The following is a 72,089-nucleotide window of genomic DNA, read 5'->3' as shown; positions in this document are numbered from 1 at the left end:
GACACATTTTAGAGGTTTCACTATTGATTAAGTTTTTTGAGATTAACAATTGTGGTGAGAACCCAAAGAAGATCCATACTAGACACAAACTTAACCAAGTGATTAAGTAAATATGAATGTTCACTTCTAGAGGACAAAGGAAAAACACATTTATATGGTGAAAATGATGATGAGTTGCGAAATTAAGACAATAAACAAGATAAAGAAAAACAATCTAAAGGCCAAAATTAAAGAGTATAAAAAGATATAAAATGGAATGGAAAGTGGCGTAAATAAGAATGAAAAAGGAGGAAGGGATGAAGAAAGCTTATGGATAAATGCAATGAATCACGCCATTCCAAGATGAGTGGTGAAGAGTCGCCACTTGAAATGCACAAACACTCAAAATAAGACCAAAAAAGGAGAGCACTTAAGTCTCACTAAACACTCTTGCAGAGTTTCTTTTCTATTTCAAGATTCAATATCTGATTTACAAGAGGGGAGACACCCTATTTATAGATATTAGAGAGGAATAGAGGAAGGTTAGACAATCGCAGGATGAATTGGAGGTCTGTGTCTATGCAAAAATTTGAATACTCATGAGTTTTTGTATTCAAGCAACGCTGCAATTTGAGATATTTTGCTTCTCTTCCTTCCTCCTCTTTTGCCTCCACTTGTTGTACGAAAATGATAAACAGAGCAAAAGAAAAAAATGAGGAGCACTAACAATTAAAGAATCAGAACTTGGAAACAACCTGCATTGATTGATTAGAACAAAATAAACGACAATGACATTGGTTCAATAAGAAATACATTTAGATTGACAAGAATGAAGAATCAAACTGAGTTTTTGTGGGTTTTCAATGTTTTTATTTACATATTTTTTTCTCTCATCAACTTATTTTTCTTTTTGTTCCTTTTTTTTTTGTTTTAGTCTCTCTTTTTCTCACACTTCTCTCACAATTTTTTTTGTATTGTGTCTTTGTCCGTTTCAGGGGAGTTAAAGTAACGGCACATCAAACCATACCATGTTTCAATCCAAAGTTCAATTTAACCCTTTCTTTTCAATTTTTTTTCAAATTTAATATTGATTTAATTTTTTTCAATTTTCAATTTAAATAATTATAAAATGAGAAAATAACCAAAATAAAATATTAATATAAAGATAAAATAAAATAAAAACCATAAAAAAAAAGTTAACAATATAATGTTATATACATAGATATAGATACATAAATATTGTACTCATTCCTTCTAAACCTCACACACAAAAAAAATATACAGTTTTTTTTTGTATCCACGGGTATCCATAAACACAAACGTTTTCTAAAAAAGTCAAATAAAATTATTATTTTTTAAAATATAAACTCAAATAAAATTTTGATCTTAAAAGATAATTCAAATAAAATAGTATAAAAATATTAGTATGAACAAATTTAGTCTTTTTAAAAAAAACTGAAATAAGTTGCACCACAAAATATAAATTAAGAAAAAATATATATTTTAAATAATTTCATAATTCTAAATAAAAAAAATATAAAAATTAAATTTTAAATAATTATTTATAATGTTTCACACTCATAACTTTTATTTTGGCCGTTTAAATGTTTAAGAAAAGATCCAAATAAATATCACTAACAATTAGTATTGTATATCCATACGTTGTAAACTATAGTACTAATATTTGTCCAGTTAACAAATCAATAATTAAAATTTGTTTCAATTATCCACAATTATCCATGATAAATATTTCATATTTATTATAGATTTTACTAATAAATATTTGTAGGACGGATTTTTTTCTATCCCTAATTAAGTCATGTAAATTTTCTCTCATTCAATCCTCTATAATAAGGAAGTGGTGGACATCAAGTTACTCCAGTTTCATGTTTTTTGTAGAACTAAAATTATGACCATTATGATCAATGAGTGTTTCCATCCAAGAGAGAACACTTCAATAAATAATTAGATTGAGTGCATCATAATAAACCAACTCTTTTATTCAAAAGCATGACGATTTTATTTTAAATTCCCCCACTTAATCTTCATTAGAGAATAATTTATAAATACAGTATATCTAAAAAACATTCAAATTCTCAACAATATACAAGAGTATTAAAAAAAAAACACTATCAAATTCACTTTGTAATATTTGAGAAACATCAACATTAACATTGATTTCAATATTTTTCATATCAAGAGTAATCTCTCAGTTATTTTCCTAACATCATCGTGAAAGTATATAGATTTTGTTTACAGGATACCTATTGGTCAAGATATTGTGTTGTACATGTTCTCCAAATTTTAACCAAATTGAAGCTAACATAAAAGTAATATTGACCTTTCAATCTTCAATTTCTCTTAGGATCAATTAATAACTTTACCAACCTTTTAATAAAATATCTACTTTAACAATGTTGGTTTTAATTATAAGATATCTATTTTAACAATGTTGGTTTTAATTAAAGATATGCTAAAGTTATCAAAATATCTAATTTATATTAACTTTCTTTTAATAAAAATAGAAATAAATAAAAAAGAGACTAAAACTCAAAATATTTCAATTAAAGTTTCTTATAAAAAAGAAGAAGTTAGTAAAATATTATGTTTAAAGTGATTATTTTTATTTTAAAAAATATATTTGATATTGGTTAATTTTAAATATTAAAAAAATTACATAAAAGTATTAAGTTATTTTAACTAATTTGTGTCATAAAATATATGATCATATTGATTAAATTATTTCTCTTAAAATAATAAACAAACTTAATCAAATAAGATAAAAAAAATTGAAAAATATGTTTATTTTGATTATTAATATTTTATTTTTTAAAATTTGTAGTCATTCTTCCTGATCTTATTTGACAATTTTTTTTTTTACTTTTGAAAAATATTAAGATAAAAACATTTAATGTATCTTCATTATTTTTCCTAACCGTATTTTCTGTTTTCAGAGAAAAAGAAGTTACAGTATTTTACTTTCATTAAAAGAAAACTAATTTTTGGATCGGAATGCTCTAATTTTCGGATGATGAAAAGAATTATGTTTCTTCCACTTTCATTTTCAACCACCTATAAAATATTTTTTTTATCCTTTTTTGTTTCATCTCATATTGATTACGGAATGATATTTAAGATTTGGAATAATGATATTTCAGATTATATAATTTGAAAATCTGAATTTCACAGTAGCTTCTAGATTATGTAATCTGGATACGCATTTGAAAAAAAACAAAAAAAATTACATAATCTGAAAGTTAATCGCATATTAGAAAAAATTTATGCATTATGTAATTCGAAAACTAATAATGTATATGAAAAAATACTTTCAGATTATGTAATCTGAAAACTAATTATAAATTTGAAAAATGACTTTCGAATTGCGTTTTTGAATTGCGTAATCTGAAATATTATATAAGAACATTTTTTGAAAATACAAATATTTACGAAGGTGAGAAAAGAAGAATGCAGGAAGAAATAGTCTGATGAAAAATGTAAACGAGCCCCAAAACAATGTTAGCCCAAATACTTCCACAGAATGCCCAAATCCAACTAGAGGACAATAAAGAACCACCGTGAAGGCAAATGCTTCCTACACCCAATCATTTTTAACCTGCATCCAACATATTTTTTTAATTTCCAAAAATACCTTTAATTCCGAAAATAAAAATCTGGAATTAAAAATAATATATTCTGGAAAAATAAATCCATAAGTGATTATTGAGTTTCGAAAATAAAAATCTGGAAACTACAAAAATTAAAATTCTATTTCGGACAAAAAAAATTGGAAATTAAAATAATACATTCCAGAAAAAAAAATTATTGTGTTTCGGAAATAAAAATCCAGAAATAAAAATGAAAAATCCATTCATCCGTAATATAAAATTTCGTTCAGGAAAAAAAATTCAGAACACATATTTCGAAATTTTTTTTTAAGGACAGTTTCATCTTTTCTGCTGGAATCGGGTGTAGTGATATGGTGCAGGAAGCAATTGCCCACCGTGAATTACAATATTCGTTTTTTTTTATTTCTGAACTGGACTGGGCTCCGCTGGCTCAAAGGATAAAAAATGCTGGGCTATTCTGATTTTATCTTTATCATATAATACAAATTTAATAAATAAAATACTTTAAAAAAATTGAATTAGATACATTATTAAAACTACTAAATGTACACATAAATTTGAGATTATTAAGTGCGGTATTTTGTGACTAATTATAAAAGTTAGGTGAGAAATACGTTTTCTGAGAGCAAAAGAAAGTGTAAGAACGAGAATTAATAATGTAAAAAAGAACGAGTCACTCAATTAGCAAATTGTGTATTCAAATTTGCAATAAAAAAAATAACTAGATTATTATAATAAAATGAATACAAATACTTTTTTTATGGATCGAAGCTTATTAAAAATTACATTTACTAATACAGTCTTTCTAAAAGTGAGTTGACTCACGAATTAAATATTATTAAATTGGTTAGCGAAGAAGATAGAAGTGATAATTAAAGGGCATGATATTTAAATGAAAATAAAAAAAAATTGAATACTCAATAAAGCAAAAAAAAATAGTACAATTCAATTAAAAATAAATTTTATAAAACTTCGGGTAGTGTAAATAATGAAAAAGGGAGTGGAAATAGAAAGGGCCGTGCCATTCTTTATGTTGAATAAACTCAAATATACTACTGAAAGCCCAATAAATAATCTCCAAATATAGTACACGAAACAATTAAGCAATTGATGGAGAGATGATAAAATTATCTTCTCTAAAGAAAATCACTTTTTTCAGCCTGTAAACGTGCTTTTTAGTAGACTGAAAGACTCAACCATTTTATCCCTCCTCTTTGAAGAGGGTATTGTATAAAGTCGCATGTGGTCCCCTTCACATAACTATTACTCATGTGACATGTTTAGCATAATGTGTCCCATTATAATTGGTAAAGTTGTATTGTTATATTACAAATATAAGTAGTTATTTTAAGTGATTAATATTTCGTTGTTAAATTTTGAGATATTTCATCATTACAGATTTTGTGTTCTTTTTATTTGTATCCATGAGATTAATCTAATAAATTTTTAAACAAACAAAAGGAGAACATTACCGAAGAAGAATACAAATTATATAAAATAGTTTTATATGAACATGTAATCATAAATATTTCTTGTGATAATTTGTTGACAACTATAACCAAAATTTAACGTAAAGTGCCTCAAGAAGTGTTACATATTCAACAAAAAAAGTGGTTAGATAAGAGGTATATATATATATATATATATATATATATATATATATATATATATATATATATATATATATATATATATATATCAAAGCTTCATGTTAAGTAAAAAGGTAAATATATTAAAGAAGTGGTTTATTAACAATATTTATTTTTTATCCTAACGTGTCAAGTTTTCAAACAAATGTTATAGATTAGACTCTTATTTTTCAAAAGAGTGTGATTACGTAAATAGACAAATTTGATTGACTTGGTCTAACTTTCCTAAAATGTGATAATGAGATTTTTAACTGTAATTTTAAAAAAAATCTTTATCATTGTTATTATATCATCTTCATCCAATATTTATTTTAATTTTATTATAACAACAAATAGTTTGTATTTTTTAACATATTTAAGATATTGTCTGTTTTGAAACTCAAAGTTTCGTCATGAAAAAAATAGTTTGTGTCTCTTTCTATCTCTCTCTATATATATAATTAGTATATAAAGGGATAATAATTTGTAATACAATATTGTGAATATGTAAATTATATGTATATACTTATATATTAAATAGCATGATGTGAATTACTAAAGTAATGTAAATTATATATTAAATAGCATGATGTGAATTACTAAAGTAATGTAAATGAGGATATTGCAATTATAAATTTGGATACATTTGAAGATGACTATATGTCTTCATCTTTGTCTTCCTACTCTTCCTATTTTCAATTACTAAAATATCCTTAGTTTGATGGTAACTCAACAAATTTATTTTTTATTATTCTCTTTTATTATTGGTTTCATTTCAACTTAAGAATCACTCTTTCACTATATACTTCATCATTCTTTCTCAATTTTTCAACTCATTTGATATTTATCAAGTTTCATATCCACCAAAGTATTTTTTCTCTCATCACAATCTTAATTACACATTTTTTGTGCAGTTCATTCAAATAATATATTGCATTTCAAGAAACATAAACCTTAATTTCATTACATTAAATCCTTTATAGAATACACATTCGATCATTTCTATTACTTTTCTTTATTATTTATTTCTTATTACATGATAATGTTTTACTCTTAATTCTTTGAGTATAAAATTATGCGAACCTTTAGTTTATTAGGTGACCTAAAACTTATGTTACTTTTTCTTTGATTGTTAGTTTCATTTCACTATAAAAATCCTTATTTTAATGCACAAATTTTGTATTCTCTCTTTCAATGGTGTGAATCCTCTTATATCCACCAAAATTCATCCTGGTGTATATGTATTTTCATTCTAAAATTTGAAAAAATAATAGAATTTGTAGGTATGATAAAATTTTAATTGTGTGTAACTGCTTAATTCTTTCCATAATTACTTAACATTTGTATCATTTTTTATCTAATACTCAATTTTAATATTTCTCTAACTTTTTCCTTAATATTTAACACTTATAGAGAAAAAGGTGTTATTTTGACAATAAATTTTTGTGATATGTTTCCTTCATTGAAATTGTTGTTTTGTTATAAGAAAAAAATATTAAATTAATATTTGAGATAAGATGAACCATAGACACAAATATACATGCTATCCAATATAGATAGAGATAGAGATAAGATGAAAATTTTAATCCCAATAAAATAAGGATATGGTCAAATTTACATCCACCATTTTCTCCTGTAATTTTGTTTGTTATTAGGGTAAAAAGATTTAAAATAAATAATGGTTCAACTCATAAAATATTAACATATTTTGTTTTTAATATAAAAAGGAATAATTTTAGTATAAAATTTTAGTTTTATTATTTTTGTTTGAATTTCATTAATGATTAAGATGATTAAGTATGTGTTTTGTTTTTAATAATTATCATGTACATGTGCAAAAACAAAAATTAAAATTAATATACAATTAATTTTATAACTATCCAAATTTTAATTACGTATATTCTAAATTTACAATTTTAAGTACATAATAATATTAACAGAAGTTAGTTGAATCAAGTAATAATTTGTTAGAATTAATCAAAACTCTTGTACTATACTTTATATTAATAAATAAAAAAATAAATAAAAGTAGTTGGCCACTTTACAACTTGATAGTACATTAATGTCTTACAGGTGGGATGTAAAAAGTGCTTATTGCATTTAATGCTTCGTATATATCCACCTTTTTAGTTGTACTATCCACCGCAAATTGAAAACTAGTTTTTTTTTAAGATGTTAAAATTTATTAATAAAAAAAAATTAATAATTTTTTTATATATTTTAATACGAGTTAAGCTTTTAAACGCTTGCTTATCTTATATCAATCCCGATAATTTAAAGTGGACTCTTCTATTTCTTTTAAACTTGACCAAAAGTTATGATTTTTTATTTTTTAATATTGATTATTTTTCAACTATTTCCACACTCTTTATTTTGTGAAATTTAATTTTATTGAAACAAGAATATATACTCTCAAACATTTTTGGACAAAATTAATTCCAGCTATAATTAATTATTAAAATAAATTATTTTGTATTACTACCTTCTTTATTCCACCCTTCCTTTTTTCACTCATCTTCTCAACCAACTTAAATCTCAAAAATAAAAATAAAAATATGTGTTTGGTTGTCCCAAATCAACTTTTAAATATATTTAACATGTTTTTGAGTTTATTTTATTAGTAAATTTCATCTGAAATTTGAGTTGATTTTAAAGGTAAAAATATATATATTTTTTTAAATGTTAATTAAGTTGAACTCATCTTAAAATTCCAATATAATGAAGAGGTCAAAAATAATAAAATAAATGAGATGTAGCTTACTAGGGGAAAGACAGTGACTTGTTTGGTGACTTTTGTGAGTTTATTAGGTAAGAACATTAGGTCCCAATGGACTTGGTCCTACAATCGTATATGTCATACTATTGTCACCGGATGACCTATATTCCATGACGTAAGAGAAGTTTCACGTGAATCTGTTTAGACATGTTTCCTACAAACAGCCAAATATTAAATTATTTGGATATACTATTTTTCAGTTACCAGTGTAAATACACTTGTTTAAAAATTCTTTTCTATCTTGTCAGTATATTTTAACAATTTTTAATAATATTCTAACATTAAATTTAAGACTTCTTCTACTGTTAACTAGGTTGGAGATAGTATAATATAATGACTTAAGAGAGTGAAGTGAATGGAATTATTACTGGCATCACATTATAATTTTTAATATTATTATTTTAATATTTTTTATTATATATATATTTATCTTAAAATTCTTCATTAAAGAGTTGTATACCACTCCATTTAAAGTATATTTTCCTTTTGTATTATATAATCTATGTTAGGACTGTATCCATGTCTGAGAGCCACACAAGATACAAAAGTGATGCCTCGAGCTCCAACCCTACACCTTATAAAGGTACTTTTTACAGCTTTTATAGGCTTTAACAGGTACATTCATAATTGGCATCGTACACTCAATATTTAAAACTAAAAATAATTTTTAATAACTTTAAACTTTTCTTTTTAAAACTTCTATGTAAGATGACAAACATACATTAATGATTTGTTTTTATTATGAAGTAAATTTTGAACTATGAGATGATTTAAAGAAAATTTTTTAAAAAAATTAGTCGTTTCAAATTATGGTAAATAAAACAAAAAATGAAAGAAACAAATTTGTCAATGATTATGATTGAAATTATAATTTTTAATAGATAAAAATGAATGATTATAAATTTGTCTTTATATAAAAAAATAATATGATTTAATTTGTTTTAAGTTTTAGTTTTTTTATCGATAAAATAATAAAATAAATAAAAATAATATTTTAGGAGTATTTCAATCCGTAGATAAAGGAGATCATAATTATAAAAGTATAAGAACTAATTGAAGGAAATAATAAAAGACAAAAGGTTGTAGAAACTAATTGAACGTAATTGCACAAGATTGCAAAATTGTTGAACTAATCTTATATACCATTAATGCAATAATAACGGTAAAATAGTTTAAAGGTAATAAAATCTGAATTAATAACCAACAAAAAAGTTCTAGTCTTCTTCACCTAAACACCATCCACCTAAACAACAACACAATTAATTCTTAAATGTAACTTGTTACAAACATTAACTTGACAAGGTAAATAACTTCGTGAGTCACTTGTGGGGGCAAAAAAATCTTTTCATGTGCATTGTCCTATCTTTTGGTTTGTTACATAACCTTCTCATTCACAACTACCGGACAAAGATGAAAGGCAAAGACAAGTTTCAGTCAAGCAATATAAGGTGAATAACTAAATGGCTTATAACTAGTCCTTGCAACTAGATCGTAATAATAACGGTAACCCCACAATCCAAGGTTGTGAAAATTGTCATCTTTTTTTTATAAGGTAATTAGAATAATCTTCTCCACCTTGACTCTTATATGGTCCCAAATATTCCAAATTATTGCTATCCATAAACCCTTCCACACCTTGTTTTTCTTTGTAATATGGAATAAGTAGAATTGTTGGAAATGGAATTTGGGACTATTATGTTATGTCAATTGGACTCCCGCCCAATTACAACAACTATTCCAGACAATAGAGACAATATTACACTAAATAAAAGGTGTTGGACAATTTCCTCACTAGTATTGCATAGAGGATAGATTGTGGTATTAAGGTTGACACCTCTCCTAGCTAAATTTGATCTTGTTGGTACTTTCCCCACCATAACCCTGCAAGTAAAGGTTTGACCATTAGGGAGTGTTCTAATATTCCAAAACAGATTAAAGAAAGTACCGGATTCGTTGAGAAAAATATTTTCTAAAGTAGCATATGTTGACTTAACATAATACTTTCCATCCTCCTCCCCTAACCATTACCATCTATTTTGGTTGTCTCTTTGTAAAAGTACTATATTAATTTCTCCCATTAATATTGTTTTTTGTGCTCTCTCCTATTCAAACCTCTCCTTCTCCATTCTAAGTTCCATTCCCAATCATTTTTTGACCAACATCCTAATTCTCCTATTGTTTTCCCTTTATAGTTAGAAATAGAGAAAAGCCTAGGAAATATTTGTTTAAGGTTGTCCTCACCTAGCCCTTTGTCCTCTCATAATTGAATAATGTTCCGTGACCCAATCTTTCATATTTTGTGTTTATCAAACCAACTTACATTATCCCCTTTCGCGCACACCTTGCACAAATCCCTCCACTACCAAAATTGGGACTTCACTGCAAATTGTTGATTTTGGAAAGTTAAGTTGCCATATTTAGACAAGATAATCTCTCTCCATATTGTAATTAGAGTTTTTTTTCTTTCAAACCTGTGTAAGAACAATTTTTTTTAAAAATATGATTATTAACATTATCGAAAAGATAATAATGATTATGAATAAAATAATTTCTTTTGATTGAAAAAAAATAATAATTGTGTAATTGGGGTTAAGGTTAGGGTTAGATTTAAGGTTAAATTCATATGATTGTGTTAAGACTAGGGTTGAAGTTAGGGTTATGGTTGGGGTTGGGGTTATGTTTAGTGTTAGGGTTAGGATTTATGATTACCCATTTAAAATACGCACATAATTGATTGGATGTACATAATCGATTACCTCCTAAAAAGCTACTCATAATCTATTATGGAAACGTGGTAATCAATTATCCTTGGTAAAATAGTTCATAATCCATTATGCCAACATGATAATCGATTATCCTTGGAAAAATAGTTCATAATCAATTATGACAACATAGTAATCGATTATCCTTGGAAAAATAGTTCATAATCGATTATGGCTCTTTTATAAATATGTGATAATCAATTAGGAATGTAATTATTCTCATTAAATCGGTTTTCAACAATTCTTAATCGATTTTCATTCATCAAATCTTAATTGATTTCCATTGTTGCTATGCATTAATCTCTACTATTAATACTTTGTTTAAAAAAAAAATCTATGTAAATAAGCACGAGAAAAAATAAAAAGAAAATGTAATTGATGTTTTCATAAGTTAAAACTATTTTATATATCTGATGCAAATTTAAAATATATATATATATATATATATATATATATATAAACTTGAATTAGTATATATAAAATCAAATTTAGTTGGTATAAAACTTAGCTTATATAAATAATATCAAGCATATGGTTAAATACTATTTATCCAAATACTCTTTATTCATTAGTTGCCTAGAAAATGTTTGAAGATGAATAGAAAACTAGGAATGGTTAATGTTGAATGATAAACTTTGAATTTCCCTCAACTTGGAATTTGTTTAGAATTGAACAATTCATTTTTTTTTTCAAATTTGATTGGATTGGTAAGAATGTGCTATAATGCTATATAAGTGTTTAAAGTTAAACATTTGAAACTTATTCGAAATATATTTTGGATAAAAGAAAGACTTTGTTGAAGTTTGAAGTTGATTTTTGAAAAATTTGCAAACTAAAAAATTATTTATAAATCTATTGAGTGAATTTCATGTATAGAGCCAACACTAATTTTAGACTTAAATTTGTTTCACAATTTTTTTCAAATTTACCCAATTATTTAAAATTGATTCGACTATTCACTCCATAAATTTGTAAACCTTCAACAACTAAATGCTTTTCAATTTTAGCTTTGTAGTCTTCATAAAAGTTGTAGTCTTGAATATTAGCTTCAAAGTATATTTGGAATCAATTAAGAATAAATTAAAAAGGTGTGAAACTCCAATTATTACCATTTTGGCATGCAAATGTCAAACTATCAATTTTAGTTAAAGTTATTTTGATTTTTGAACTTTTAAGTTAAGTAAATAATTATTTTGAAACTACATATCTTTGTAAGAATTGTAGCTTAGCCTCTTATCATTTTATGTTATATTTAAGTATGATTAGAGGAGTGAAATTCGATATGACTTATTATCTCTAATACTTGTCAAATTTTTACTTGAGTTGTGATGGTAAGAGAGCATGGTATATGATGAGACGAATGTGTTGAATATTTTATTTAAATAATTTTGATATTCATGAATTTAATTTATTTTAATGAAATTATGTGTATTTTTTGCATATTTTCTTTAATGCTTAAAATATGATAATTTATGAGAATTGATTAATGTTTGTGAATAAGTATTGGTGATGATTTATAAACTATGGTTGAATGTATGTATCAAATAGATAATTACATTGTAATAAAAATCCTTACATTTTTAATAGTCTAAATCACATATATACTAAGACATCAACTAATAAAAGAGTTAGAAAAAAGATTTACTATATCATTTAAATACATCTTGTGGTCAAAGGTGAGTCAAAATACATTTTAAAGTTTGAATATGAATATATTTTTTAAATTAACTGAATCTATATAATCAAAATTTGTCTAACAAAGTATTAAAATGAACATATATAATAAAAAATACTTAATATGAGTGTTAAAAGATATAACTATATATTTTTTAGTGAATATTTTTTATTGTATAACTTTATGTATAATTTATGAATGTGTATATTTTTTTCATAAATTATTGATAAAATGACATTATTTTGGATTTGTTCCTATGATGAATTTTGATAATATATATATATAAATAAAATTTCTTATATTCACCAAGTAATGTTTTAAGATAAGAGTGAAAGAAACATCATGAATATTATGCACATTCTCAGTTTAGTATTTTCTTTTACTTTAAAGCACTTTTTAAATATGTTTTAATTTGTTATGCTTTCTTGATGCGACACGTGACAATCGTCACCTATTCGTACGGACATTACGTAAACTAATATATTCTATCACCGAGGAGTGGAAAATAAATAAAAGAAAGAGAAAAAAAATTGGAATTGAGATTATTAAGAAGTAAGTAGAAATAGAAAGAAAATATATGATTTTTTAATAAATTTTATTAATGTGATAAAAAATAATTAAATAATTTATGAATTGTGAATTATCAAAATATTTATATTTATATTTTAATAAGTAAATGTAAATTAAAATTAAAAGATGATTAATTATGAATTTATTAATTTTAAATTTTGAGAATTAATTTATATTTATTATTACAATTTTTTTTATTAATTATGAATTTATAAATTTTTAGAATTATATTAAAAAAATTAAATCTGAAGTTTAATATATTTAAATAATTAATTCTAATTTATGTAAACTTTTTCCACATACCAAATGAAGAAAGAATTAAAGCTGGATGAGTTGTCTTAAATGAAATATATATATATATATATATATATATATATATATATATATATTATGTTTGACACGTTTTTAATTTTGTTTAATTTATTTTACTAGTAGTATTTATTAAAGAATTTTTTTATAGCTGGTATCATTTAAAAAGATGCTGACTTTAACATTTTTATATTTATTCCTCGCTTTGTTTTAAAAATATTAATCAAGCGTAATTTTTGTTATTTTTACATAAGATATTTATTATTATTACTACTACTATTATATTATTATTATTATTGGTCTTTAGTTACTCATATAGAATTCAATATTGACTTGCATACCTTCAAGTCAATAATAAAAGTGGACATCAATAGTAAGATAAAGAAGCATTGTTCATATATCGGTGTATAATTAATTATGTTTTTAAGGTATGAATGATTATAATTCATGGTAAAGTAAGTTGTGTTGTAATACGATTAAAGGTTTATTATTTGGTTAAAATCTATAACCATTACAAGAAAATCATCTAATAGAAACTAATTTTTATTTTTTATACTAAAATAATTAGTTGCAATGATAACTAAATTAGAGATTATTTTAGAAATTAAATTACTTTCTATTATTGTTAAATAGTTTCTAAATTATTATCTAATTAGTATCAAAGTATTAACTATCAATTATTTAGTTTCTAAAATTGGTAGCAAAAAAATCTTGGTTGCTAATTATATACCAATTTAGAAACCATTTAACAATAATAAAAATTAATTTAGAAACCAAAAATTTATTTAGTTCCTAAAATGGTCTCTAATTTAGTCACTATAACAACTAATTATTTATTATCTCTAGAATTGGTTTCTATTTCATGATTTTTTTTAGTTGTAGTGAATTTTTATCTAATAATAAACTTTCATCTAACAAAATTTGTGTTTCAACTAGTTCATTATAAAATATATCATAAATATTGTAACATCCCATAAAAATAAATTAACAAAAGCATTTAATTTTCAATTCTTAATATGTATTTCAAAATATACTAACTTACATATATACATAAATGCATTTTCAAGTCAAATTAATTTTTTTTATAATAAATTAACTGTATTTACCTTTAATTAGTTAACATTACCTTAAATATTGTTTTAAATTTGTTATTATAAAAATAATTTTATTACATGGTTATTTATAATTAAATAAATATTTATTTTTACACTATTTTATATTCTAATTAAATTCAATTTAAATATTGGTGCTAAGATATAATTTTGTGTCCCTGTTCTTTTTTTTTTTCAGTGCACAATTTTAGTCTCTTTATAAAACAAAGACATTTAATTTTTTTAATTTTTAAAGGCACTGATTTTATATAAGATATTAATGTTATCTCACATGTGACACCTATAAGACCAAAATTGTGAATTAAATAAGAGAGAAAAACTTGGATACAGCTTTATAGATGCTAATGTTATTTTTTAATCTAAATTGAGTTTGATGCAATTCTTTCTCATGTATGCATACTGTGAAAGTAAAATTTTGAATCTTGTTGAAAAGTAGGAGAAGTAATATGTATAATTAAAAATAATTATTGCCCAAAAAAATCAGAGAAATGTGAATTGAAAGATAGAGAAAAATGGGAATGGAGTTAGAAGTGCGAAGAGACTGGTTCAAGTTGGAGAGCACTGTGGATGCATTGTGGATAGCGTATGCTTGGGTTTGAAGACTCAGTCATAGGAATAATAATAGCATTCATATCCTTAATACAATTTTATCTCATGGTTGAGAGAAATATATAATTTTAAAATAATAAAATATCTTTTATCTATAATTTAGAAAATTTAATTTAAAGATGTTTATTTTACTTTTTAAAATTATATTAATATAATGATAGATACTTTTGTAGTAAAACGAGACAATTATTATCGATATTAGGTTGATTTTGACCAAAATTTAAAGATAAAAAGAAGTTATGTCACTCTTAATCTACATATTATATTAAACTTATGTATATATGAATTTTTTATATTTATTTTTTCATATATAAAATTAGTTTATAAAGTGATATTTGAATATAAATGTTAAATATTTTTATTTATATATAAGATTTTGAAGGTTTTTTTTATGTATATAACTATATATATTTATGATTCTATAAATGAAATCGATAAACTCAACAAATTTTTATTAAAATAAATTTTAAATTTAATTTAAATTTATAAAATTAACTTTATAAAACAAAATTACATTTATATCTAGTTATATATTATAAAATATTATTATTTGTAAACGTAAAATCTCCTATTATTATCTTCCATATAAAAAAAAATAATGAGTGAAGTAAGCATTACGACATTGTTTTATAATCACATTTGGGACAGTGTCCTGTCTCAGTAAGAATGGTTGGTTTTCATTGATTGGATGGCTGTGTTACGGGACATCCCATTACATAGGTTTAATTTTCATGAAAGTGTCATGTGACTTTGATTTTTCTTTTCTTTCCCACCTCACAACACAGAACACTAGACTTGGTCTTGATAACGTTTGTAGTAATGAGTCTCCAGGAGATTTGGACACCAGCACCTCTGTCACAACAGTGAAAGAACATAACCCCTTCTTTGGGTGAAAATGAATAGACACCAATCACACAAATATGTAATACTCACTCTTGCCATACACAATAAATTCAAATTATCAAATTATCCTATTTTGGAATTAATTAACATGGTTAAAATTAAGAGTAGAATAATACATTTATGCCGTACACAAGATTCGATTCATACAATTCAAATTCAGAAGAATACAATTATATAATTGTGATGTTTGAGCAACTAAAATTTTAAATGAGGCAAAAATAAATTAAAATATCATATTTAAAACTAATATAACTTTGTGTGTGTAATTTATGTTTTTTTTTTCTCTCTATTCATACAGGTAAGTAAAGAAAATTTCTCTACATTTTTCCTCCCCTAAAAATGGTCATATTTTTATCTTTGTTTCTTTCATTTTGTTTTCTACTTTAGTCCAAACTCAAACAAAACATTAAGAATAAACTGATAAAAATAGTCTTAATTTAAAGATTACTAATTACTAATTCCATATAAACAATATTAATTTATTAAAAATAAATATATTTTAAAATTTTAACTAATTTTACTTTTTTTTATAAATAAGATTTCATATGTTCCTTAACTAATGCAATTTCTTTTTCTCCTTTGGTGTGTACTTTCTTATCATGATTTTAAAATTTTATTCGGTTAAAATTAAATTTCTTTTAACTTTAAAATTTTATATTATAATTGAGTAAATTAATTAGAGGTTAAAGAATCTCAATAGGGGTGAGCAATTTTTTTTTTGTAATAAAAATGTCTTAAATCACTTTACAAAAAAATTAGAAACAATTTGATAGTTTTTTAAATGCCAATAATAAAAAAGAACAATAAAATATAGATAAAAGAAAAAAATATTGAGTACAATAAATTTTATATTAATTCATTTTTTTCAAATTTATATTTAATATCAATTTAATTAACCTTTAAGGGATTGTTTCACTACTATTAATATTATTAGAAAACAATAAAGTTACGCAGTTCTACTCGAAAAACATAACTAAGATTGTTTTTGAATTAGGAAAAGAATGTGGGAGGATTTGAGAGGAAAGTGTGAAGAAAGTTAGTGTGTTTGGATTGATGTATGTTTTTAGAAAGTTTATTAGAGTTTGTGAGTGATGTGATGACTGTGAGATTTTTTATTTTTTATTTTAAATGTAAAATGTAAGTTTACAAATTTATCCTTGTATTTAAAAATATTTAAATAATGAAATATGATGTATTTTTGTGTAGATTTGAGTTAATTGAAATATTTTAAATTATTTTTGGTACAATTGAATTATTTATTTTGATACCGTTAAATAATTACTTTCGAAAAAAAATACGAGTTATTTAATATTATCGAAACATGAAAAGAATCATAAAAAAAATATTATATAAGCATTTAAAAATTTATTGTTATATTTATTTATATATTTTTAAAGTTTTTAAATTAATTGATTTTGATAGATAACCATAGAAATATTTTAGAGGATATTTTATAATAAAAAAATATTATATATAGAGTGAATTGTACAATATTTTTTTTTATAAAAAGGTAAAATATATAGAATAAAGTATGAGATATCATAATATGATAATTATGATGGAAAATAATAAAAATAAAAGGTATTATTATATATATATATATTATTGCATGAATGATAAAGCAAAAAAGAATGCCAAAAAGGCAAAACACCACCATCCTAGGTGGCTTTCCCTAAGATATTTACATATGACTATGAGAAGGATGAGAGAAATCACTTTTCGTGCATATTCACTCTCCCACTTCCCTGCATATCCCTTGATCAAAATCATGGATATCCATTCACATCCTTATCTTGAACCGTACAACATTTGAAACAAACAGAACCTAAATCTGAAGCATGAACACCATCTAATTCTAAAAGAGTAAAAACAAAAAGAAAACTGTGTTTTAAAGATCAAAGAAGTGTCTTGGTTCAAGAAAATTTATTCATTGATTTAATTAAAAAATGTTTTTGAAGAAGACAAAATCTTATAAATCTTGAAAACTTTTTCATAAAGAATATAATATTTAATATATCTATCTTTTTATTTGAAAAGAATTTTTATAAAATACAACTAGTTGACAACGATGAATTATAATGGATATATTAATATGAAAGTAAAGAAGATAATGTCAATCCATTATTTTAAGTATTAATTAATTAGTTATGCAATCAATATTTGAAAATAATTATATTGATTGTACTCTTGATTAGTATTTTATTAGAAGAGAATGTAACTTATTTAAAATTGGTTATATGATTTATTAATCATTAAGATATTAGATTCAACAAAACTATTCAAACTTTTAGTAAAAAATAAATGAATATATACTCGTAAATTTGAAATTAGTTGAGGAAGATACAAACTTTAAAGATTATATAATATTAGTTAAAGTTTAAAGGATAATAGTCAACTAACTATGACTTATAAAATATATCTCTTACGATGAACAACATCTCTCACAATAAAAAGGGACTCAACTGAATGCTATGATTTGAAGTCATTTAAACTTTGAACCAAAACATTAATCAATTATAATTAATGTCTCAATATAATTAATTATATTGTTCCTTAATCAATTAAAATATTTTTGTTGAGCTTTAAAGAAATATTTTCAAAAGATACAAGTATTCATGAATCAAGTAAATATCTCATACTCATGTAATCTACTAAAGATGCCTAAGGCACATATGAAAAACAATCAAGTTTGAAAAGAATAACACTTATTAGTACATTTACATAATTAAAAATATATACAAACTCTCCATGATCAACAATCTTCTTCATTATAAAGAATAAAACACTACAATAAATTGTTCATTTAAATACTGATTATTACATACGAATCAGAATCCGTATATAAAGTGAACATAACATATGAATATTTACATAAAGATTTAATTCAATATGTAAATAAACATTAAAATCTGTATGTAAGAATAAAAGTGATTACATACGGATTTAATTTGTATGTAATTTTGATGCCATGAAGCGGGAGTAATTACATATGATTTGTATCCGTATATAAAATATTACATACAAAATATTTTAATAATTGTAATAATAATAATATTGATATTAATGATAATATTGATATTAATATTTTTATTAATATTAATAATAACAATAATAATAAGTGTAATAAAAATAATAATATAACAAAAGAACTTGTATAGTGTAGTGGTTAAAACTTCTTTGGTTGCTCAAAGGAATTGGATTTGATTCTTGCCTATTGCAGTTTGTTACGGAATTGGATTGTATGTAATTCCAGATTCTAGATTTTCATCCTTTAAACCATTTTGCTCAACAAAGCCTGCATACTTATTTATCTTATTTAAGCTAAAAAATTATAGTGAAAACTATATCATAAAGTCAATCTTATAATGTTCAAGCACATTTATGATAAAAAAAACACAATAGGGGATAAAATGTTGTTAGCAATGTTAGTTCCCTTTAATGTTTAATTAAAAAATGTGCATCATGGTCATTTATTCATGATCTTTTGAATGTGATTGCTTTCCAATGAACACAATTTTAAGCAATGATAAATCTTAATAACCTTTATCCTTTAGTTTTCATCAACATTGTGTATGCATCCTTCATTGTGTATGCATCCTTCAACATAATGGTTGAACTTGCAACTTTTTTATTTCCCTTAGACTTCTTCATTACAACTCTTTTCACTCTATCAAAATTGGAATAAGACATTTTGTGTGATGAAGTGATTCCAAAAATAGAGTTAGATAATAAAAGCAAAAAAATTCTTGAGGTTGTAAAAAAAACAAAGTATGGTGAATGTTATATAAAGGTGAAAGAAGATTATGAATCATTAAAAATTAAATCAATGTGATTATCGGTAATTATACTTCAAAAAAAAAACCATTAGATAAACATTATAAAGGAGATAAACATTATAGAGGAGTGAGAAGTCACATAATAGTCAAAATAATGAATTAGGAGTTTAAAATAATTGATTATTTTAAACAATAAAAAAGGGAAATGTAAACTTTTATCCATTTAATCAAATATGAGTTATAATAATTGATTATCTATGTATTGGTAGTTCAACCAATAATCAGATAATTGATCATTTACATAAAATAATTGATTATTTCAAATTGATAACTTAAAAACTAATAGATTTGTCATGTGTTAATAGATTAAAGGTAACTCAGCTAACGAAAAATGAAGACAAAGCATATAAAACTTATAAAATAACACACATAATCACACATATAAATAAAAAAATGTGTAAATTTTAAGATTGATACTAAAAAGAAATTGTTGAAACAAATGTTTTGTCGAATATGCCTACTCATTTCTAATGGTATAAAATCTATATCTCTAAGCAATGGTTTGGTTGAGATGTTACTTAGTTACCCATCTATCTATGTACTTTATATCACAATCACACTTAGACACGTAATCTCCAATCAAACTATATATTATATTTATATGCTTAGTTCTAGAGTATATTATTGAATTCCTAGTACGATTAATGACATTAGTGTTATCACACTTTAAAGGAATAAGAGAGATTCAACATTCCTTTAGTTGCTACTTCATCCAAAGGATTTGAGCACAAAAACTTCAAGTGACACATTCTGCCTCCATTATAAAAAGATTCACACCAACATCTTTGTGAAGCATTTTGTGGGCATAGAAAATTGATCAGAGTTTTTACACTCTAAAATATGGCATTTATGTGTTTTCTTCTTGTTGAATGACTTTATCTAGACTTTCAAGAAAGTAGTCGTTGCAAATTTGTTTATGGTTGTCGAACAACTTCAACTCTTTTGAACGTTTTTATTTATTTTTTCTTTCATCTATTGAACTTTGATTGTGAAGGATGCATTGAATTCACTCCACGCCGTATTAAATACTATTTTATTATTTTACTTACAATCCCAATAGCTGAGTGTATTTTTTTCTTCTTGAACAATTCGCCTTTACTTGAATTTGTCTAAAATGCATAACCATACAAAATAAATAGTCTTTATAGAGTTGACAATGCTAGTATTAGGGAGTTGTTGAAGAAAAATAATTTTAAGTTTTCATCCAAGAGATTATTTAACGTGACTTGTTTTTGCAAGCAAATCTTTTTTTGCTGATGGAAGTAATGAACATTCTCTACAACATATAATAAGCATATGTATATTTTCGTGTAGTACGAGGATAGCGTAATTCTATGCGCATATTGTCTGAGTATATTTATATTTTATCATACATAAAATAAGACTGCAAAGTGTCCTATCATATGTCAGACAAAACATTTGTGTCTTATATAATCTGTTGTTGAATTAAACTCTTGTCTTATAGACAAAAAATTACCATGTTTTATAGTTAGTTGATTTTAACACTTTATCAAAATCATGGATGTTGGAATTTTTCTAAACAAACTTTTTAAATTAGTTATTTTAGATACTTTACATCGATTGCACATTCCATATAGATGACACCGATGTATGAAGTTAGAAACTTTCTACATTGGATTTTAATCAATATAGAAAGTGGGGCATAATACATTGGTTAGATGTGACAACCATAGTAATATGTTTCAATAATATAACCAAAACAACACACTTTGTACCGGAAAAGACCCTTCTACATTTATTATGGCTTGAACATATAAAAAAAGAATATATACCTCATTTCTAGTAAAGATAGCTTTTTTTTTTTTGTTGTTTTCATCACAATGATCATTCTTTATTTTGTATTGTGATAGCTTGTACCTTGGACACTTATGTAATGTTTGAAACTCCCTTCTATACAAGATGTAATCATTGTGAAAAATATGTATTTTCATATATTTCATACACATTAAATATAATAACTTTTTTGCCTCATAATGACAAGTGAACAATTACCTTTTAGAAGTATTTCATTTAACAATTCTAACAGTTATTTTGTTGGGAAAAATGGGTAATTTTCCCACTAAAACAGAACCTTAACAGAGCTACCCGACAAATAATATTGAATAAATAAAGCGGAATAATAAAAGAGATAAAGAGGAAAAAAACACACCAGAAAATTGTTAACGGAGTTCGACCAATTTAGCCTAATCTCCGAGCACAGCAAAAACAGCTCACTTTTATTATTATGGGAGAAGATATTACAAATTGGGACATTTAATAGTGAAGGAGGAGCGTTTAATTTATAACCCTCAAACCTCCTTCCCAAACAATGAACCCACCGATGTGGGACTTGGGATTAAGTCAAAATCAAAAAATCTCCATCTTGGCTTAATTTCAAGTCCCACCTAAAACAAATCTTCTCAAAACATAACATAAACAAACTTTGCAGTGCTTCAAATTTGCGCCTCCGGGCGTCAACTTCAAATGTGCAAGATATTAACCAAGTCTAAACAATGTTCAAACTTGGTCCTTGTAACCACCTTGGTGAGCATATATGCAGGATTCTCCGTAGTGTGAATCTTCTGGAGAACAATCTCCTCTTCTTCGAGAATCTCACGCACAAAGTGATAACGAACATCAATGTGCTTCGTCCGTGCATGAAAGACTTGATTCTTTGCTAAATGAATAGCACTCTGACTGTCAGAATATAACTCAAGTTGTTTCTGACCAACTCCCAAGTCTTTAAGCAACCCATGAAGCCAAATTGCTTCCTTCACAGCCTCTGTAATCGCCATATACTCTGCCTCTGTCGTAGACAAAGCCACCGTAGACTGCAAGGTAGACTTCCAACTAACTGGCGCTTTTGCTAAAGTGAACAAATAGCCAGTTGTAGACCGTCGCTTATCCAAATCACCTGCATAATCAGAATCACAATATCCAACTATGCATTGACCAAGTGATTCATCTTGCTCAAATGTTAATCCAACATCTAAGGTATTTTGGAGGTACCGTAGAATCCATCTCACAACTTGCCAATGTCCCTTGCCCGGATCATGCATGTACCTGCTAACAACCCTCACAGCCTGTGAAATATCTGGTCTTGTACACACCATTGCATACATCAAGCTTCCAACTGCATTTGCATATGGGACTTTCGCCATGTATTCTCGTTCTTCATCAGTCGTCGGAGATAAACGGCTACTCAATTTCAAAATGAGAAGCAAGTGGGGTACTTACAGGTTTTGTATCTTCGTGTATATCAAAACGTTGTAGTACCTTCTGCAAATACTGCTTCTGTGACAACCAAAGTTTTCCCCTCTCCCTGTCCCTGTTTATCTCCATGCCGAGAATCTTCTTGGCTTCCCCCAAATCCTTCATCTCGAACTCTTTACTCAACTGAGCCTTTAACCTGTCAATCTCAACTCGGCTCTTTGCTGCAATCAGCATATCATCAACATATAAGAGTAAGTAAATGTAGGAACCATCTTCAAGTCTGCGCAAATACACACAGTGATCATATTTGCTTCTCTTGTACTTCTGATCCTTCATGAACTTATCAAATCGTTTGTACCACTGTCTTGGGGATTGTTTCAGTCCGTACAACAATTTGCTAAGTTTACAAACCCAATCTTCTTTACCATCAACCTTGTATCCTTCTGGTTGAGTCATATAGATTTCCTCCTTCAAATCACCGTGTAGGAACGCAGTCTTTACATCAAGTTGAGCAAGCTCCAAATTCAACTGTGCTACCAAGGCCAACAAAATTCGAATGGAGGAATGTTTAACAACTGGAGAAAATACCTCATTATAATCAATTCCCTCCCTCTGAGCAAAGCCTTTAGCAACCAACCTTGCCTTGTAGCGAACATCTTCTTTATTAGGAAATCCTTCTTTCTTTGCAAATACCCATTTGCACCCAATTGCCTTCTTACCTTTTGGTAATTGTGTCAACTTCCACGTCTTGTTCTTCTTCAAAGACTACATCTCCTCTTCCATCGCACCTGCCCAATTACCACTCTCTGAACTCAGAATGGCTTCTGGGTAAGTGGATGGAATGTCATCAACAACTGGAAGTGCATAGGCAACCATATCCATGAAACGAGCAGGCTTCTGAATATCCTGTCTCTGTCTTCTAACTGCAATTGGCACTGATTGCTGTTGAGATTCTTGGGTAGGAACCTCTTCCTCATCTGACTCTTCTTCTGCCATAGGAGAGTCATTTGTAGTATCTCGTGTTGGGATCACCACTGTCTGCTCAAACTCCACCTACTTCCGTACACACTCCACCTGTTGCAGAGTACTATCAGCTCCTTCTGGATTTACCTTCTTTAACATGGAAAATTCATCAAAGGTAACATCCTTGCTGATAATCGTCTTCTTTGCCTCTAGACACCACAAACGGTATCCCTTCACTCCAGGACTAAAGCCCATGAAAAGAGCTTTCTTTGTCTGTGGATCCAACTTTGATTCAATCACATGATAATATGCAATAGAACCAAAAACATGCAAAGAATCATAATCAGTTGCAGGTTTTCCAGACCATACCTCTAACGGGGTTTTGCCATCTATAGCAAATGATGGCAAACGATTAACAAGATGTTGAGCGTATGTCACAGCCTCAACCCAAAACTCTCTGCCTAACTCAACATTAGACAACATACAACGAACTTTCTCCACAAGTGTCTTGTTCATACGCTCCGACACCCCATTCTGCTGTGGTGTTTTTCTAACAGTGAAGTGTCGAACTATGCCACAATCTTGGCATACCTTCAGGAACGAATCACTCTTGTATTCTCCTCCATTGTCTGTTCGGAGAACCTTAATCTTCCTTCCTATCTGGTTTTCAACTTGAGCTTTCCACTTAAGAAAAATTTCAAGCACATCATTTTTGTTCTTCATAGTAAACACCCAAACTCTCCTGGAAAAATCATCCACAAAAGTGACAAAATAATGCCTACCTCCTATAGACGGAGTCTTGGCAGGTCCCCACACATCTGAATGCACATAATCCAGAATACCCTTGGTATTGTGAATTGCAGTGCCAAACTTCACTCTTCGTTGTTTTCCCATAACACAATGCTCACAAAATTTAAGTTTGCAAGCCTTCGTACCTTTCAATAGTCCCTGCTTGGTAAGAATTTGCAAGAATTTTTCTCCAGCATGTCCCAACCTCATATGCCACAACTTCGTTGCCTCGACATCCTTCTTAGTGCTAGAAGTTGCTACTGCTATTGTCCCCACCACTGTACTACCTTGATAGTAATATAGATTGTTCTTCCTCACGCCTTTCAACATCACCAGTGCTCCTGAAGTTGCTTTAAGAATTCCATCTCGCATCGTCACAACTAGGCCTTTAGATTCTAAAGCCCCCAATGAGATGAGATTCTTCTTCAACTTTGGTACGTACTGTACATCCCGCAAAATTCTGGTGGATCCATCATGATTCCGCAGCTTGATTGAACCTATCCAAGTTGTCTTACATGGATTATCATTACCCATGTAAACAACCCCGCCATCGAGTTCTTGAAATTCAAAGAACCATTCCCGAATGGGACACATATGATAGGTACAACCTGAATCCAATATCCATTCATCTGGATACGATGATGCTGAAAGCGAGACAATTAAAGAGATATCTGATTTCACATCATTTTTGCATTCTGCAACATTTGCTCTTGCGGAGCCTTCCCTTTCTTCTGCAGTTTTGGACAGTCTTTCTTCCCGTGTCCTTTCTCATGATAGAAAGCACACTCATCTTTGGCAACGACTCGACCTTTAGACTTAGACCTCCCTCTTCTCCCCTTTGTCTGACTTTGCTGACGACCTCTTGTCATCACAAACTCAAAATATTGTATTCAATATTACAAACAATTTCAAACAACCCAAGGGCGAACCTTCGGCTCTTGATACCACTTGTTGGGAAAAACGGGTAATTTTCCCACTAAAACAAAACCCTAACAGAGCTACCCGAAAAATAATATTGAATAAATAAAGCGGAATAATAAAAGAGATAAAGAGGAAAAAAACACACCAGAAAATTGTTAACGGAGTTCGGCCAATTTAGCCTAATCTCCGAACACAGCAAAAACAACTCACTTTTATTATTATGGGAGAAGATATTACAAATTGGGACATTTAATAGTGAAGGAGGAGCATTTAATTTATAATCCTCAAACCTCCTTCCCAAACAATAAACCCACTGATGTGGGACTTGGGATTAAACCAAAATCAACATATTTTATTAGTCCACCAATTTTTTTTCCCTTAATATTGTTGATAAACATGCAAAAATTGTACAACTCAAATATAAAAGTTTCTTTAAATCATTTGTTGAAAACATTCTTTTCTAATTTCAAGAATTATGTCCTCTAATTATTCATCCATGATCAAATCAAAATATGAGATAAAACCCTTTAGTTTTGAACATGCCAAGTCTTATGTTATATATCTATTTAAAAAATTATCACAAAGAAAATATTTATGTATAAAGCGATTAACCCACTATAATCTATTTTATTATATATATATATATATATAATTTATTGTAATACCATTTTGTTGATCTTATTATATTATTCGTTATTAGATCTCATTTTTTACATTAGAGATGTCTGCTCAAATATAATATATATAAATAAGTGCGAGTTGAGTATTATATATTATAAACATAAAAAAGAATGTATGTTTGTTTAGAAAGTCCTTTTGTTAAAAAATATAAATTGTAAATATATCAACGTGTATTTTAAAACTAAAAGGATAATGAAAATTATTTAGTATGTCTTTCGTGGAGGTAAGTGTAATTTTTTTATATTTTTAGGAAAATGATTACTTCTTGAAGTTCTTAGGTAAATTATAAAAAAATTTACCTTTTCAAAAGGAAATGGATTTAATGTGCATAAAATTTATAATGTGTTTTACATGTTTGATAAATGTGAGATCAAAATAATAATTAAAGTGTTAAAGGTGGGCCATTACATATACCATTAATTATAGTGGCAAATGAATTTCAGAAAACATACAAATAACATTGAATTATTGAAGTTTTGGCATTTTTTGAAGCCCTTTGTTTACTCCAAGAGCAAAGTCTTCTGATGAATTATCATATGGGACGGTGCAAATGATAAGAGTGGAATTAATTTATCCAATGCATGTGAACTCATTTCCTGTGATTGACAAATTTATTTTCCGAATGAAATTAAGATGGGTCACTTTTTCACAAGTCCACTCAAACCATACTATTTAACTTAAAAAAAAACTTATATTTATATTTTTTTAACAAAAATAAACTTCAATGAGATTTTCTTAGAATAAATAACAATTTATTACAATTATTATAGTTTTATTTAAAATATATCTCAAATTAATTTCCGAATGGAATTAATTCAGTTATTAAATTAACGTGATCAATTTTGTTGACAACTTTCTAGTTAATAATAAAATAAAAAATATTTAATTACTCTTGCCATTTTTTCTTTTTAAACCTTTACTAACTCTGCAATTTTTCAATAATTTAAACTTATCAATCTATTTAGGATTGTCTAATCTATCATAAATCAATAACACTCATATGTCATATAAAAGTATATATATATATATATATATATATATATATATACTTTATAAAAGATGAGTTATTTTGGTAAATATCACTTTATGTAATTGAAATTGAAATTGAAATTGAAATAAATTAATTGAAATTTTAAAAATATAAATTAAAGAATTTGGTGAAAGAACATTATTATATAGGCGTAATGGGTGGGTATGGGTTGTAATGGAGGTAACTGTAGGAATCCAGATTTTGTGTTTTGGTACACTAACCCCATAACCGACGTCGGCAGAAAAGTATTGCTAAACTACCAGAATCAATCAACTTCATAATTTCTCCTTATAGTCACATGTTCATTAATCTTACAATTATAAAATAAAGGAAAAACTATCTAAATTTAAAATTAGATTATGTAAATATCTAACACCTATGTTTAATCAATCTTATCATACACTCTAATATATCAATACAAACCATCAAATTGAGTCAGGCGGCTTTACTTGAGGCGAAGATGGTTTTGGGAGAGAAGGATAGGTGGGTGTGGAAGGGAGGGAGGGGTGATCAATTATTTTCAGTTAACTCTGCTTATTCTTTGGTAAGGAGGGATTGTGAGGCAGATCATTCTCCGATTTTTAGGAAGTTATGGAGTTGTAAAGCCGTACCTAGCTTTATTTACGGCTTGGAGGGTGATGGAGAATAAGATTGCCACTAGGGTCAATTTGGAAAGACGAGGGGTGATGTTAGAAAGTTCTTTGTGTTGTTTGTGTGGGAAGGAGGAAGAGTCCTATCGTCACTTGTTTTTCGACTGTTTTTTGCTTGGCGGGTCTGGTGTTTCTATTTCAAGTGGCTCAGAGTGTCGTTCGTTTCTCACAATGATCCTAAGTCAAACTTTGCTCAATTTAGGATGAATACGTCCTCTGATTTGATTAATGAAGTGTGGAATACAATTTGGGTGGGGGTTGTGGGGGAAATTTGGAATCACAGAAATTCTGTTATTTTCAACAGGGGTGTTGTTAATATATTTAATTTTCTATTTTAAATTATTGGGCTTTGTTTGTTTGGCCCAACTTTCCTTTTCTGTTTCAGTTAGGTCTTAATGTTTTTCTTATATATACACCATGTACTTTTTTACTCTCTAATATACAAGTGAATAAAAGTTTTTTTTATATTTATTTTTCTCTACAATTAGGTTTCATCAAAACCTCTCTTTCTTCATTACGATTACGTGCGATTACGTACGCTACATTAAAGCATCACATCAGACAAGGAATATTCATCTCCATTTACTATGATATGGTATCAAAGCTCTTCGAATGAAGAGTTCTGTTGCGCTTCTCTCTGATTTTTATTTTCCTCTTTGCTGTTCTTGGTTATTTTTTTCTGTTCTCTTTCAAAAAATCTTGATTGGTTTTAAAAATCTTTTAGGCAATGTTTAATGAAAACCCTAGTCTTCATAGTCTTAATAGTAGTCACACTATTACATGCAATTTTTGTGGTAAATATGGTCATACTAAGGCTGTTTGTTTTCGCAAAGTGGGTTTTCCTTCTGATAATGTTAAAACATCAAAGTTTTCTTTTACTAGAAAAGTCTGCACTTTTTGTAATTGTTTTGGCCACACTGTCGACACCTGTTATAAAAAGCATGAGTTCCCTCCTGGCTACAAATTCACCAATTGGACATCCCAAGCCAATAATATGATTACTACTGACACTTTTTATGAGCTTTTTCCTAAAGAACAAGATGTAAAGGGGATTCAACTTACATCACAACAATGCCAATTCCTTACCAACATTTTATGTCAGCAAAACCTTGAGGATCCTACCCCTCACACTCAAATTAATCAAGTCGGCACCATCTCTACGGATGAAATCCCCAATACTGAGCATTCTTCAACAGGTAAGTTTCTCTCTTCACTATCTTATATAAAAGAATCTTGGATTATTGATTCTGGTGCCACTGATCATGTTTGTCACAATTTGAATGTTTTTACTACTTATACTAAAATTAAACTTGTCTTAATTAGCCTTCCAAATGGCCAAACTGTTTATGTCACATATTCTGGTTTAGTACGTTTTTCTGATAAGTTTTATTTGTTTGATGTGTTATACGTGCCTCATTTTCAAATTAAACTTAATATCTGTTTCTAAACTCACACACCAACTTAAATGCACTTTAACTTTCACTTCAACCCACTGCATTATACAAGACAATCTCACCCAAGAGAAGATTGGTACAGTTAAAGTCACCGCTGGCTTGTACCTTGTCACTACCTTGCCTGCTTCTAGTCGTTCTAAACCACATTGTTTTGCTCCTTTTATTAATTGTAATATCACAGACAAAACACTATGACATTATAGACTAGGACACCCTTCACATGAAAGATTACATGTCTTAAGCAAACAATACTCTTTTATTACTGTTGATACTCATCATGTATGTGACACTTGTAGTCGTGCAAAACAGAAAAAACTTCCTTTCACTTTAAGTAATACTGTTACCTCTGCTATTTTTGATCTTGTACACTTTGATATTTGGGGACCATGTTCCATAATTTCTATGCAAGGTTTTCGTTATTTCTTGACTATTGTTGATGATTACTCGCGTTATACTTGGGTTATTCTGGTGCATAACAAATTTGAAGTGCGTCAGCACATCATTAACTTCACTGTTTTCGTTCAAAATCATTTCAAAACTAATATCAAAACGATTTGTAATGACAATGGTGTTGAGTTTGCTATGTCAAATTTTTATGCTTCAAAGGGAATTATATATCAAAAATCTTGTGTTGAAACACCACAACAAAATGGCATTGTAGAACGTAAACATCAACACATACTAAATGTAACCCGGGCTTTACTTTTTCAAGCAAATCTTCCTCCTATTTTTTGGGAATCTGTTGTAAATCATGTTGTTTTCTTAATAAATGCTATTCCTACTCCATTACTTAATAACATCACTCCTCATGAAAAGTTGTTTGGAAACCCATATGATATTTCCTTTCTAAAAGTGTTTGGTTGTCTCTGTTATGCTAGTACCATTACTACACATAGGAAAAAAATTAGATGATAGATCTATCAAAGGTATTTTTCTTGGCTTCCCGCAAAATACAAAAGGTTATATTATCTTAAATTTAAAGTTTCATAGCATAGAGATATCAAGACATGTAATCTTTCATGAAAACCACTTTCCATATAAATTGGACAGTGGCTTGCCTAAGGACCCTAACACTTTATCTCTCCCTATTTCTAATGCATATAATTCTGCTTTTGATTTTTTTTCTCATACTGCACCTCCTGTCGAGCCATGTGGCTATACTCCTGCACCCAATACTGTCCCTCCACCAGCCTCATTATCCTATGATCTTCCAACACATAGTGTCTCTGCTCCTGCATCCAACATTGCACCTCCATCAGAATTATCACCGCCTGCATCTCCAGGAAGCATCTCACCCCAATTTCCAAGAAGATCAGCTCGTCCTCACCGACAACCTGCTTATCTTGCAGATTTCCACACTGCAACCAACACTGTAAGTAGTAGATATCCTATTCATAATTACTTGTCTTACAATTCCTTATCTTCCAATTTTAGAAATGTTATTTCCTCTATCAATTCTCATCCTGAACCTCAAACATATAACGAAGGCTCCAAACATACTTCTTGGCAATCTGCCATGCAAGATGAGCTTCAAGCTCTTGCTGCTAACAATACTTGGCAACTTACCCCTCTCCCTCTAGGAAAGAAAACTATTGGTTGTAAATGGGTATATAAAATCAAATACCATTCTGATGGCACTGTTGAGCGCCACAAAGCTAAAGTTGTTGCCAAAGGGTTCACCCAACTTGAAGGACTTGATTTCTTAGACACTTTTGCACCTGTTGCTAAACTCACTACCCTCCGCCTTCTCCTTGCTATTGCCACTACCAAAAATTGGATTTTAAAACAACTTGATGTCAATAATGCATTTCTTCATGGTGATCTCCATGAAGAGGTATACATGACCCCCCCACCTGTCCTCTCTCTTCCTTCTCCCCAGCATGATTGCAAGCTTCAACGGTCTTTGTATGGCCTTCGTCAAGCTGGTCGTCAATGGTACGCCAAACTTTCTACTTTTTTTTATCAAATAATTACTCTATTTCTGTTGCTGATCACTCTCTTTTTCTTAAATATAATAATAATAAACTCACTGTTATTCTTGTTTATGTTGATGACTTGGTCTTAACTAGTGATGACACGGAGGAAATCAATACAATTACTGCTTCCCTTCACCATCACTTCAAGATAAAAAATTTAGGTAATCTCACTTACTTTTTGGGACTGGAAATTGCTCGCAACAGTACTGGTCTTCATTTAAGTCAACACAAGTATACTCTTGATCTCCTTCAAGAAACTGGCATGCTTGACTCTGCACTTGTGGCCACTCCTATGACTCACACCTCCCGTCTCTCTCCCGACCAAGGCTCACCTCTCGATGCTGATGCCACTTCCCAATACAAAAGATTCCTTGGACGTCTAATTTACTTAACCAACACGCGACCAGACATCGCCTTCGCTGTGCACAATTTAAGCCAATTCATATATGCACCCACAACTCATCATCAACAAGCTGTCTCACGTCTTTTGCGTTATCTCAAGGGCACCCCTGGTGAAGGACTATATTTTTCTCACACTAGTTCACTTCACCTCTGTGGTTTTAGTGACTCTGACTAGACAACATGTCCTACCACACGCAAATTTGTCACTGGATATTTCATCTACTTAGGAGACTCCCTAATATCATGGAAATCAAAGAAGCAGCCAACTATCTCCCGCAACTCCTCTGAAGCCGAGTATAGAGCCTTTGCCACCACCACATGTAAGTTACAATGGTTGTCTTACCTCCTTCAGGATTTACATCTTCCTCTCTCCCAGCCTGCAACCCTGTATTGTGACAACAAATCTGCCCTTCAAATAGCTTCCAATCAAGTTTTTCATGAACGAACCAAGCACATCGAAATTGATTGCCACCTAGTTGGTGAAAAACTTAACTCTGGTCTCCTCAAACTACTGCCCATTACTTCTGTGATGCAAGTTGCTGACATATTCACCAAGCCCCTTGCTTCCGCACAATTCTCTACTCTCAAATCCAAGCTGGGACTGACAAATATCTACTTCCCAGCTTGAGGGGGTGTTAATATATTTAATTTTCTATTTTAAATTATTGGGCTTTGTTTGTTTGGCCCAACTTTCCTTTTCTGTTTCAGTTAGGTCTTAATGTTTTTCTTATATATACACCATGTATTTTACTCTCTAATATACAAGTGAATAAAAGTTTCTTTTATATTTATTTTTCTCTACAATTAGGGTTCATCAAAACCTCTCTTTCTTCATTACGATTACGTGCGATAACGTACGCTACATTAAAGCATCACATCAGACAAGGAATATTCATCTTCATTTACTGTAATAGGTGTAACTAACGCGTCTGAAGTTTGTACCCTGATGCAAGCAAAGGTTTGGTCTTGGATTTCTACAAAATCTAGCACTACTTCAGTTTCCTTTTCCAGTTGGTGTTTGGAACCTTTGGAATGTATGCGTTTGGTTATTTGATGCTTTTAGGTTTTTAGGTTTTTAGAGCGGACTATGCTTTTGCCTCTTAGGTTTAGAGGGTACTGTTAGACGTTGGATTATGTATTTATTGTATAAGGGTTGATCCACCCCTGAAGTGGCTCACATTTATATATCTGTTATTATTGATAAAAAAAATAAAAAATACAAACCATGTACATAATATATATATATATATATAGAGTATAAAATATAAGAGAATTTTTATTAATACAAAATACAAAATTATATATTTATATGTATCGTAAAATTATTTTTTCTTTTAGTCTTTCTCTACAATTCAGAAACATCCCTCTCATTTACTAAATTTGATCATGTGAAACATAATACGATAACATGTCAAATAATCAATCAATATAAGGTAAATTAATAATTCAAAAATAACAATTTAGGAGTAATATCATCATGTACTCACATTATTTTAATGCATATCACATGATGTATAATAAATAACATGCAATCAGAACATCTTCCGAAAGACGCATATAACTACTTGAACTCAAAGTCTAACACTTGTGACTCGCGTTATAGTGGACAATTCTACCAGTACCCTTAATCAATCTGACTACCCTACCACTGAATCTATTCAATCTTTCATAACTTACCTCAAAGTATAAACATATAACTATCCAATAATATTTCAATTTTACCTTGATAGAAGTCAAAAAACACCGAAAAATTCTGTATGATTTTCGCTTGATTCTCTTTCTAACAGGCTATTTCTCCTTGGGATAAAGTTTTATGCTTGAATGAAAATGAATTTTTGAATAAGCCAAGTGTTTTTTTTTTCTAAAAAAGTTCGATTTAGTGAAAATTACACCACTTTAAGGCATCTCAACATCGCCAAACTTTTGCTAGAGCGACAAAAGCCTTCACTCGAGCTAAAAAGGCTTCATTTAAGCAAAAATAAGTTTGAGGCAAACCTTCTCGTGGAGGAAACCGTCATTTTTATCCTAATAAGCAATATTTGCACCTTCATATCATGAACAACACAACCAAATAATGACTTAATCTCTAAAATAGAATAGAAAACAAGGTTTCAAGCAAATATAACATATTACAATCATTTAATAATTGCATATTATATGTTCAAGTTATTATCTTTGAATGTTAACTTTCCTAGTTTATTTTTTTTTAGTTCTTTTTCTTAAACATTAATGTTTTAACCCAAACCTTAGCTCCCTTTTATTTCAAAATTCTAGACAACATTACCTCATAAACAAAATTCAATTAGAAAAATATTTAAAAAATAAAAACTCTTTTGAGAGAAACTCCTAAGAATGAATAGAGTTAGAATTATCTACTCATAAATCTGATCAACATAGTTCATCATTCCTTTATCATTTTCCTGCTAATTTATCTAAATCTAAAAATCGACAAAATTTTAGTATATTTATCTTAGAGAGAAAAAAAATTTATTTAATTTACTATTTAAATAAAAATCTGAAATATATAAAATTTCTACAAAATCTAAAATAAATACAAATTCTAAATTATTTACTGTCTTATTTAAATAAAAATATGAAATATATAAAATTTCTAAAATATTTAAAATCCTAAATAAATACAAATCCTAAACTATTTAATATCCTATTTAAATAAAAATCTGAAATATTTAAATAAAAATATGAAATATATAAATGAAGGGAACATCGATCATCAATACAAAATGAAGGAAACATTGATTATCGTATGGGAACATCGATTGTCATTACAAAATTAAGGAAACATCTATTATGCATTTGGAAACATCGATTATCATTACAAAATGAAGAGAACGTCAATTATGCGCATGGAAACATCAATTATCTTTGAAAAAATAGTTCATAATCAGTTGTGACTCCTTTGTAAACTTGTTGTCACAAAATTAGTTTCCAACTCATGAAATTGGAGTAAATTACTTTGTATTCAACAAATCTTACCTCAATACAAATACTCACGCAAATTGGTTACAAATTGAAGATTAAGAACATAAAAATGACAGTCTACCCATGACTTTCTTCACATTTCTCTTTCCATACGCGAGGATTATTTTTCACACTTTTCTCACTTTTACACACTTGCATTTTTGCTTGAAAGAGTGGATCAAACAACCATCGTGAACTTAAATCCATGGGATCCTTGGAAACAAATAAAGTGTAAAGGTTATTTTTTTATTAACCTAAAGTTACTTTTAAATAAAAAGATGTTTGATAGAAAATTTGAAAGTTCCTTGTGAAGTAAAAATTATATTTGTAAAAATATTGTATAAAATTATTTTAATGATAAAACCAAAAAATAATTGAAATATATATTTTTGAAACTTCAATTTTAAAATATTAAAAAGTACTTTAACTAATGTCATGATTATTTGCATATAATTCATATAATGTTAATCAAAGTTGTTTTAATATTAAATACATGTGTTAAAATGATTATGTATTCTATAATGTTGTTTAATTGTACATAACAACTGCTTAGTTAGACAGAATTGAATGATATCAAGCTATATTATATTTAGAGAATAACATAAAACTATATTCATTAACGTGTAATAAGTAGTTCACAGCTAATACATAAATTATGTATAATATATTGTTATTTGATTTCGATCTAAATTAATATAACTACCATTAATTATTCTTCTAGATTTCATGAATTTGTTTTCATTCTTAGTATTCCTTTATTCTCCACACTCAATGGTATATTTTAGAATATCATTGTATTTATGAAATGTTTCACATTCAACACGACATACATGAAGTTATATAATATCGTGTGTCATTTTCTTTCAAAGACATTTTTAGTGAAAAATATGAATTAAATGTGTTGTAAACCTTTTGCTTGATAGTCATATTTAAAATTGTAAATGTTATGTTCTCTCATATGTTAGATACTAATCTTCTAAAATATTAACAAGCAGTATTTGTTATTTCCTAAAGTATTACTTACTTTGGATTTAATGGTCATGTAACAGTTTAAGAACGATGTCAAGTAAATATTAAATATTAACTAAATTTAAAAATAAAAAATAATTAGTCATTATATTAATTAACTTAAATATTATTTTAAAAACTAAAAAATTATTAATATTTAAAATGTTTTTTATTATTAATAAAAAATATTTTTTTAAAAAAATTGGTATCTAAATTAGTTATAAGAATTTTAACTACTAATATTTTATACTCTAAATTAGTCTCTAAAAGACTTATAAAGATTAATTTATAATTTAAAATATGTTCTCGCCAGTTGACCGGACTAGATGGTGAGCTCCACTTGATTTGTCTTCAATGGATGCTTTGATATGTTGTTCCTTTGTGACAGAAGATGACTCTATCTATTGATTACACTCCGACGATCAAGTCAGTCAGAACATTGAAATTATAAAATTTGTTTCAGTCTAAAGTTGTGAGAAATAGCGTACCTTTACCCGAGGTCTTAAACTCATTTTATAGACATTCCTTCAACATTTTCATTAACCAGTTTCAACAACAAGAATATAATCTCAACAAGAATATAATTTCAACAATAAAACATTAGGTCAAAATGCACCTTTATTTTTGGGTGCTATGCCACATCATTCCTAACAACTTTTATTTGTATTGAAAAGATATATACATTTTAACTAATTCAGCTATTGCTTATGTTATTTTTACTTTAATTATCTTTTTCGTACAAGTTACCAAACATTTGGGCCGTCCTTGTAACGTGCCATTGAGCCCATACATGCCCCAGGCTGAGTTGGGTATAACTTTATCTAACCGAGCTTACTACGCTTAAGCGCTTAGGCTGAGGATCCGAACACATCTGACCAATACAAAATATAAAGTAATTAGTAATTAAAACCTTAGTAGCTAATGGGTAGATACCAATTTAGAAATTACTTTAAACATTTTTATTAATAAAAAATATTTTATATACTAATATTTTTTTAATTTATAAAATAATATATAATTTAGTTAATATAATAACTATTTATTTTTTATTTAAAATTATTTTTTATTTAATGATTTTTCTAGTTAGTATATGAATAGCCTGCTTTATTTTTAAATTATATGAGACTTTTTTAATGCACCTAAACTTAAGTCTCCAAGTTTGAAAACAAAATGTTTAACAACAAAATAAAAAAAAATATATAACATAATTGGTAATGTTATTATAATGATAATGGATGTTATAATCAAGATTTTCTCTTATTTAATATAACACAAGTTTGTATCTTAAACATGTCATTACTTTGATGTTGATTTCAATCATTAAAAATAGATAAATCTATTATAAATGCTTCATTCATATGATATTCACACGCAAATGTCGCTTTACAATATATTTTATAAAATATTACACCTATTTTCTTTTTAACTTCTCTAGATTATTCATTGATTCAAATAGACGTGATTTTAAAGAAAAAAAATGGTTTTTGTATGCTATAACTCCCCCCATTTGTGAATTATTGTCTATTGAGTATTCAACACAGCTTAGTGTTACAGAATAAAGAAATATACAAATTTTGGAGTCCACGTTCTCTCCTTAGACTCTAATACGATCACGTGGGAGTACAAATAACACTTGGATTTGGATTTGAATTTTAATATTTTTTTTCTTTCAAAGAATTACACTTTGTTTTATTAAATCTTACAGTATTGTATCAAATATAATGCTAAAATTTCAAAAATTATTTCTGTTAAAGTAAAATGTTTAAAAGTTTAATTATTTCCATTGTTCTTTGTTTCTCTATTTTAAAATTTTGATTGGAAGTACCCTCAATCACTCTCTGATTGATATATATATATATATATATATATATATATATATATATAAATATAAATATGTAAACTAGGTACCTAATTGTAAGAAGACCTTTATTATTTATTCAAGGTGCATATATATTTCTAATAGATTTCTAAGTTTAGGGGGTGGGGAGTGTACTTTAACTAAATTATGAACAATTTTTAGAATTATAGTTGGGTCAAAATTTTCCTTTTAAGATATTGCAAACCTAGAAAAAAAAAATTGTTTCCTTTAAAAAATTCAAACAAAGGAAGTGAGTCTAATGAACTATAAAATAGTTTTAGAGTAGAAATTATATAAATAAAATGAAACTTGAATATTTTATTATTAAAATGAAAAGTGTATATAAATAAATAAAATTAATTATTCAAGTTTCATTTTAATATAAGTATTATCTTTGTACAAACTTTTCTCATTTTCTCCTCTGTATTCTCTCTAAATTTTTAACTTCATCCTTCGTCAGATTAACAATCGGAAGTTACTTTTGGACTCTTGAGAGTGAGTATAATAGAATTACCCAATCAAAATTTTGATTAAAGAAAGTTCATTTGTACTCCTTTCTCCTTTGAGTTGTATTGTTTGCTTGTATAGATGTGTTTGCATTTGGTATTTGAGACTTCAGGATGAGTCTCTATTAGTTCAAAGTCCTAGTGATATATGTTTGAATCATTCATCATGACTTTGAATCATTGATCATGAATCTGTGATGCATGTTAGGTTATCCATGTTTTTTTTAGGAGTTGAAGCTCTTTTTGAGTAGCCTACTTTTAATCAGGTAAGAAAAACTAGTTTTACTTTTCAATAAAATCATAGGTTAGAAGATATGGATGTGAAGGTGACGTTCAAACTTTGATGTAAGTTTGTTGTTAAGTAAATTAAAGTGTTTTGATTGAGATTGAATATGAAAGTATAAAAATGATAGATGTTATTAATTTGGTAAATTACATGTTAATTGTGATGTGAAGGAATTCTTGAATGTATTTGAATTGTAGTATGAATAATTTTGAAGTGTAAACATTGATGAATGTTGGTTGTCTTGAATTTGAATTTGAATTTGAATGAATCTGGTTTAGAAAACATGAATGTATAAATATTTAGGTTGACATATGAGTTCAATGATAATACCTTTCCAACTCTGGGCAAGGTGATATCATTTTGGTCTTATATGTTTTGTAAAATACAAGTTTAAGTATTAATTTTGGGTGAAATCTTGAAGAGTGTCAGCTTTATTAAATTTTTTTTTTCCAAATATTTTTGTTCAAGTGAAAGATCCTGGCTCAAGCTAAAATATGACAGAAAATGACCTTGCTTTCAGGTCCATTTTCGCTTAAGCGAAAGGATTCTCGCTCAAATGAAAATGGAGAGAAAATTTAGGCCACTCTTGAGTCTATTTTCACTCAAGCAATGAGATTCTCGCTCAAGCGAAAATAGTACTGGAACGAACTTGCTCTCGGCCTCATTTTCACTCAATCGACGAAATTTTCACTCAAACAAGGTCAATTTTCGCTGAAGCTAAAGAAAACCTAAACTTTGAAATTTGCTTTTGAAATACTATTTTATAATTTTTTATTGTTTAAATTAAATTTTTTTGTAATTATATATATATATATATATATGTGTGTGTGTGTAGCTGAAAACAATTAGTTTGTGTTTATGTGATTTTTTTCATATTTTTGGATTGTTTAACAATCTAAACTTTTGTGCGATTCAATGATGTACTTATGTGTGATATGAAATATGAATTATGTGAAAATATGATCGAGACATAATATTTTCAAGAAAAGAAATATCGTGTTGAGATTGTTAGAATGTTTATTGGTTAGGGTTTTGCCTAAAAGAAGGTATCCTGACTCTATTGGTATATTGAAATCATATAGATAAAAATTATCAAGTGTGAAACTCGAAAGAGCTTCATATGATTAAGTCTACTATTTGTAAGATAATTTAGTCTCATTTTTCATATGAATTAACTATGTTATATGAGATTATTAGGTACTGAGATTATTATGCCCATGATTGTGTCGACTTGTTGATGTTATTCATGTTAGACTCTTTCTACACCATTGTATTTATTGTAATGGATGTAGTCTTTATTATAATGGATGTTGCCGAGGTAATATATTTAATTAAGTCTTGGTCGATGAGTTGCTGAATCGTCTATTTTATATGATATTAGATCATCTAATTTGTTTAAAAATATAAAATTAATAATAAAATAAATTCTATTTAAAATAATAAATTATTTATAATTATAATAAAAAATTATAATTATTTTTTTTTAAATGTGAATAAAATTATGCTCGATAAAAACAAGCATGTTTGAATTAAAGCATTAAACAATTCTTTTTGTATTCCAAAAAATTTTAGTGTCCATAATATTCCAAAAATTTTAGTGTCCACACATATGTATTGAGAAGTCTATTTACTAAATTTACACTAATTCATTATATATGTTACTAAATTTCCGTTGGCCACTTAACACTTCTGTTAACCATGTTTGTTTGTTCCAAAATGTGTTAAAACAAACACAACACTAATAACAAGAGCGACCAATGCGTAAGCACCAGAGACTATTACACATAGTACAGAGGGCTAATTATTATTATAACCTTTAAAATAAGAAAAGAAACATAAAGATTTGGACATGGTCCTAACACGACAAAAATAAAGATAAATAAAAAATTTTCTCTTGTTCGTATTCGCCTGCATTCTATAAATGCTTATATGCTAGGCCTTAAGTTTATCATTCACGAAACTCTCACCGGTTACTTCCCTCTTCCCACTCCCCATACTGTTATTTCATCCTCTTATGAACTTTGTTCTTGGTATTTAAGTAGGATAATAAAAAATGGACAGAAAGGTGCTTTCTTCCGGAATCCGGTACTCGAATCTTCCGGAGAGTTACATCCGACCGGAATCGGAGAGACCTCGTCTCTCCGAAGTGTTGGAGTGCGAGGATGTTCCAATAGTCGATTTGGGCTGTGAAAACAGAGCCCAGATTGTGCACCAAATCGGTGAAGCGTGCAGGCTCTATGGGTTTTTCCAGGTGCAGGAGGGGTGTGTGATGAAGATTTTTGTGAATTATATTTTTGATTTAAGAAATAAAGTTTAAAAATTTAGAATATAAAAATTGAAGCAGGTGATGAATCACGGGGTGGATGTAGAAGCTGTGAGGGAAATGACAGAGGTGGCACATGGGTTCTTCAAGTTGCCTCTGGAGGAGAAACTGAAGTTGTACTCTGAAGACCCCTCAAAGACAACCAGACTCTCCACTAGTTTCAATGTCAACAAAGAAACTGTTCATAATTGGAGGGATTATCTTAGACTTCATTGCTACCCATTGGACAAGTATGTGCCTGAGTGGCCTTCTAATCCTCCCTCTTTCAAGTAAGTCTTCTTTCACTCTTTCTCCTTATCTCTCAACCATTCATCATTTGCTGACCAGGTATTACACTATGATATCTTCACACTAATTTCATTTATTTATTTCATAAGCCGACATAATCAATAACCATCTTCCTTTGTGACATTATGACGCACACAAACAACAATACCTTTTCATCACTTTATCATGTTTCAAAACACATCCTTTTATCCGCAAATATTCTTCATCAAAAATCACCAATCAAATGCTCTTGTTTCTTTCTTCTATTTTCTTCTCTCCATTCTCTCCTTTCCCACACTACACATGTTTTTTCTCATCACTCAAATAATTCAATATAAAACTCATGCTTTCTAGTTTTGGATGGATTACGAAAACAATGGATTCTTTATCATAGACCAAATCATAGATGTATATACATTTCTGCCTTTCCTCCTACTACCAAACCAAATCTGAGATGTATACTTTTTTATTTATATCACTTTTTCCTACCCTCTCAAATCAACAAATTTATCATACCTAATATTATAATTAAATTTCAGTATAGAAATAAATACTTACAATATTTTTCATTTTAGTAAACTTATTTTTTTTATTCTCTCTTAATTGGGGAGTTAATAGAGAGAGAAATATTTTTGAAAAGTACAAAGATAAACTTTTAAGTAATGCACGTGCCTATTTATTATATCCTGTAAAATTTATTGGCACAAATTTCGTAATAAAGTACTGTGGTCCTGTCGGGGATCATTTCCCTATTTAATAAATAAATAAATAAAAGAGAGTCCTTTAAAAAAAAAGAGAAAACTAGAAAGACTGGACTCGATTGAGTGATTTTAAATCTGAGTTCCTGCTCTGACTGCGTTGTACTATCGATAATATAGAGTTGAAAAAAACACACACGAAAGAGAGAAAGCACCTATATAAAGTTATAATTAATTGTACCCACATAAGAAAGAAACTTCATGTTTTATAAATAAAGTAAGAGGGGAGAATGAATAAGTAACATATCATAAGATATTTTTATTTAAAAAATTATTATAGAATTATATTTTAATATAAAGATAAATATATTTGAAAATATATTATATTTTTTCACCCATTTATCTACCTAAGCAAGCACATAATTTTTTTAATTCAAAGTTATTTATATAGCTTTTCATTTCAATTCAAATATCCCTACGTATATGAAATATAGATAAGTTGTTAAATTTAAAGATAAAATAAATATATTTGATTAAATAAATAACATAAATATAAAAAACATGTTCAAAATTAATTCGAAAACTCAACAAATTTTATCATTTGCATATGATTGATAAAAAGTATAAATTTTGAAAGCATGTTGGATGAGTCCGATTATAACCTCTCAGCTTAAAATACACTATATCTATACCTATATATAAAGGGATTCCCTTCTTAACTGTCCTTAATTTTTTTTTCTATTTTATTCTTATATTAATATTTAATTTTATTATTGTATTATGGTCATTGTGTCAATATTTAATATTTAATTTATTGTATTAATTTATTTTAGTTATTTGGACATTTTATAATTTCAAAAATTAATAAAATAATTTTTTAATTTTAAAATTTATTTTATTTGTTATTATTTAACTGGAGAGGGGAAAGAGGGAGAGAGTGGAGAGATTGATTAGTTACTTTTCTGTTTTAAATATCTTCTTCTCTATTAAATAAAAAAATTAAAGATATTTGTAATATTTTGTGGACCACTTTTATGGACCACTTTAACAGGAGTGTGGAGATTTGGTACGTTTTCTGATTTAAACTGATATTCTTTTTTTATTAAAATTGTAGAATTTTAAAATTGATTTAAGAAACAAATTTTATGATTCTCCACTACACATACACATAACCCACTTATCCTACTTTCCACTTTCTCTCTCCTATATAGATACCTACTTCCCACTTTTTCTCTCCACTACACATAACACATTCTTTTTTTACCATACTTCTCACTTTCTTTTCTCTTTAATTGTATACTCTTTAACTTCTAATTTTAATGTTATTAATAGAAATTGTTTTTGAAAAATAAAAAATTATTAAAAAAACAGAATTAAAAAATGCCGATAGTTTTATTAAAAAAAATTAAGCTAATTAATTTAAACTTTGGGTCGAGTCGGATTAATGAACCAGATAAAAAAAATAAAAGTATAGTAATTTTCGTTATATAATTTATTTTCTTATTTTTGAGTAACCCAAAAAGAAAATAATGTTTGTTAATCTATTTTCAACCATTTTTTGGACCTGGTCATGTGGCTACGTGCAATGTTTCTTCAGAATACACATTAAAAAAATAAGAGAAATATTTGAAATTATAAGTATTCAAAATAAATAGAAATAATATTTTTTCTATAAAACTATGAATATAATGTTTTGAAAATTTGTAAATGCGGATGGAGACATATGGCGTTCTAAGTATGGGCAAAAAATGTCATTATCTAGATAGGATAATTGCTATTTTTTTTAAGAAATTTCTATTAAAGTATAATGATAGGATAGGAAGAGACTTCTAGACTTCAAACATGTTTTTTTTTTTAATTTTAGGTTCTAAAGTAAAAAAATATATTTAAATTATAAAATTAAATTAATTCTTTATGTTTTAAAAAATTGAAATATAACCAAAAAAAATTGAAAATTGTAGCTGCTATAAAACTTTATTATTGAAGCAAAACTAGTAAAAAAATATAAAAAGTAAAATAATGTAACCTAATACTGATCGCTTGAATTAAAACAAAATCTAATAAGAAGATTTTATAAATAGTTACTTTGATATTCCAGCATAGTTTACTAGGTGACATACAAATTGGATTAATTTCTTAAATATTATTATTCTAAATAATGTTTTATACATCTCATTCCATAAGATGTTGGGATGTATTAATCTTAAATAATAATAACAGTTTTCGAATAGTTTTTACTGTTCAACAGTATTTTTTCTTTTACTTAACGACATAAGAATATACGGTCCATATGCTTAAAATCAAATTCGTTAAATTAATTAATATAAATAAAGAAATTTATTTATGATGTGTGTATGATATGAAGAAGAAATTTATTAATAAAAAAAGAAAAATAACACTTTTATTTGGTAGTTTGGAGTATTTAGAAAAGTGAAAGAATAGAAACAAATGATGAGATCCACACAGAAGCTATCAGGTTTTGAGGAAAAGATAAGGTGAGTTATGTAATGAAAATGTAAATGAGTTTATTTTATTTTTGTTTTACGGTGACGTGGCGTTGAATGAGCAGTGACGTGGCATTGAATAAGCAGTGACGTGAGTAGATATTTGCGTGTTGACGTAAGCTCCTTTAATTGATTAACGTTCAGATCTGATGCTTTTCTCCGCACTTTTTACAGTCAAACAAACAGAAGGGACATGTTTGTTGTTTTAGAATAATCTGAATTGAAAATTGGAAAATGGAAATTGAAATTGAAATTTTGAGTGCAATATGATTGGCAGGGAAAGGGTGAAAAAATACTGCGAAGAGGTTAGGGAATTAGGGTTGAGAATAGAGGAATACATAGGAGAGAGTTTGGGGTTGGAGAAAGATTACATAAAGAATGTGTTGGGTGAACAAGGGCAACACATGGCAGTGAACTACTATCCACCATGCCCACAACCACAACTCACTTATGGCTTACCAGGCCACACTGACCCCAATGCACTCACAATTCTCCTCCAAGATCTCAACGTTTCTGGTCTTCAAGTTCTCAAAGACGGAAACTGGCTCGCCGTTAAGCCTCAACCTAATGCCTTCGTCATCAATATAGGCGATCAACTCCAGGTCCATGCTACAAATTTTATTAATATTTTTCAATAATTTAATATTCTTTTCTGGGCTTCTCAGTTTAGCCCACATAAAAAAAAGCCTGTGGGGATAATAACGGTTTTCGTATTGGACTTGAGTGGTTTGCAGGCTTTGAGCAATGGGCTTTATAAGAGTGTATGGCACCGCGCTGTTGTCAATGTTGATAAGCCCAGGCTTTCTGTGGCTTCATTTCTCTGTCCGAACGATCAGGCATTAATAAGCCCTGCAACACGACTCACTGAAGATGGATCTGAAGCCATGTACAGAGGATATACATATGCTGAATATTATAAGAAGTTTTGGAGCAGGAACTTAGACCAAGAACACTGTTTGGAACTTTTCAAGAACAAGTAACCTTGTTATTGGCAAGAACAAAAAGGAGGCAACAAAAATATTATCATGTTTTTTTTGTCTTAGCAATCCCATCCTTACTCCCTGAAGCTCAGTACTGTTGTCACTTCTTCATTTCTTTTTCTTATTACGAATTGTATTTTATGTCAGAGGCTCATGATTTCTGGTGTGTCCATATGGCTGCATGACTCAACTGCTTATTCTTTTCATTCACGTGGAGGAACGTATTTTCCTACAAGCCATTATGCTCTAGTAGATTTATGGTAACAAGACCAATATGTTACGTAATATTCATATGAGCCTTTGTTATCTAGGGTATTATTTTACTCTATATAAACCCCTTCTGTGCTATACGTGTGTAACCCAATGAATAATGTTCATCTTTCTGAAATTCTCTCTCTTTACTCTCTTCTTTTACTCCTCTCTTTTTCCCTCTCTCACCTCCTCACATGATGTATGTAGAGCCACCACGTCTATCACTTCCAAAACAACAAAATCATTTTTCTGTTGACCAATTTAACATCAGAAATCTTTCCTCTTCTTCTTACTCTTCGCCAATATCCTCCCTCGTCTTTAATGTCAAATATGAGCTAAGAATGAACATTATGCTGCAGACTATTGGCATATGTATGATCAATCTCAATCTATTATTTGTGCTAATTCATCTTATTTTGTTTTCTCTACGATGATGAGTCCTCTTCTCTTCATTACCGAGTGTGGTATCAGGAATCCAATCTCTCTTCAAAAGCTTCTTACGCAGAATTTGAAATAGTAAAACTAGGTAGTGGTTATGGTTTACCAATCTCTCATATACAATATTGTGAAACTCGTAACTCAAAAATCGTAACTCGATTCAAAAACATTCATAATAATCACAGAATAATCATCTTCCTCCTCCAAATGATCTTCATTTTCATTAATATCATATCCACCATGTCCTTATCATTATCAGCAATTGGAGAAACCTCCAAATCATTCATGGATGCAACAACACCACCACCTCTACTAGCATCATCTTCTCCAACTTCAACTAATATGTCTTCATCTAAACCTTATAATGTTTCATTTTGCTCCAAAGTCCATTCATCAAGAAAGATCATCAAAGTCTTTTGTTTTCCTAATATCTTTTTTCTTCATCAATATAGAATTAGTCATGATAAACACCGGATCATTCATGGTCCTTTGAAGTAAATGATTTCTTTTCTTAGTGTAAACCTAAATAATTATAATTAAAATTAATTAACACAACATATTACCATATAAAAAATAATTATAAAATCAATTTCAATAATTTAAATTCTTACATTTTCAAAAGAACTCCAATTAAACTCACAACCAGATGAACTACAAGTCAAAATCAATACTCTACTTGTATATCTTTGTAGTTCTGGATGTTCATCACCATATGATTCCCACCATTGTGACGAGTTTTGGTTTTGAGTGCATTGAGCTACCAAAAAATTAAGACTTGCTCTTGAAACTCTCAATTTGAACATCAATCTTACTCATCTCGTCAATGTCTCCCACAAATCTCTTCAAAGAGTCATACATTCCACATTTCACCTCATAAAACTTTAAACTCAAGATGACATATAGTGCAACATGTTTAAGGTAATAGTCTGCAACATGCAATGACTATGCAATTTGGTGTCTCATCTTTGATCAATGATTTTTCAAAGAGGAATGTAGCTAAATAAGATAAAAATAAATAAATTAATCTCTAAAATAAGTCTATTTTTTTTTATCAAAAAATTAGAAATCAAATATAAGTGAAAGGAAATTAGTATTACCTTTAACTAATTTAATTGAAGAGACTTTATATCTTTTCTTCACAATATTCTTCTCTTCATAAATAAATTTTTGGTTTTTCGTCTGAATCCACCCTGCACAACACTTTAATTAGAAAAAGACACCCCTTAAACAATTTAAAAAGGTTTTTCTAAAATTCTTTGTCCAATATCAAAATTTTCACCAACCCTCAATCTCTAGCTTTTACAAAGAATTTTTATTTTGAAAACTGAAATATAACTTGATATGAATCCACGCTAAAAAAAACTTGAACTCTTTTGAGAAATATCGTGGTGTAGGTATTAAAAGCATAACACATGACTAGGAAACCTTGAAAGTGAATTTAGAAAAAGAGCCAACATGACCACATCAAAGTGAATCACACACACACCTTTTATGGGCAGGCTTGAGTGTGGAGGCAATGGAAGAATATATTCTGCCATAATCACCTTCCCGTTGTTTGGTAGTGCCTCGTATCAATTCTCATCACACACGATGCTCCATCACCGGTTATTGTGTCTTTCATGGCTCTTCTCTTCTAAACTAGAAATCGAAGAAACAAACCATCGTTGCTCATTCATCTTCAGGCTGAGTATCGTGTTTTAGCTGCTACCACATGTAATATTCAATGGATAATTTATAATTTATCTTTTAAAAGACCATAGAGCGCATCCTATCATTCCAACAGTGAAAACATATTAAAACTCTTATGTTTTTTTTTATCAGCACCCTAAACTCTTATGTTGTTTGTGGAAACTTCAAGCCAACTTGTTTCATCTTCTTCCCTTTTCATCTAATCAACAACTTGTGAATGTCTTTACCAAATCTCTTTAGTCCCTTTTACAAATACATACATATTATATTAGCTTCATGTACACGCTTAGCATAAGATAGGTTAACCCTACTATGTTGCCAAAAGGTTATTGGTCAAATTGACGTAAGTAATTTTTGGAAAAGTTGGCACATGTAATTAGCCATATAATTTTATAAAAGTTCATAAAAATATAACTAATAGTGCAGACATACGTGTAGAAAACACGATTGGTTTTATCAGCAAGAATGACTAGGTCTTGAAAAATAATTAGTTGGGTGATTATGGTGAAAGCCTTAAAGAAAATTATTTCACTCTCCACACACGATTGGTGATTGATTGGTGATTTGGTGGTTGGTGAAATGGTGACCTCTGATAGTGGAGGAGGGTTGGTTTAGGGTAGAAAGTTAGTGGACAATCGTCGTCAATATATGAAAATGGCTTAACTTGTCAATTATAATTTAATTAACAATTAACACATCTTTATTTCAATGAAAACGTTGTTAATCGATAATAAGTTTATTAATACCTAACTGCGTCCAAGGTTTAAAAATTTCATGTGCTCAAGAAACATATTCCCTCTATTATTTTATAACAATATGATGTTTTGTTTTATTTGAGATTTTTCAAAATTAAGATAAATATTAATTAACATAATTTTATTAGATAAAACACCACACGTTTAAAAAATGATTTTAGGTTCAGGATTATTCTGAATTGAAACAATTATAACCTGGTTGTTAAGTGAATTGATAACACTGATTTTATATTAAAACTTTTTGTTCTAAATTTTCTATCAAATAACTTCTACAATACATAAAACAATTTTTTTTTTCAGTAATGAATTAATGAATAAAAAGAGGCACTTTAGGGGTATCTCAACCCTTATACAACTCTCAGTTACACAGATATAAACCATAGAAATAAAAGTACAGGGAAGCTTTCATTTGCTCAAACATAAACATAATAATTGTTCATAAACCAAAAACAAAAAACTGCAAGACTAATTCTTCCACCAGTGAATCATTCCTTTGCTTCAACTTAAAGGAAGATTTCCTATTCTTGAAAAGTCAGCTGCAGAATTTTCCAGTGGTACTCTTTTCCAAATCCAGTTCGTTATAGGTGAAGCACCTCCCTATGACAGCACTGTAGCCTTGAACCACCCTTAACCATTAAATCCTAACTATTATAGAAACCTGCATCACGATTTTACTAAGTATTATTAAAACAACACCCATCCGTTAACCAATTCCTAGGCACCATTCCACAGTATCTTTGGATCCATAAAGATATTCCATCAAACCAAAAAACGTGGATCCACAATACAAATACTCATCAATACAGACTCTCTTCTTTCAAATCCTGCACCAGTGGTCATATGCCCTCTGTACGCATTGAACATCTTCTACATGCTCCCCACCACTATCCTCTAGAGATATTAACTCCTTCATCAAACATCAGCATCTTCGGATCACCATCTTTTCACACTTCCATCCTCTATTATAACATTCATATTCTGCTCCCCTTGGACTAAACCTGCATCATCAACACAACCTTTCCCACCTCTCAAACTGACTTAAACAAGCAAAACAAAACCAAAACCTTGCTCTTGAAAGAATTATAACATATTATAACATATTTATTACCTCACCCAAACCAGACATTCAGGATATAAATAGGGTTAAAGATAGCTTCTGTAAAATACATGCATATGAAAAAATAGAAACACTTTTAAACCCTTACCTAGTTACCATGTTAACACAGGTTAATGGTGATAAGATCCAATCAGAGAATGAAAATATAACTTTCTTTTCTTTGTGTTTCAACCAAGCCCAAGATTGTACTTGCGCCATAGTGAAAATCTCTTCTGCGTCTACCTTTGCTTGTTTAAAGATAACCCTGTTTCTATGCTTCCAAATGCTCCATACTATGGAGACCCAAAGACTTTTCCATAACTTATTGCCCTCTTTGTTAGAGCACATACAAGAGAATTGTTTAAAATGAAAAATCAATTCTTTTTGATTCGCAGAACTAATTCCCAACCAGCTAAAGCACATGTTCCAAACCTTACTTGATTCCTTACATGAAAGAAGGATGTTTGCAGTAGACTCCTCTTCGGTTCCACATAATGCACATAAAGTATCTCCTAATATCACACCCCTTTTGTGCAAATTCTGTTTTGTTGCTAACCTATTCGAGAAAGCCCTCCACACAAAAAACATGGCCGATGGCATAACCTTTAAATTCCAAAGAGAACCAAACACAGAAATTCCCCCACACCCGTGATTAGCAAGCTTATTATAAGCGGATTTTACCGAAAAGGTGTAAGATGGAGGATCATTCCATAACCTTGAGTCCTCTTTATCTGGTTGTAGTAACACCTGTGATATTATTGACATGAACTCCTCTACCATAGTTTTTTCCCATTCAAACCAATCTCTTCTCCAACTAAATTTCCACTCCCACCCAACTGCATTCCAAATGCCAAAATTATCTATAGTCTTGTCTTTAAGCTCATAGTTATTGTATATTCTTTCATATCTTACTCTGAGTTGACCATTGGTTAGCCATTCATCTTCCCAGAAATTGATCTTCGCCCCTGATCCAACTTTTCAGACCATATTCTGATTGAACCAATTAATTCGTTGGTCTGAAATACTGGCTTTGAATAAAACTACCCACCATCTAGACGTAAATCTATTTTGTTTCGGAACATATGAATTTGACAACCACCTCAAACCATACTTAGATTCTAAGACCTCCTTCCAAAGACCATATTCTGTAGAACCCAGTCTCCATATCCATTTGGCCAGAAGTGCCTTATTGAAGTGCTCAATACGCCTAATACCAAGACCTCCTACCTCTTTCTCTTTACAAATATTATCCCAACTAATCCAAGCAATTTTCCTCCCTTCCGTACCCCATCCCCACAAAAACTTCCTCTGTATATTTGTAATCTCTTTGCACACTCCAATTGGTGCTTTAAAAAAGGATAGGTAGAATAGTGGTATAGCATTGATAACTGATTTTATAAGGCACACTCTTCCCGCAAAAAACAGACTCCTCCCTTCCATACCGAAAGTTTCTTCCTTATCTTTGATACCACAGGCTCCCAAAAAGAACACCTAGATGGGTTACCTCCTATAGTTAAACCTAAGTATGAGAAAGGTATCTCCATTATGCTGCAATGGAGTATTTCTGAATATCATTTCACCTCGTAACTATCTACTCCAATTGCGCCTAACTTACTCTTAAAGAAGTTTACCCTGAGGCCCGAGCTTAATTCAAAACATCTTAAAATAGCCTTAATACACATAATATTTTGCACGTTAGGTTCACATAAGAAGAGGGTATCGTCTGCAAATTGGAGTAGATCCACCTCCACGTTTTTATCCCCTATTTTAATTCCTGATAACAAGTTTTTTCTTGTCGCTTGTTTTACAAGCTGATAAGTGTCTAATTTCAGTAAAATTTCATATTAAAATATAGGCACTTATGAGGATTTATTGCTAATTTACATATAAAATAATCCCTAATTTATGAATTTATACCTTTTTACATTTTTTATGATCTTTATTTGAATAAGAGTATTTTATTCTCAAATTTGGTGTTAATTGCAGATTTCTAAGGAAGATTGGAGATTTGGATTAAAGATGAATGATTTGAGCTAAAAAGATAAAGATAGAAGGTCCCAGAATGGAAAAAGATGCAAAGAAAGATTGAGCCTTTTTTATGTTTTATCATTTAGCCCATTAGCGCGACATAGGAAACAACCTAACCCTAGAAAACTAGGATAAATAGAGGGCTAGAGGCTCAACCTTAGTGTGCCAGATTGAGAGGAAAACACCATAGAGTGAATTGTAACCAATTGGGAGAATGGAAGGTGCTAGAAGTATGCGTGGCTAATTCTACCCTTTGGGATTGGGAGTAATCTGCTCAAACTCTTATGTATTGAGGTGATATTTTATATATTAATATTCAGTTCTTGATTGATTATTGGTATTGTTGTTTTACTTTTAATTTTCCGTGACAAATTGAGAATCTTAAATCTGACCGGGAGGTATTTTTAGGGTTCGGACCTAAACAACAATACTTAACATATTTGAGTGCTAGGAATAGACTTGAAAGGTTAATTGCTAGGAATAGAGCTGGAGGATAGATACAGTGTCATTATTCAAAAAGGCTTGCCTAAAAAATTCAAGGACCCAAGGAGTTTTAACCTTCCCGTGTCTATAGGTGCTTTATTAGTAGCCAATGCTTTATTGGATTTGGGAGCAAGCGTAAATATAATTCCTTTGGCAATGCTGAAGAAAATAGGTGATTTGGAGATTAAACCCACCAAGATGACTTTAAAGTTAGCTGATCAAGTAACCAAGTATCCATATGGTGTGGTTGAAGATGTTCTCGTCAAGGTGGATAAATTCATATTTCCTGTGGATTTTGTTGTGATGGACATGAAAGAAGATGAGGAGGTTCCCTTGATACTTGGAAGACCCTTTATGAAGACTGCTAGAATCATAGTTGATGTCGACAAAGGAGAACTTCAAGTTAGAACTCAAGATGAGGAGGTAACTTTAAATCTTTTTAATGGTCTTAAAAATTTTAATGCAGGGGAAGAATGTGTACAGAAGGATGGATCACAGAGATATTCCACCTTGAAATAAATAGGCGTCAAGCTAGATGACGTTAAACGAGCGCTTACTGGGAGGCAACCCAGTCCACATTTTAGTTTTATGTTGTTTTATTACCTTTGCTGATTTTATTTAAAATAAAAAATAAAAAAGAAAAGTAAATAAGAATAATAAAAAAAAAATCCTATATGCCTCCTAATCATTTTGCAGGTTATGTATTTTTGACTTGGGGACAGGTTCTATTATTCAGGGGGGCGGATCCAGCAAATGAAGCAAGACTGTAGATAAAAATTTTAACAAAATGTTGGATGACTTCTTAAGAATAGAGGATTGAACAAAAATATGGTTTTATCTCTCTAATTCTCTTTTCTTTTCAGTTATTTGGATTTTTTTCTTATTTTATTTTTCGGTTATTTTGTTTTCTGTTTATTTGCTTATTTGTTTGGTTTGTTTTTATTGCTTATTTTGAATAAATTTCCTGTTTTATTAGTTTGGTAATTTTAAGTCTTGAATTATCTTTCTTGACTAAATTTCAGTTTTAATTTGTTTGTTTTCTAGTTTATTTTTTTTTAAATTAAAAAGAACTAGAATATTAATTTTGAATTGTGGAAAAAAGAATTTGTGTTTAAATATTAAATAGTGAGATGAATTAGACACTGGTTAGAAAAGAAAATATGATTGAATCCCTATTCAAATGTAGTTAAAATTATGATACATGAAAATTTAAGAGGATGATTGATTAGGACAGATAATGACAAGACAAAAAGGAATTAGACCAATTAAACCAAGTGAGTGTGTGAACCTTAAACAGTTTTGAGAGTTTTACTGATGAATTGACAGTTGTGGTTGCTTAATTTTTATTTATTTTTGTTGCATCATAAAAGAGCATGAAGATGATTGAGGCATTTGTTTGTGTTAATTAGGAGCCAGGGCCAAAAAGCCAACCTTTATATTAGAATTCCATTTTTTTTATCCCCTTTGGGCCAAAATTTTTTTTGTTAATATTGCACCTTAACCTTTATTGATATAATTTCCTACCCTTTAGCATGTTTAAGGAAGGAGAACATAGATGCAATACATATAGAAAAGGGAATGGTTGGTTCTGATTGTGAAAGTCAAAAGTTGAAAATAGGAAGAATCTTTTCCTATTATTGAAAAGAAAAAAAAAGGAACAGAAGAATAAAAATAAATAGAAAAGAAAGATAGAAAAATTTCATGAAAATCATGAAAAGTCAGAAAGAAAATGAGGGAAAATGTGACATCGAAAGAAAGTGGTAATTAGATAACATATATGTTCTCTATAATTGAATTGTAGATATGTTCTTCTTCTTTAAGATGTGCATTTTGTTATCTAAGAAAAACCAATATTTTTTGGAAGCCCAGCCTCATTACAACCCTGTAAAAGACCTCAAGATTCATGTTTCTAATATGTTTGTGATTTGAAGATGAAATGAAAAGCAACTGTGATTTGTTATGATTCAGTGAAAATAGAGAGAAACACTTACCCGTGAGCATATGATGTGATATTTTATATATTAATATTCAGTTCTTGATTGATTATTGGTATTGTTGTTTTACTTTTAATTTTCCGTGACAAATTGAGAATCTTAAATCTGACCGGGAGGTATTTTTAGGGTTCGGACCTAAACAACAATACTTAACATATTTGAGTGCTAGGAATAGACTTGAAATGTTAATTGCTATTAAACGTCTGAGCTTCGTTCTAAGTTGTTCTTATAATTATGCGAGGGATCGATAGTTAGGGGACATTCTTAAGGATTTTATATGCGAGGAATCGATATAAATGATTTTTATACGGGCATCAATTTCAATCAAAGAACTTAATATTGACATGCTAATCAAAATACTTGAGAGTGAGAGAGATGAAACTAATCCTTATTTTTCCAATTGAAACAACTAATTCTTTGTTTGTTTTCTTATTCATCAGTGCCAGCACAATTAATTCAAAACTCTTTTAATTGTTCTGTTTTTATATTTAGCGATTATTGTACTCGATAATTCACGGTTCCTTGTGGGATCGATATCCGTCCTTAGGGACAATTATTACTTTTGACAAAACGCGGTGCACTTGCCGTAAAAAGTCATCACAAGCCCAGATAAACCTTGTGCTACTATCAGAAACAAAAACGGTGCCATCGGATCCCCTTGTCTAAGACCTCTAGTTGGTTTAAATTCTGTTGTCGGACTACCATTTACCAAAACGAGACTGTAGCCGATTCAAGGCAAGCTCTAATCCACTGCACCCATTTTCCACAAAACCCAAGTCTTCCCATCATATAAAATAAGAACTCCCAACTTACCAAATCATATGCCTTCTCAAAATCAAGTTTCACAATCACCCCCCTTTTCTTTCTTCTTTTCAAGTCATCAACAACTTCATTCACAACAAGAACAGTATCTATCAAACTTCTATTGGACAAAAAAGCTGATTGTGAACCATCAATTACCTTCTCAATTACTTTTTTAATCCTATTAGACAACACCTTTGTCAAAATCTTATACAGACAACCGACAAGTGAAATAGGTCTATATTCTTCAAGGGATTGAGGGTTCTCAGACTGGGGATCAACGTTAAGAATGAGGCATTACAACCTTTCGGAATCTTCCCCTCATTGTGAAAGAATTTTACTGCTCCCAACACATCCTTTTCTAGTAGACACCAGTACTTTTTAATAAAACTAAAAGTTACTCCGTCAGGTCCAGGGCTTTTATGACTATCACAATTCCAAATGGCTTCCTTTATTTCCTTTTCTTCGAACGGTTCTATCAAAAGTCTATTATCAGATTCAGAAATCTCCTTAAATTCCACATTGTCCAACCTAACTCCAATATCTTCAATGGCCGACATCTTATTCTTATAAAACTCTTTGACCACCTCCTTTACCTTATTTGGTTCTTCCACCCAAATGCCAGAAAGATTACAGTGTGCTCCTTTTATCTCATTTCTCATCCTCCTCCATTTGATGGAAGCATGGAAAAATTTTGAGTTGGAATCCCCCTTTTTAATCCATAGTGCTCTTGACTTTTGTTGTAATAAGGATTCGTTCCTCTCATTTATGTCCTGTAGTTGACAAATTCGTTTCTCTGATCTTATTTTCGTCCAAGCCTTCTACATCATCTCTCATATCTAACTCTTGTATGTTCCTCAAGATTTCAAGTTTGATTTTGTCAACGTGCCCGAATACATCTTTATTCCAACCTTTCAGATCACTCTTTAACATCTTCAGTTTCTCTTTTAACACTAAGATTTCATTGCCCTGGACCATATAATTTTCCCATTTACTTTTAATAAAATTTTCAAACTCCTTATCTTCCTGCCATATGTCAAGAAACCTAAAAGGTTTTGGACCCCAATCCACCACATTTGATTTTAGTATTAAAGAACAGTGGTCAGATATTTGTCTATCTAAAACATATTGCTTACTTCCTGGCCAGTGTTGTAACCATTCAAAGGAAATTAAAAATCTATCAAGCCTGCTCTTAGCTTTACCATTAGGTCTATACCAAGTATATTTTCTTCCAATACAGGGTATATCTACCAGCTCCATATTATCAATGAAATTATTAAACTCTTGTAATTCTTTCTTATAACCATTACCATTGGAACTATTTATCCCCCTACGTTCCCTTTCATTCCTTATAGAGTTGAAATCCCCCAAAATGCACCAAGATTTACACGGATCCCTTTGTCTAATCTCTAATAAATCGGCCCACATTTGCCTTTTCTCTTGCAAATTGCAAGAAGAATATACGTTTACAATAACAACATAAATATTTTTCTCCTTAAAGAACCCCGAGAACGCTGTGAACCTCCTGTTGATGATTTGATTGGAACATTGAAAAAACTTTTTATGCCAAATCATTAGAATACCCCCTGACCCGTTAGTTGGATTGCTATAAAGATAATCAATGTCATTATCACCCCATAACTGACAACAATTATTTATACTAAAAAATGACAATCTTACTTCTTGCAAGCACAACATTCTAACATCCTCCTTTCTGATCAAATCCTTGATATACCTCCATTTCACAGGACTCCCAAACCCTCTCACATTTAACGTAAGGATTCTCATTGATAACCCGTAACCTCCCTCACATCCCTTTGAATTTTCATACTCCTGTCCCTTTTTTCTAATTCTTCTAGGCTAACTATGACATTTCCTTCAACCCCACATGTAGCCCCTATCTGTTTACCCAATTCCCATACACGAATCGTTTCTAGACTTCTATGTTTTAACCAAAACAAACGATTAAAGTTATTTATTGCCATATCATAAACAAAATTACTAATATGAGATAGGGCTGACCTTACATTCTTGCGTTCTTCCCTCTTACTGATTTTGCTTGACTCCCCCATCCAGAAAATTCCTCTATCCGCAGTTGAGGATGAATTAATTATGACTGGTTCAAAGCCTTGTTTTGTTTGATGGGCCATAGCATCTGCGGCCAATTGATCGTTGTTATTTGTTGATTTATCGAATGGAGCATAAGTATCCCTTATTCTGCTTAAACACGATCCAGGCTGAACGTTAGAGTTCGTATTTATGTGCTTAGTTTCCTTTGAATTTTGTTTGAGAGAGGAATGGTATGCTTCCCCTGTTTGTGACCCACATAGCGAGTCCTCCACCCTCGAGATTGACTTCGGAGAACCTTGCATCCCCCCCTTCACCGCCACCGTCGGCGCACTAGGTCTTGTTGTTCCGTGCGTAACCTCGAGCAAAATATTGGGACGCGCGTTGATCTTTCCATTGCAGGTAACCTCCTGATGTGCGGCGTCAATGGCAGCCCCTGTTTGTTCATTCTGTTCAGAAAAGTGAAGGTTGAAAAAAGTTTCTGAATTAACTGGGCTTCCACGCAACCCGTTCCATAGCGGCGGCACCCTATTGGCATCTGGGCCATGTTTCGATAAAACCTCCATTTGTTTTTTATTACTACACCTCCCATCCTCCTTTTCACAAGTTTCCTTGTTCACCACACACTGGGCCGTTTCTGAAGGCCCACATAAAATTCCCACGTCAGCCCTAGTAAGAGCCGTTGGGGCTTCAGACCCTAGGTTTTCACTACCTATGATTGATCTGAGAATAGGCTTAGAGACAGGGCCTACAGGTCTAGCCAGGATGGGTTTGCAGCATGTTACCGGAGCACTAGGTCCCAAATTCCGACAGCCTTGTGCCGTCGGAGGCAATGCCTTACTCGTATCCACCATCGAAGTCTCCTCAACGACCTTTCTTACCTCTTCGAAATCCCTGCTCCTCGATCGCACTGAATCATTAGACGCTAATGAGTCAACCTCTGTTTCGATATCTTCAGATTCTTCGCTCCAATGGCACTGACAAAGTTTATAATCTGGAACTGTATATTCTTCCTCCACCGAAACCTGATACAAAACATCATTGATGTTCATATAGCTAGTAATCTTTGCCTCGCACCCCACTGATATTCTAATTCTGAACCTTGCGTAGTCCATGTCTTCCAATGCTAGAGTTGCTTCATCAATCTCAACGAGGGTTCCCAATAACGCAGTTATGTGCTTGAAACAATCATAATTCCATAGTTTCAAAGGTAAACGTCTGCATCTCACCCATACCAGTTTGTGTACCGCTACGAATTGCTCATTCCAAGGGATAATTGTGCCAAATATTTCTTCGAACCATTCTTTGTTCTCCTCTGTGGCGTCTTTGATCGTCATTTCATTTTTTCCCTTCAGTAACACATGGAACCCCCCCAGAAATTTAACCTTTATAAAGCCAAGACCGCCCAGAATAAAACTTTCGTTCAAGCTTGAAATTTTGCTCAAATCCGATACTCTTCCAATATGACAGGTATTTAACCATTCTCTGGGAGTTTCTTCTGCTTTAAAGTGAATAGCATGTAAACTTCCCCTGTTCTGCGATGGTGCTTTGTTCCCATTACCATTCTTAACAGTGTTTACATACGAAGTTGTTCCCTTTGCCCGCCACACTTTTTTAATTTCTTTCTCTGGTTCTAATGCCTTCTCTTTTAGTTTTGCATTCCACTCCTTCCTTGTTTCTGCTGCTCTGATGTATTTAGGTCTATTAGCATTCAATTTCCAGCTCCCAATCCATATTATATTCAGATGATATTCCAGCTCCCTAACATTCTATACTCCCAGAAATCTAACAAATCCAAACCTTTGCTTCTTTATATTTAATCTTCTAGATATGAAAACATCACTCACCCTTCCCCATCTTCGGAAAATTTTCCACAAATCAGACTCTTTAAGATCAAAGGGGAAATTGGAGAAGAAGAAAGGTGTTCCTCTTTCGTTCATTGTGAGCGCTTATGTGCGTAAAATTACAATACACAAAACAATAAGTTTAATTACCGTTTGTCTTATTATTTACTTATTCATTTAATTTAATTTAATCCTTTATAAATAAGAGGTTCAAATCTTTCAATTTTAAAAATATAATAATGTGATATTTTTAAATTTTAATTAAATTTTTTCATTTTTAAAATATAACATTGTAATTTTTTTTCCTTCAAAATACAGATGTTATTATAAATTTTATTAGGCACAAATTAAAACTTAAAATATTTGTTTATTATATAAATGGTCATGTTTTTAAAAATTAAGATGTTTAATTAATTTTTTTATATTAATAATACAATTAAATTTACCAACACAATTAAATAATGAAAATAAAAGGGTGTTTTAAAAAATATAAATCATATAATTGGGATTGACAAAAAGGACTAACTTAATCTATTTTGGCTGAAGTCATCATTAACTCATAAAATATGAGACAAGACATAATAATATTATCACTTTTTATATTTATATATATATATATATATAATACATTTAATCATAAAAAAAAATTTAAGTGGTTAATTAATTAATATTTTCAATAAGATAAATTAAAATGATTATTATTTAATATTAAATTATTTTTATAATTAATAATTAAAATTTAGTTTATGAATATTAATAATATAAGTTATAATAATATTATATTTTAAAATAATAAATAAATAATAATAATCTTTTAAATTATTTTAAATTTTAGTTTAAAAAGAAGATTTGGTATACTATGTGGACTGAGACATTTAACACCTACGTATCACATGGACATTAATTTAAACTAATGTTAAACCACACTCATCCAAAGAAAAAGTAGCATTTGAGGTTGGCAAAATTTAGAATAGAGTTAATGTTGAGTAGGAGAATAGAGAAGGAAGCGTAGATGGATTGAGAGTGAGAAAAAGTGAGATGAATAGATAGATACCAGCTTTCCATGGGAGGACAGAGCCACATGGCTTGGAGAGTTATCTTAGTCTCACCTTTTGAACCCATGTTTGATACTTTTAATTCACCTCAGATTCTAGATTGAAGATTGGAGCAAGTGCTTTTGCTGTGAGCCTCTGACCTCAAGGGTGCCTGCTGAAGTAGCTATATAGTCATAAAGATATTTAGAAATGATGTTAATGGATCCCCACCTAAATTTGTTCCTTTTCCAACTACCACACTCACTCACTATTTAAGATATTGATTAAAGATAAAAACATTTTACGGTATTGTTCCGGCCGGTTGACCGGGATCGTCTACGTACGTGGCTTGTCCTCGCGGGCTAGGGCACCTTCGTTCGGCTCTATCTGTGGGTACCTGAAAAGAAGTGAACAAATGGGCGCCCTCGCGGCCGTTTGCACTCCGACGATCAAGTCAGCTAGCGAGAAACATCAAAAACTGCACTGAATGACTGAAACTGTGTAACTAGAACTGTGTTGCCCTAGTTGCCTCGTGTTCACTGTGAGTGTGCCGCAAAGACAACTAGGGTTTCTCTCTGTGTATACTGTGTGAATTAGGTTAAAAACTCCTCCTCTTTCAAACGCTCAAGGTCCCTTTTTATACATCTCTCATGTTTAAAACGCGTTAAAGCGCATTGAAAGCGTATAAAAATATTCCTTGAAACGTTCGAATCTTAACTGAATTAACGCGTACCTTGGCAAACTTTCACTGAAACATTTAATGAGCACGTGCGTATTGCAACGTGCTCTTCTGACTTGATCGTTATTCTGCGCAGAGGGTCCCGCAGCGCCGCAACCCAACTTAGGGTTATTCCATTGTGTGAGCCCTCTTAATGCTTCTGGCACGTGGGTTGACTTTCTGGGTGGCAACTCATGCGTCCCAATCACTAGTCATTCGCCCTGGGGGTGTATCTACCTTTCTCTCGTACCAGGCACGTGGTTCTCCCCTGATCATGGCCCTCTAATGGGTCGTATCTGTCCCAGGGTTTCCCAGCAGTGGCGTGGGTACTTCACAAGTCAGGATACCCCTACTGGTGCTAGAACTTATGGCCTTGAAGCCACCTTTCTTTGTTACTGTTCTGAACTGTCGAGGCCCGAAGCCTCCTTGTGACGCCCTTTCTTGGGCGATGCCTTTCTTGGGCGACGCCTTTCTTGGGCGATGCCTCAGCCTGGCGATGACTCAAGCGGTCAATCTGTTGACTTTCTTCCCTGGGTCCCTCGAGGGGTCCCACCATGTGTTGACTCTGACCTTTGGTCAACGCCCGGGGACGGGACGGTGCAGGTATATAAATAAATGCAAATTTCACCATATAAATTAGATTTATAAGGTTGAGTTAGACTTAAAGTTTCTTTCTTAATATAGTATTATAGTGAGTTAGAATGAGTTAGAACTTATTATAACGAGAATTTATTGAACTTATCAGACCAACCACTATTAGATCACCTATAAATATATAGTCACATGTATGAGTTAGAGGATCTCAACCTGAATGAATGTGTTGGAGATTCTATATAACTAAATATAAAAATATTTTATATTTATTCAACATGGCAAGAAGCAAAAACAAATTAATTTTTTTTTATCTTACATCAATAATTTATTTTTTATTTTGCTTCAAGACATTTCACACTTTTTTTTGTTTCAAAGCAATCTAGAATGCTACAAAGAAGGATTTGGAGATATTTTATTAGTAGAAAAAGTCATAAAATTTAACTTCAATAAACTATCACAAATATAGTATTTACCAACAGAAATATAATGTCTTGTAATAACAACTCTATTAGATTAAAAAACAATTCTGTAACATCTTTATACTAACAAAGAAGTACTTATTAACTATTTCCTAATTTCATAAACATGAAAAAAAATTTAAAACAAGTAAGTTTCTAGATGACAACTCTAACTTCATTTGTCCCTCTCCTACAACTTGTGTCATACTCTTAATATAAAGAAAACATTTTTTATGGGCACACACTTGAAAATTAGCCCTAGAGTCTATAAACCAATCATTTAACTTAAAAAACATAAGTAAATTATTGGATAGATGATTAGTAAGCTAAAATGTCCATTCTCCATATTTTTATTCTTAGGTTAATTGTTGTTATAAGACACATTGTTAATAATTTAGAAAAGAAAGATTTTTTACCAAACTTATTTTTTAAAAATAACGTGGTTTTTAAAGAAACAATGATAAAGTGAATGTTATGCTTAATGACATAAGAAAATAATAAAGAGAAAAACTTTTAGGTCTATCTTCAAACTTGAAACACATGATGTGAAGTAAAATGAGAACGTGTAGGCAGAGGCAGAGCTAGTGTCTAGCCTTGGGCACTCTAAGCCTAATTTAGTTCAAGTCCTTACCAATCTGTTAGTAGCTGTAGAGGGTGTAAAAAGTATTCAGCCCATTTTGGGCTGGGTCCATTCATGCTCTAAGTCAGCCCAGTCTTGTTCTGTTAAGGGTGGTATTGCTGTTGAGGAGAACGAAAACGCCATTTTGAGGGTTGGAAAAATAGAAGATAAGCGCTTGTCTCTGGAGGGCGACTACGAGGGTGCAAGTGCGGGATTGGCAAAGCACTTGGAGTATCGGAGGAACTCGGTATCAGCTTCCAGCTATGGCTCTTACGGTGTTGTGAAACAGAATGAGATAGCTTTGTTCGAAGGCCCACAAACAAGTGTAATCAATCATGGAGAAAGCGTAATCGGAGACCCTGAAACGGTGCTGTTATCTCGGTTCTCTGGAGGACGAATTGGAGTGTGGAGGCAATTTTTTTTACTCCATCACATGGGTGGAGGCAGCGAGGGCTGTGTGAGATTGGGGAGCCAAAGGAGACCTTCAACATGACAACATCTGCAATTCCAGGTTGGTTCTCAACTCCCTTAGTAGGTCCATCTCTGATGGTGGCATTGCATTGTTAACTGCAATAAACGGTTCTGGGATTCTGTTAATATAGCGGAACCATTTAAATTACGTTTTATCTTGTGAACAAATAGGTATATCTTGTGAAGGGGATGAGGTGGAAGTAATTAACGAGATGGAACGGTTGGAAGAGAGAGACTCTGAGGATAAGAAAAGATGTGAGGAAGGGTACAAATCGGTTTGATTATGATTATCATAAGCTTAAATATTAGAGGATTAGGAGGGTTACCAAGTTGAGATATGTGAGGAAACTAATTTCTCTTGAAGGTGCAGAAGTTGTTTGTTTTCAGGAAATAAAATCTACATCTGTATCTGAAATAAGATCAGTATTCACAGCTATTCCCCTCTTTTATCTATCCGTCTTCAAAGCCCCTGATTCGGTTTATAAAAATTTTATTAGCATCCAAAGAAGATTTCTTTGGGGTTGGGGGAGGGACAGGAGAGCAATCTCATGGGTTAGCTAGGAAAATCTGTGCAGAGCTAGGGAGGAGGGAGGGCTAGGGATTAAGGATGTACGTTGTTTCAACTATGCGCTGCTCGCCAAGTGGAAATAGTGGCTGTAAGGTGATGAAAGAGGGAAATGGAAAGATATAATAAATTCTAAATACGGAAGTGTGTTAGGGCAGCCTCCTACTCCTATAAAATATCAATCGTGGTGGTGGAGAGACCTTATCAAGGTGTGTGGTGAGGAAGGTATGACAGGATGGTTCAATAAAGCAGTTGGGTGGAAGATTGGAGCGGGGACAAAGTGAGATTTTGGGAGGACTCTTGGGCTAATAATACCAACTTAAAGTCAATATACCCTAGGTTATATTCTCAGTCACTAGACCAAGGGTTAAAGGTGGAAGAGGTTGGTATCTGGGTTGACTCGGTGTGGGTGTGGAAATTAAGGTGGAGGCGTCCTGGCTTCGAATGTGAATCTACTTTACAGGAAGAATTGTTAAGATCCCTGTCCGGTGTTAAGTTGAATAGGGAGATGAAGGATTGTATGACATGGAAGGGTGAAGATTTTTCAGTCAAGTCTGCATATGATTGTGTTGCAAAGAGTGACATCTGTAATGAGACTGTAACTTTTAAACACCTTTGGATGTCTAGAGCGTTTCCAAATGTCTTAACCACTGGTTGGAGGGTCCTTCTGGATAGGATACCGACAAGGGTAAACCTATCAAGGAGAGGTGTTGTGGTCGACACAACTATTTGTGCCCTTTGTCAGAAGTGGCCAGAATCCTCTCAGCATATGTTCTTGGAGTGTGAGTATTCACAACAGGTCTGGACCAGGTGCTATAGATGCATTGGAATTCTTTATGTACAGCACAAGACTCTTAGAGACCACTTTGAGAATTTTCTCTTGGTTCATGTAAATTTTAAACATAATCTTGTGTGGAAAGATGTGTGGGCAGCTATAATATGGAGTATCTGGGATCAAAGGAACAGAATAGCCTTTAAGCTAGGCAGAGTTGATACGGAGGAAATATTCCATATGGCATAGCTTAAAACATGGTTATGGCTGAGGTATAGGATGAAGTCCTTTAATCATTCTTTTTCTGATTGGCCTCTGAATCCTGTCTTGTTCATTAAAAGCTGTTATTAGATGGGAAGGCGTGAGGGGCAGTTGCTAGGAATAGAGATGAAAGGTAGGTTAGAGAAGTTTGGTAGGGTCCTATGGAGTATTCATTTGGGAGGGGTTGTGTGTGGTATAGAACCAGTGTTTTCACTGTAATAGGAAGATCTGGGTTCTGTGGTGGTTGTGGAAATGCAGGCTTTTGAATGTATATGTAATGGGTTGGGTAAAGCACTCATTTTACGGAGGGATGGGCTCGACAAGCAAGATGGAAGGAGCAATAAAAAGAAGTAGCAGAAACAAGGATCAGATTTAAAAGTAGGAAAATGCACTCGGTTAGGCAAAGCACTCATTTTACGGAGGGACCGCAACTGTAGTTCTTGAGGTAGGAATTATGTTAAGAAGAGTGCCAAAGGGGTTTAGTGTTATAGAGAATTTAGATAGATTTATTTAAAAAGTTTTTATACGTTGGGGTAGCAAGCCAATTTGGCTATGTATTAGGTGGAAGCTTGCAATGCTATTAGATGCTACGATTGTTGCTATGATTTGTGAAATATTTATTTAATTTAATTTATTCTTCGCCGATACAAAAAAAAGTACTCAAAGCTTTATCTTTGGAAAGAAAACGTTTTCACTGTAAATGTATAAAATAATTATACACCATCCAACTGAAACACAACAACCAGACAAATCAAACAAAGTGTAACAAAAGATCTTCAAACCTCATGAATTCTAATCACATTAAAACATGATGTGAAACATCTTATTTTAAATTACCTTTCTAAAATGATAGTTAGACTGACATTAATTTTATGAGAATGAATGAAGCAACTTAACTTTTTTCATAATTGAGGAAGTGGTTTTAGACTCTTAAAAAGAGTAAATTGCATTTGATATTTTTGTGACCAACCCAAGTTGGTAATAATTCTATACACTTATCCTGCAAACCATAGCAATAATACATACCATTCTGCACACTTTGCAGTGCCATTAAATTGTTGTTGTGGGAACCATCTGTTAGTCATTTATTTACAGTCTTATTATTTAAATGTTGGTCAAAACCAGCCTTATTATCTGAATGATTAGACAAGTTCACACAAGGCCCAATTATAACCACGATGGTTGCAAGATAAATCAGTCTACTTGAATTTTCTTTGCCAATGAATACAATAATTTTCATTTTGTATTGTTTTGATCATTAACAGTTTACAAAACTTTGAGAATTGTCTTCTAAAATGTAACTCTGACAAAAAAAAGTTTCTACATTATTACCAAAATGGGAAACACTCAATTGTGAGTGGCTTTAGCTCTCCAATAAAAAACTTCACAATTTTCTATCTAGACTTTAACCCTCCAATAAACATTTCGACCTCACAATTTCTATCTAGACACTTAATATGCACAATCTAGAGTATCAGCGACCAAGGCAAAATTAAGTAGCTTTTTGAAAGCAGCGTTCATCCAGTCAAGAAAAGTTCAGCAAAGCTTTTAGGTCTGTGACAGCTTCATCAATGGCATAAACTATCATCTTCTTTATCTGTTCAACATGACCATATAAATCTGCTATTAATTTTGATGCATACATCATAAAGAGGAGAAGGAAATATAATTTAGAAGCAAATTACCTCAAGCTTATCTTCTCTAGCCTTGTGGTTCTTGGGAAGCTGGCGGAACTCATTAGTTAAACGCAGACACTCATGGATATTTTCTGGAGACACAAAGTCTACCGCAACTTTTGTGCATGACTGCAAGGTTTGGCATGTGGTGCTTAGAGCAACAGAAACAACTAAGTTATTTAGGAAAATTAGTCGAACATGTGTCTAGATATTTTACCTTGAGATTCCTGACTTGATGTGGGCATCCAGCAGGAATAAATACCGCCTCCCCAAGTTTTTGCTCAAGTCCACGGTTCTACATCTAAAAATTCAAAATTCCTGTTAGTAACAAATTACAGGCACTGAGCAAAAATTGTATGCAATTTCTTTGTACTAACCGAACTCCTCCTTCAGCTTCTTCTTGTGCTCCGATGTCAAATAAAAACATTGGTCATGAATTGGATGTGCAACCTAGTTAATAAATAACTTGATTTGAGCATCGGGGATAAAAGAATAAGGTTTGAGCATCAGAAATGTAAAGTGTTACAATTGTAATACCTGTTCAACGGGAGAACAATAAGTATGTCTAAATTCTCTTGAGTGCTTTCTAAGATATGTTTCTAACTTCTCAGAATCTTCTCTCCGAAAGATATCCCATAGAGCACTGCCTGTTTTCATTGATTCATTCTCTGTAGCAGACGTGACCCCTTCATGTACATCATTTGGAAAGATCCTTCCATTAATTTCAATAGGGCGCTTCTCTATGTCTTTGGATTCTAAAACTACCTTATTTTCTCTCCATACTCTGTTGTGTTTGAAAGGTCGGCCATTCAGGCTGTTGGAAACCCTTTCTTGAGCACACTGCTCTCTCTCACCTTGTACCTTGTGTGCTTCTTTCAACTTTGAAATAATTAAGTGCTGCTCATCAGTTAATATCACCTCTGCTGTATGGGTCAAAATATTGACCTATGACAATTACCAAAAAAGAAATTAGACCAAGAAAGAAGCCAATATGCTTCCATTTCAAACACGAGACATAAAAGTTTCTAAACCAAAATGCACATATACACCTCAACTCAAATGCACATCACGTGCACACTTATTTATTCTTTGTAATAAAGAACTATATTTTTCACATCCAGACCATCTAATTCAAATAAAGTAAAAGAAAGGCAATCGCCAATTCTTTTAACTCCTAAGTACCAAATTTTTATATTGTACCACCTTACAATATAGTTACACATTAAGAAACTAACTTCGAACCATATGAAGATATCCCTTTAGACTAGTAGGAAGAAAATAATATTAACTCATCCTCTACAAACAAACAATGAGAATTATTATTCAAACTTAGTTTCCAATCCAATATGCAAACAAAAATGTGATGTGAGCAAATGTGTGTGAGCGTAGAAAATTCAAATGAAATTGGCCAACTACTGCTTAAGCAACCAAATTACAGACTAGCGAAACTTGATGCATACCGCATCTGACATATCACAGTGAAGCTTTGTTACAGAGTCTCCTCTACCAAGCTCTTCTTTAATCCCATAGGCAATATATGTTTTCGGACCCATGTCAGGTTTTAGGACATGTGCTGGCAACTTCGCAGCAAGATTGAGAATTCCGCTCCGAGGATCGCTGTACTCTTGGAATGGCAAGGAGCGAATAAACTCATCACAATGGCGGGGCAAAAGATCTTCAAATTTATCAGATGGGGGCCAGTCTTTTAGCTTGAGCATCTCTGGCCAGAGATTTCTGTATGTTCTTCCCTCTATATAACCTTTAAAAAATGTGTGATTATCGATTTCGACCTGCATAAATTTAGAAGGGTAAATACTTAATAATATAGTATGTTGCACGAGAAACAAGCTAAAAATATTACACTTGAAATTTAGAAGATGAAATACTAAGATGGCAGTTGAAGCTCTCCACAATATGAGGAATCTAAAGCTAAAAGGGTATGCCTTATACATATTGAACTAAAAGTTAGTTATCTTATATAATGATAATAATACTTAGGGGTATAAAAGCATTCTTAAAAAATTATAAATTCGCAGCCAATCCACACAATGAGAGATTTGGTAAAAGAAAAACACGACAACTTTAGACATGCATGCTATAATATGACCAAAGTATCGATCAAAATGGACAAGGCCAAACCTCACAATTAGCCAGGCAATCAATGGCTTTCACTTCTGACATTTTTGAACCGACCTCTGAAACCCTATTTTCGCATAATGCTCGCCACATTACCATCGGCTTCCAGCTCAGACCGGTGCCCAGTTTAAGGGCATCAGGAACTATAATTGGTTCGCCATTAGCCCAATGCTTTTGGAAAAGTAACAATCCTCCCTTTTGAATGTTACTTGACTCTGAACAGGACATATTATCATCCTTTCTCAAAGAGGTGTATCTTGATACTGCTTTTTTTTGCTGAAGAGTAGTGTTTACATTTTCCCAAATTTTCAGCATACTGCGAGTTCTGATTTCCAATTCAGATATCCACCCACTTGGTAGGACACGTCTGAGCTCCAATGCAGCACTACCACAACCGCCGAACTCCTTTGGTGCACATCGGATGCTTCCATCACTCTTAGCATTCCACACATTAGATAGCTTGGTATGACATTCTGATGTTCCGAAATCATTAGACACAGGTAGAGGGTCTCCACCATGCATATATTCATAGCCCCTATTCACATATGAGAACTTCTGCTCGACCCGGGGTGTAATGCTTCCATCTCTTATTTCTTGGCAACAACTAAGGCAGAGTTCATAGGAACAACTGGGGCAGCTTCTATGAAGGTCAATAATTGAAGTAGCACAGTGATCACTGTTGTATGAAAAAAAGTAAATAAAACAGCTATTATAAAACATGTAAAGAAAGATCAGACTAGTATCTTTACAAGAAGGGCACTTACCAATAGATACGTTCATCGTTGCCACAAAGACTTGGAGGTATTTCCTTCTCAAAAGAATTCTTTCCTGACAAGATTTAATGTTGGTGATCTTTTCAATGCAATAACGCAAAACTTAAAAGGTGAAGATTAAAACCTAGTATTTTAGCTTCAATCTGCTCCTCTTGATTTTGTTCTTGACAAATTTGTTTCAAAAACGGTAGGAGTAAGTTAATCATATAATGCAGATACTGAGCCTTTTCATAATCGGTTATGTCCCTGTTAGATGTCTGAAAGTAGATATAAAAAGAAATTCAAAAGTTAGCAGTGCAGATACAATCATAATATATGAAAGTTTGTTTCATTATACAAATTAATCTAGGGTAGACATCAGAACAAATCAAACCTAATCACTCCTCTTGAGCACAAGCAAACATTGCAATTGCAGTTTTTCCGGCAAAACGGACAACTTACAGCAATTTCTTCTATTTTCATATCAGGGTACCTGTGTGTAAAAGTCACAAACAGCACGGTTAACAAGCACATAATCATTCAGCATCATAGATTGATTAAATGTAAAGTGCCATACCATTTATCAATACACTGCATACAGTACATGTTCGGGCATTTAGGACAACGCACAAAAAGTCTTCTGCCCTTTTTCATGCATTGATGACAATTTCGGGGCTTTTGTTCAACATTCTGATCAAGAAGACAATCGGTTAGCATTATTGAAATATGATGTATTATACCATCTATTTAAGGTGCTGAGAAAGATGTTCACCTTCACATTATTCATTCTTCTTGATCTTCTCCTGGTCTTTGCCCCTAAGAGAATAAGCATTTCTTCATCTTCTAAATCATCATTCAAGAGATCATCTTTATATTTCCTTTTCTTGTTTGAGACAGGAAGCTTTTCCTTCAGTGAACACAAATCTTCTCTGTAAACTTTTGAGAATCTGGACAACATCTTATCCTCAGTTTGCGGAGTTTTTTACTGTTCTTTACTTTGGACAGCAACCTTCTTTGTTACTGCAAAATGAAAATTGGAAATGCAACTAAGTATTGTCAATAATTCACAAGCACACTCATTTTATAGGATTAGGAGTGGGCCATGCGGCCCGGCCCACGATTCACTACCTAAAAGTAAGGGGGTGGGTTTATTAATCTAGCCTGCTGATCCTGTTTGGCCCGTCCGCATAACCCATAGTCCGCGCGGGCCAACAGTGGGACAGGATGGGTTGACCTGCTGGCCCGTATAAATAATTTTTTTTTTAAAAATGAAAATAAAAAACATCTCATTTATTGTAGTGTAACATTTCTTTTATTTTATTTTAAAAAAATTGAATTTAATGTACTAAAAGGAATATTTTATTTTTATCATCTAAAGGATTTAGTATTAAGAGTGAAAGTGAATTTAATTTTAAGTAAAGTCTTATATTTAAAATTTGTTAGTAAAAAAATAGTATACAAAAAGATTTTAATAGGATAGTTAAAAAATTAGTCATCTTCATTAAAATATTTTGTAGCAAAACTTTAATAAGATCCACTTATACATTTAGGTACATATATAGGAAAAAAATAGATGCAAAACAAAACTTTATTATTTTTATCTTAATTAAATGAATTGAAACACGAATAAAATTTTATTTTTTTCAGTAATAAGAATAATTCTTTTTATAATTAATGAAATTTTAATTTTTTAAACAAAATCTTATGAGGGCTGCCCGTTGGCCCGCATGTTACTTCATATGTTGGACGGGCCAGTGAAATGACCCCGCACTCCTATCACGGAGCAGGCCATCCCGCATTGCCACCCCTGTTTAGGGTTTAGGGTACATGGTTCATGATTTATGGTTTATAGATTAGGGTTTATGATTTATGATTTAATATTTAGGGTTTGACGTTTAGGATTTAGGATTTATTACTTAATGTTTAGGGTTTGGGATTTAGGGTAAGGGGTGGCAATGCGGGCTGACCCGTCTCGCATAGACCCACCCCACACTATGCAAGTTCATTTCAGTGGCCCGCCTCGCATTAGAAGTAACCTGTGGGTCAGCCCGCATAAGATTTAAAAAAAATCATTAATTATAAAAAAAACTTATTCTTATTACTGAAAAATTAAAATTTTAATCATGTTTCAATTCATTTAATTAAGATAAAAAATATAAATTCAACTAACAGGGTTATTAGAAGGCTTGATTAAAAATAATAAAGTTTTGTTTTGCATATATTTTTTCCTATTTATGTATGTAAATGTATAAGAAAGTTTTGTTACAAAATATTTTAATGAAGATGACTAATTTTTTAACTATCCTATTGAAATCTCTTCTTTATATTATTTTTTTATCAACAAATTTTAAATATAAGATTTTACTTAAAACTAAATCTACTTTCACTTTTAATACTAACTCCTTTAGATGATTAAAATAAAACATTCCTTTTTTTGAGTACATTGAATTCAATTTTTTTAAAATAAAATAAAAGAAATGTCACCATGTAATAATGAATGAATGAGATTTTTTTAAATTAAATAATTTTTATTTATTTATGCGGGTTAGCGGGTCAACCTGTTCTGTCTCGCTGTTGGCCGCGTGAGCTGCGGGTTTACAGGATGGGGCAAAGAAACCCAGCAAGCTAGAATAATGAGTCCGTCGTGCACTTTTAGGTAGCGACCTGCATTGTCACCCCTATATAGAATTTAGAGCTTATATTTTAGGCAGAGCGAAGCTTCAAAGAAACACATTCTCACCCTAAACAATCACCTACAATAAAAAAAAATTACATACAGTAAAAACATTATTTATTTTTATAATTACTTTTATTAAAAATATTTTTATATTTTAATAATATTTTTATATTTTAATAATATTTTTATTTTCAATAGTTATTATTATTATTCATCTTTTAATAAAAATAATTTATTTATTTATTTAATAAAATAATAATTGAATAATTTATTTTTATTTCAAAATAATTAAATAATTAATCTTTTTAAAAAATAACAGTTATATATAATAGTTTAATTTTTTAATATATATATATATATAATTTATCATCTAAACAAAGAATATACTCAATTGTTATTATAATTTAATAAATAAATTCATTAAAAAAAATTACTTCTTACAAAGAATATACTTAATTATTTTTATAATTTAATAAATAAATTCACTTATAAATTGTAAGTAAATTCAAATAGACTTTTAAACACTAATTTTATTTGTTCTCCTATTTAAGAAAAAAAATATAGTGTTACATAATTATAAGAAAAAATATATTTATAAATTTATGTCATATATTAATTTAATGAAATTATAATTAT

The 72,089-nt window shown here is 30.4% G+C and overlaps 1 protein-coding gene, 2 long non-coding RNA genes and 1 pseudogene across 6 annotated transcripts; 2 read left to right on the top strand and 2 right to left on the bottom strand.

Annotated features, from left to right (window-relative positions):
• The first annotated feature begins 40,439 nt into the window (after positions 1 to 40,439).
• On the top strand, positions 40,440 to 45,661 carry DMR6 (2-oxoglutarate (2OG) and Fe(II)-dependent oxygenase superfamily protein). The gene is made up of 4 exons (XM_068625816.2): positions 40,440 to 40,752; positions 40,846 to 41,093; positions 44,571 to 44,895; positions 45,028 to 45,661. Exons 1-4 carry the CDS (start codon positions 40,555 to 40,557, stop codon positions 45,271 to 45,273), a joined length of 1,017 nt encoding a protein of 338 aa, XP_068481917.1. The 5' UTR covers positions 40,440 to 40,554; the 3' UTR covers positions 45,274 to 45,661.
• Positions 44,490 to 59,908, bottom strand: LOC150025156 (uncharacterized). 2 transcript variants are annotated; one of them, XR_016515292.1, is made up of 5 exons: positions 59,775 to 59,908; positions 47,450 to 47,664; positions 47,061 to 47,153; positions 46,575 to 46,959; positions 44,490 to 46,485 (listed from the first exon to the last, which is right to left on the bottom strand). It is a non-coding gene; the product is annotated as an uncharacterized LOC150025156 (long non-coding RNA). The 2 variants fall into 2 exon arrangements; XR_016515291.1 differs by lacking the exon at positions 59,775 to 59,908 and having other exon boundaries at positions 47,450 to 48,386.
• A 2,280-nt stretch (positions 59,909 to 62,188) lies between these two features.
• LOC150025155 (uncharacterized) lies at positions 62,189 to 69,852 on the top strand. 2 transcript variants are annotated; one of them, XR_016515722.1, is made up of 2 exons: positions 62,189 to 62,654; positions 69,265 to 69,852. It is a non-coding gene; the product is annotated as an uncharacterized LOC150025155 (long non-coding RNA). The 2 variants fall into 2 exon arrangements; XR_016515721.1 differs by lacking the exon at positions 69,265 to 69,852 and adding an exon at positions 62,786 to 63,050.
• On the bottom strand, positions 65,576 to 69,734 carry LOC137823103 (lysine-specific demethylase JMJ29-like; annotated as a pseudogene). Its single transcript, XR_016515720.1, has 12 exons — positions 69,549 to 69,734; positions 69,354 to 69,466; positions 69,176 to 69,269; positions 68,922 to 69,060; positions 68,789 to 68,852; positions 68,028 to 68,700; positions 67,349 to 67,678; positions 66,426 to 66,833; positions 66,266 to 66,338; positions 66,106 to 66,189; positions 65,898 to 66,017; positions 65,576 to 65,809 (listed from the first exon to the last, which is right to left on the bottom strand). The product of XR_016515720.1 is annotated as a lysine-specific demethylase JMJ29-like (transcript).
• Positions 69,853 to 72,089: the final 2,237 nt, after the last annotated feature.

This window comes from Phaseolus vulgaris, chromosome 9, assembly GCF_051622355.1.
Source record: "Phaseolus vulgaris cultivar YP4 chromosome 9, ASM5162235v1, whole genome shotgun sequence".
Taxonomy (NCBI): domain Eukaryota; kingdom Viridiplantae; phylum Streptophyta; class Magnoliopsida; order Fabales; family Fabaceae; genus Phaseolus; species Phaseolus vulgaris.
Note: the sequence above shows the minus strand (reverse complement) of the source record. Positions and strands in the feature narration are given on the sequence as shown.

Coding starts and splice junctions, on each gene's coding strand:
- DMR6 (XM_068625816.2), top strand. CDS start 40,555: ATGGACAGAAAGGTGCTTTCTTCCGGAATCCGGTACTCGAATCTTCCG. Junction 41,094..44,570: donor TCTAATCCTCCCTCTTTCAA/GTAAGTCTTCTT, acceptor TATGATTGGCAG/GGAAAGGGTGAAAAAATACT. Junction 44,896..45,027: donor ATATAGGCGATCAACTCCAG/GTCCATGCTACA, acceptor AGTGGTTTGCAG/GCTTTGAGCAATGGGCTTTA.